A 72,089-nucleotide genomic window follows, 5' to 3' on the forward strand; every position below is an offset into this window, starting at 1 on the left:
TGGTCATTCCTGATGTGGACGGATCCCCCTGCTTCTTCGCAGCAGTGTCGAGCCAGATACAGAGAAATCTGAAGGTAGTTTTTTTTTTTTTATCATTGTTTTGTTATACAGGGTCAGGGGAAAGGTGGGTTTGTGTGTTTGGACTGTGTGTGTGTGTGTGTGTGTGTAAATATGAAATTGTTTTTTATGTTGTTAAGCTCTTTGAAATGCATCTGTGTAAAAAGTAGCATATAAATAAAGTTTGACTTGATTTGATTTGGCCTTCTGCCTCTGTGTCACGTTTCATGTGTGGTTTTTGCTCAGTAGAACTTTCTGGATGTCAAACTCAAAGTGGGCCAACTTTTTTAAAAAAAAACAAAACAAAAAAAACACCCATATAACAACATTACTCAGTGAATAAATGAAAAATTGATTTAATATATTTTACTGCGAATTCATCTGCAGCTTTCCATTGTAATTTCTACTGAAACCTGGAACTAACACAGTTGGTTAGACCTTTTTCTTTTTTTTTCTATAAGCAACATTAAACACTAAAATCATCATGACCAGAATTTCAGAAACCTCATCATCCCATCACTTCCCAGTTTAACACTCAGATTCACATTTCGTATTGTTAAATTCACCATTTGTCCAGTTTTACTTCGTACTCCAGCGTCAAACAAAACCTGTGAGAGTTTAAAACCTCCACTTGTCTAATGAACCTAAAAGCAGCACTGTGTGGCTAGTTTTTATTACTTTGGTGGGTTAACCCTTTAGGCGCCAGAGCTTTCAAATTTTTTTAGGTACACTGTTAATGATAAAATATTCTGATAGCTTATTTACTATTAATATCTGATATTTATGATAGCTGTAGAATTACTCATCTGATATATTGTTGACATCACGGGTTGGCAGCCATATTAACCACAACTATAAATGTAAATGAATATTAACCACCTCTGTTTGCTGGCTTATTCTCTCTTTCTCGAAATGAAACATCTGGAAAGAAGAATTCTGACAAAGGAAGTTTCTTACAAGAAGATTAAAACACGTTAACTTGAAAAGATGCAGCACAAATCAGGAAGGAAAGTTTGTAAAAGTTGATAAGTGAATCATTTGGATGGAGCTGCTTGTGTTTCTCCCATGTTTGACTCACATCCAGCAGCTATGAGCAGCTGATCTCCACAGATAAGAAGCTTCAGGACAAAAACAGGTGATGTAACGCACTTTAATTCACTACTAACACATTCTGAAAACACGCAAAAGATGCAAAACAGAGTGATCTGGTTGAAGTAGACCTGTGTTTTTCTTGGTTTATTTTACAGGGAGAATGTATTTATTTGTATTTATGTATTTATTGGACATACAGTAATACACATGACTTCAAATGTACCAGTTCGCCAAATGGCTCATTTTAATCTACTGTTCCTATATAAAGTTTAGATTTGTTGCCATCCACTCCAATCTTAATCAAAACACGTGGCTGCTGCCTTCAGAGTGCCCCCTGCTGGTCTTTTCAATATACTGTTAAATAAGATGTAACTCAAAGAATTAATTGTTTTTCTGCTTTATGAATGGAATTAAATGAAATTTAAAAAAAAAAAAGCTTTATTAAACCCCAAAAGGAAATTCAATTTAATTAGTTTAAATTATTTTCATTTATATTAAATTATGCCTCTTTTAGATGATGTTGTGGACCAACATTACTGAGACAGATGATACTATTCCTAACGTCAGGTTTGTCACTGAGTCAGGAAAGCAAAAGAAAAAACATTTTTCAGTAAAACATCCAGCATTTTTCTTCAGTTGAGTGTTTGATTTAGTTTTGAGTTTCACCATGTGCACACACAGCAAAGCTGCAGTCTTAGCCGCATAATCCAAACAATCCTGTTTTGTGTGTTTTTTTCCCCCCATCATGAAATCACAATTTCAGCGCTTTGAGTGTTTTGCAAGATTTGCTTATGTGACTGTTGGATGTGACCAGATTTATCCTGCAGCCAGCTTCACATACACACATCCTCGTTCGTTACACACACACCTACACACAAGTGCAGCCGTTGGACCGAGTCATTGTGTGCTGCTGTTTTGTCTCCCTGCAATAGCCATGCGGAAGTTTCTGCTAGACTGCAGCTGAGTGGGTGTCAGCATGATTAGATAGTTTTTTTAAACATGTAGGTTCCAGTCTGTCCATATTTGATGCATTAATAAATTACAAGTTTAATTAATGACAAAGACCCTTCTTAAAAGTTTGCCTACCAGTAAAAAAAAAGTGCTTTTTGTCATTTGTCATCTAATTATGATTGTAGTTATTTTTTAGTTCAATTATTTTGAAAATATTGAAAATCTTACATACTCCACCTTTAAAATAAAAGTTAAAATAAAAACATGGTGCTGAATACTATTAAATAACCTGTTTTCCTTTTTTTTTTTTTTTTTTTTTTTTTAATGATTTGTTTGAAATTATTACAAAGTATTTAAAATTTCTCATTTAAATGGCAGCAACAATCTGTGAGGAGTTAGGGGCTGGAGCTGGTGGTTTTCCCATGCAGTAATGTTTACTTCAGGGTTTCCTGCTGTTGTATTTGTCCTCTCACTGATCTTTCTCCAGCTGACAGGTGTGGACCTGCACTTTGAAAAATATCAGAAAATGGTTGAGTTAAATCAGCTGTTTGAATAATTTTAGATAATTTCAGTCCTAATTCTTCACGTTGATCTTTTTAAAGAACATTTCTCGCTCCTGGAATAAATAAAGGTTTTAAAGGAAAGGATTTCCCACAGGGTGCAGATGGAAGTCTGTCAGAGCATTCCTGGTAAAATCTTTCATTTATTTATCAGTCTCACACACACCCCGATGGATGACTGTATGAGGAGGAACCGCACATGTGTGTGTGTGTTATAGAGGTGTAGAAGAAAAATGTGCTGCTTTGGGGAAGCAAGACGAGCCTCTCCCTCATATGAATAATGAATTCAGATTGTTGGGTCACTTCAGAGTGTGTGTATGTGCACACACACACACCTTTTTTAGGGCTTTAAGATGCATGTCCCTGAATATAAACACCAGTGTACAGGAGGTTTTTCCACCCTGGTGGACTCGTATTAACACTGAAGGGTTTTATATTGAAGATATAATATCTGCATTATAGGAGCCTTTCTTCATGTGTGTGATGGATTGGAAGCATTATTAGACTTTCAACTCCAATAATCACACTGATTATCTGATTATCTACACAATAAAGTGTTTATTGAACATAAATAGTTCCCAAAAAGAAATCATAGAAACCATGAAAACCTTGTGGACGTCTAGAATCCTGTGGGTCACGGCTTACCTTGACAATATTGTGTAATATACTGTGGACTTAAGGTCCAGATTGTTCCAGTGGACTAAATTCAGTCTGAGTCTGTGGTGAACTGGAGCAGTTTTATAACAGCTGCATGTGCACACAACCAAAACGCTTTGATTTTTCCGACTTTTTCAGTTTCTCGTTAAGTAAAGGAGTCTTTTTAGCTGATAGCATGTTTCTTTTCTGGTACCTTCAAGCCCATCTGGTGGCTTTTCAGAGCTGATTGTCCAGATGGATATCTGAGAATCAGCATTTGTAAGAAAATCTCAAGACATACCTAAAGATTTACACGGCACATTTCATGTACAAGACAATTCAAAGTGCTTTCATAAAACATTAAAAGCATTAAAATGCAAAGAAAGCTGGAACAAGTAGGAAGAACATACCGCTGTGTGTATTTGTAAATTTGCATGTAATTTGTGTTGTATGCCCTTGACAACTCACATGATAACATTCTTGCTTTATCATTAACAAAACAACGCCACACCACACACTGAGTTTTATCAAATTCATCTGGGTTCAGATAGATTAAAAAAGTTTTCCACTTCTTTCCCTTCAAAACGGATGCTTGTGTTGATGTTTGTTGTTGTTTATTTTATTTTTCTGTTATTGGGTTAATGTTCATCTAGACTTTAAAATGCAGCCCTCAGCTTTTTTAGTGTTTGAGTGTGAGCAGTGATCTGAGCCGTTTATCGTCTGATGAAAAACCCGGGATTCCAGTTAACCTGCACCAACATGTTGCAGATCGTCTGTCAGCCTGGTGTCAGAAATACTATTGGTTTTGCTGCGCGTATTGCTGCACGTCTGCACATGTTACTGCGGCAGTGTCTGCAAAAGAGGCTTGGCTGGTTGGTTCAGTTTGTCAGTGACTTGCTGTTATAACAAAAGTTGTGGGTTCAATCCCCGTACTGTTCAGGATGGTCACATTTGCAGACACCTGTCTTTAATATTTTAATGTCTGTAGACTTGAATGAGAGGCAACCTCTAGTATGACCAATGTCAAATAAATTCTGCAACAACTAAGACAGGACCCCCATCCTTGTTCCATTTCTTGCTTGTGCTGTTCTCACTCTCAGATGTAAGTTGCTTTGGAGCATCTGCCAAATGACTGTAGTACAGAATACAGTTAGAGAAATGGTACAAACTGAGTAAAAAGGCTGCAGCCTTGATAAAACCATAGTTTTTAGACACATCTTGCACCGTATTATTTTATTTATTTTGATGATGTATATGTTCTTCTTGTTATTCTTATATTTTTTAATTCAATTTTTCATTTATTTTAATTTTGTCCTTTTTCATTTCTATCCAGTCTCCACAGTAATAAGGTTGAGAGTTAGATGGCCCTTACTGGTTTTAAACATGTAAGCAGTGGTGTAGTCCAGGGTATACGCGGGGATACGGAGTATACACACTTCTTTTTCAGTCAGAATTGAGTATACCCACTTCTAAACCCCACTGAGATGCTGCTTGTACAGTTACAAACATCCTTACACATGTACTTACGTCACCAGCAGCTTAGATGAGGTTACCAGTATGCTACACTGGTCCAGTTAGCCGTCAGCTGTGTTAACTTCAGCCTGAACATAATACAGATATATATGTCTGTGAGTCTCTCTCCAGTCTGTGTGCCAGGACTGGTTTAGTTTAACTCTTCGTCCCTGATGCCAAAGAGCAGAAATGATGTGACGATGAGCAGAAATACTGATGGATTTATGTAGAGTAGTCCTACATGTCACTGTTTCTGAAACTGTGTTTTCTGGGCTACTTTTATTCTGTTGTTGTTGTTTTTTGTTTGTTTGTTTGCTTTTAATAAAGGGCAAAAAATCTAGAGTATACCCACTTCTTCAGGGTCTACTACACTGCATGTAAGGTACCAGGCGGAGCTTCGACAGGCTTTCCTGGTAAATTCAATGGGGAGGAAATACAGGCTTTAATGTTCTACAACTTTAAATACTAATTTTAATTCCAATTCTTTGATTTGTGAAATACTTTGTGCTTTACACTCAATTGCATGAAAAGGGCAATACAAATAAAGTTTTAAATGAATAAAATTTGTTTTAAATTAAGAATCTACAGCTAGTTAGAGTACTATTTGGAGTGAATGACAGGTTGTTGGGAAAGAAGTTGGAGTTAAATTGCTGTATTTCCAAATATAATGCATGTTTGGAATTATTGTGTAATCTTTTACTATCTCAACTTCGCAGCACTGGAAATAAATGAAAGATTTCCTTGAATAATCTCACATAAACAGAGTTGAAGGACTGCGCTGTCAGAACTGAGGAAGATAACTTTAAAGACCTGAAGGTTAAGATTGCGCGCGCGCAATGGCTTCGCATTCCTTATGACCGCCAGTAACCCCATGCAGTCACCTCGAGACCTCCTTCCACCCGGCCCCTCGCACGCGCCACCTCCGCCAGTCCAATCACAGAGCAGCCCCCCCCCCCCACATGCAACGGCGCGACGCGCGCGCGGCTTCCGCGCTCAGGTGGCGCAGCGGCATCAGCGGAGCGGCGCAGACTGGATGCGGCGGCGCAGTGAGCGGACTGACGGCGTTCAGCGGTGAGTTTCCTGCGCTGGTTCACGCGCCTCTGCCGCGCGCCACGCTGCTCTGCGCAGACGGTTTCAGATTTTAACCAACCGATGAGTTTCTCTGATGATGCTCAGTTTAAAAGTCAGTCAGGCTCCCAGCTGTTGGATGATGGTTCGCCGCGTGCGTGTTAGTGGACTTCCTAGGAATACAAGTTGTCTGTGAAGTCAGGGAGCGGAGGTTGCTGCTCCATGGACGTGTTTCTGACACTTGTGTTGCAGCTGGAACATCTGTTGCTTCCTAAATGATGATCTAAACGACTCAACATGGGGACTAAAGTTCTTAGTGTTTCTGCTCCGACTCCAGACTCCACGCACATTTTCTCCCCACGAGCTTTTCTCCACATAAACACACTGATATTCCTCACTTTCTCAGTTGTTATGAAATGTCTGTCCGATCTGCTGCGGTGAAGTGGCCTGTGTCAGAAGTTACCAAATGATGGAGGTCCAGTAGAGTGTACTGACACACAGAGACACTGTTGTCTTCCAACGATGGTCTGATGTGATTAGAAAGCAGCAAACACACACACACATACACACACACACACACACACACACTCCTCTCCCAGGAAACTGATTCTGAGAACTGCACGTCTACTTGTTCACAGCGCTGAAGTTGGCATGTTTAATGTTTTAATGGAGAAAATTCCCGTGCTATTGCAACCTTTCTGGCGGCTTTGTGTGTGTGTGTGTGTGTGTGTGCTTGCAGCAGAAATTGGTGACACAGTCTGCCAGCAGTGTGTGTCACCACGTGCACACACAGCAAAGCTGCAGTCTTAGCCGCATAATCCAAACAATCCTGTTTTGTGTGTTTTTTTCCCCCCATCATGAAATCACAATTTCAGCGCTTTGAGTGTTTTGCAAGATTTGCTTATGTGACTGTTGGATGTGACCAGATTTATCCTGCAGCCAGCTTCACATACACACATCCTCGTTCGTTACACACACACCTACACACAAGTGCAGCCGTTGGACCGAGTCATTGTGTGCTGCTGTTTTGTCTCCCTGCAATAGCCATGCGGAAGTTTCTGCTAGACTGCAGCTGAGTGGGTGTCAGCATGATGATATCTGCACACAAAAGACGCCATTCAGACGGTGTCTTTAGGAAGCAACGATTCCTTCACACGCCTGCTCACCCCACCATGTAGACGTACCACGTAGACCATGCCACAACATTACTCAGTCCTGGAGTGAAGGCTGACCACAGAGGCTGCAGATGCATAAAGACGAGTGTTGAGCAGCGAGGAGAGTTCAGAGATGCTCAGATGTTTCGCATGAATCCTCCAATAGACAGTTTGGCTGCAAGGGATTCTGTCCTGATTTCATGTGGTCATGGAATAACTGAGTCATAATTTGACATCATTTTTAGCTTCTTTTCAGTCTCTGAAGTGTGAATGTTTTCTGAATCCTGCCTCACTTCAACACAGCAAGTCATTTTCAGTCAGTTGTTTCATTCTGAAAGTGAAAGTCTGTGGGAAGTTTTAAAGCTGTGGTAAGGAAAGGTCAAACTAAAGTCATGACAACAGTGTGTTACGGAGATTTAGTTTATTAACTTCAGTGTCAAAACAATTTAACCATCTCTGTTACATCAGTCCCCTGTAACTTTTTATATAGAACTTTAACTTACAGTTTCCTTATTTATTGTAAGTTGATGCTCTATTGAAGGAATATTGTACCAGAACGTAATGATTAATTAAAAGTCTGTTTCCAGCTTATTGGTTCCATCAGCTGGAAACCAGTTTGGTTTCAGTTCCTGCAGCTGTTTAACAATTTAAAGCAGCACTATATAACTATCCCATTTATAAAACTCCACGCTTCTGACTCATTTTGATGGTACTGTGACATTTATTATGTAAATTCCTGGAGGCATCATTGCAATTTAGAGCGTCACTTTCCACCACGTTGCATGGCTTTACGCTAGCACGCTAGCAGGCGGATGTCAACACAATGGCTGTTTGGAAAGCGGACCTGATTCAGCAAAGAAATACAAGAGGGCATTATTACAGGAAGAGGAATAACAAAAGATAAGACAAGACTGAACATCGTTCTGACTTTTACTGGCTGAACGGTGCTCAGAGAAGAGACAGGATGAAAGATGGATTTCTGAATTAGTCATCATTAGGGGTTCTGTAGAGTGGAAATCTGCCAAAGTTCAGAGGCTTTAAAGGTGGAGTATGTAAAATTTTCAATATTTTCAAAATAAAATAACTAAAAAAATAACAACAATCGTAATTAGATAGTTTTTTAAACATGTAGGTTCCAGTCTGTCCATATTTGATGCGTTAATAAATTACAAGTTTAATTAATGACAAAGACCCTTCTTAAAAGTTTGCCTACCAGTAAAAAAAAAGTGCTTTTTGTCATTTGTCATCTAATTATGATTGTAGTTATTTTTTTAGTTCAATTATTTTGAAAATATTGAAAATCTTACATACTCCACCTTTAAAATAAAAGTTAAAATAAAAACATGGTGCTGAATACTATTAAATAACCTGTTTTCTTTTTTTTTTTTTTTTTTTTTTTTTTTTAATGATTTGTTTGAAATTATTACAAAGTATTTCAAATTTCTCATTTAAATGGCAGCAACAATCTGTGAGGAGTTAGGGGCTGGAGCTGGTGGTTTTCCCATGCAGTAATGTTTACTTCAGGGTTTCCTGCTGTTGTATTTGTCCTCTCACTGATCTTTCTCCAGCTGACAGGTGTGGACCTGCACTTTGAAAAATATCAGAAAATGGTTGAGTTAAATCAGCTGTTTGAATAATTTTAGATAATTTCAGTCCTAATTCTTCACATTGATATTTTTAAAGAACATTTCTCGCTCCTGGAATAAATAAAGGTTTTAAAGGAAAGGATTTCCCACAGGGTGCAGATGGAAGTCTGTCAGAGCATTCCTGGTAAAATCTTTCATTTATTTATCAGTCTCACACACACCCCGATGGATGACTGTATGAGGAGGAACCGCACATGTGTGTGTGTGTTATAGAGGTGTAGAAGAAAAATGTGCTGCTTTGGGGAAGCAAGACGAGCCTCTCCCTCATATGAATAATGAATTCAGATTGTTGGGTCACTTCAGAGTGTGTGTATGTGCACACACACACACCTTTTTTAGGGCTTTAAGATGCATGTCCCTGAATATAAACACCAGTGTACAGGAGGTTTTTCCACCCTGGTGGACTCGTATTAACACTGAAGGGTTTTATATTGAAGATATAATATCTGCATTATAGGAGCCTTTCTTCATGTGTGTGATGGATTGGAAGCATTATTAGACTTTCAACTCCAATAATCACACTGATTATCTGATTATCTACACAATAAAGTGTTTATTGAACATAAATAGTTCCCAAAAAGAAATCATAGAAACCATGAAAACCTTGTGGACGTCTAGAATCCTGTGGGTCACGGCTTACCTTGACAATATTGTGTAATATACTGTGGACTTAAGGTCCAGATTGTTCCAGTGGACTAAATTCAGTCTGAGTCTGTGGTGAACTGGAGCAGTTTTATAACAGCTGCATGTGCACACAACCAAAACGCTTTGATTTTTCCGACTTTTTCAGTTTCTCGTTAAGTAAAGGAGTCTTTTTAGCTGATAGCATGTTTCTTTTCTGGTACCTTCAAGCCCATCTGGTGGCTTTTCAGAGCTGATTGTCCAGATGGATATCTGAGAATCAGCATTTGTAAGAAAATCTCAAGACATACCTAAAGATTTACACGGCACATTTCATGTACAAGACAATTCAAAGTGCTTTCATAAAACATTAAAAGCATTAAAATGCAAAGAAAGCTGGAACAAGTAGGAAGAACATACCGCTGTGTGTATTTGTAAATTTGCATGTAATTTGTGTTGTATGCCCTTGACAACTCACATGATAACATTCTTGCTTTATCATTAACAAAACAACGCCACACCACACACTGTTGTAGATAACTGTGGCTTACAGAAGATGATTCCATAATTAAAGTATAGATACATCTGGTCTGGTTTCTGGTTAGTACACGTGGTCAGCCAGGTTGTGTTGGTTCTGCTGCTTCTCCTCTGGACGAATCATGCTGGTGTAACAGTACAGTCCTGGAGCCATGCACATTTACTGTTCTGACAGCTTGTCTGGTCGTTTATCCAATTTTCCGGCTTTCCAAGGACACAATTCCAGTCAGGCTGGCTCGGTCAGGGTGTTCTTCCACATGCCATTCTCTCCAGATCTGTGGTGCCTTTGAAGACGGTTGGGTGTGTTTGACAGATGAAGGATCCTTTGGGAGTTGTTGGTTAAAGGTGTTGTGGCTTCCGGATTCTTTTTGCAGGCTCTGCAGTACTTCATACAGAAAGACTAAGAGTGAAGAGGAAGACTGTTAAGAAACCTTAAACCTGAGACTGCTCCCTGAACACCTCCATCACCTGCTTCATGTTCACCTGTAAGGGACCTCCACAAGGCCACAAGGCTACTTTTTTTTGTTAAAAGCGACTAGCGACAAATCTAGCAACTTTTACTGGAGTTATTAGAGACTTTTCTGGTGTTTTGGCGACTGACTTGAAGGCACATATTCTTCTGCAGTTACTGTAAGGAAGGAGCAGCGGGAGCCTCTCCCGTCCTAAAGCACTCCCAGGCGGCCAGTCTCAGTCGGCTCCGGCTGCAGGTCAATGTAGAATAACTGCAGTAGGTTGTGGAAGTTCACCTAAACATAGTTTATACCATTGTCAGTGACAACTGACTGCATTATTTTCTTATACATAGTTCGTTCGGATCTGATAGTCAAGAATAGTTCGAGTTAAACACTGTAATATCCCTCCGTTACGGGGCGTTACCATAGCAACGCGTTAATCAGCTGGTTCAGATCAGCCGTCTTTTAACAGGTGAATGAGAGAAACGCGCTGTAGCCTGACAGCGGTTGTTTGGCATAAAACGTACATCGAGGCCAACGTAAAATAGTTCCTATATAAGCGGTAAAAGCGGATTAAACAACTCGGAACCGTCCATTAGACCAGTGGTTCCCAAACTTTTTGTGCTCAAGGCACACCAGGTGACAAGTACAAATCTCAAGGCACACCTTTTGTGCCAAAAAGCCCCTTAAGAACAAGTGTAATCACTTGTATCATGTAAAATATCTGTAATCATTATTTACTAATGCCAAATAAAATGTTGTCACCCGTCTCTGACTTGGCACGAATGGTTGATGGTTTGCTCCGTACAAGAAAGCGCTCCATTTTCCCTCTCGTTTTGCTTTCAGGATGAATGTGTCACAGTCATATAATTCCCACCAGTGCATATACATGATCAGCCAAATTGGTAGATCTCTTTAAGATTTATTTTTCTTTTGCATTGTTTTGTAGTTTGCCCCTGTATTATTAATTAAATGCTAGCTAGGCAGTGACATGGTTGATTAAAAAACATTATTTTTCTACTATTATAAAAATAATTGCAATGAATTGTTACAATATCACAGGGCACACCTGCACTTGACTTACGGCACACCATTAGGGAACCACTGCATTAGACGGTTATAATGGACGACACGGAGTCTAGAACACCACGACGCGCAGCGTTGTTTAAAAATACTGGATTATTGTGATGAATAATCGAGATCTCAATTTCAGTCAAAATAATTGTGATTATGATTTTTGTCATAATCGAGCAGCCCTAATGGGCATTATGGGCACAGGTCCAGGGGCCCATGCCCCATTGGGGCCCATGTGGTGCCCGCGTAGGGCAAACACCAGCAGCTTGGACATGAAACAAAATGCACATAAAAGCAAGACAGTTACACAACAGAGTCTAGTGTATTGCGATTGGTACCATTGGCTGAGAGATATTAGAAATGTTGTTTCACAGTGTATCATTCACAATTTACATAATGTTGCGGTGGGGAACGGGGCCCATGGAACACTCTGGGCCCAGGGACCTGTGCACTTTCGGACCTCCACTGTCACTTATTTAAATACTCACACACATAAGAGGCAGTAACTTTACACAATTATACAAATAGGTTTTACTTCCTATCTTCTCTGATGTGTTTTTCTCTTTCAAATTCTTGAATTTTGTTTAACATTCTAAGAATTTAGTTTTGTCTGTTTGACACAAATCTAATCCCCTCGTTACTGCTGAATAAGACTGAAATCAACAGACAGTACATTCTGTCAAATTCAGTGTCAGTCATTTGCTCATTTGTCTCCATCTTGTCTCCTTACTGCAGGTTTTATATGTTATAAGTGGATAATGTTGATGTACCATGTTCATTACAGACATGTTAATAACGTCTCCTCGGTGGTACTCTGATGCTGCGTCTCTAACAGGATGACGTGCATCATTTTTTAACTAGTTTAAAGATAAAAATCTGACTTACTTGAATGACATTTAATGACATTTATGTTCTAGGAGCACTGCTGACGAGGAGGTGGTTTATCGCTGGAGAAGAAGTTCTTTATCATCCCTGCATCTGACACCATCACCGGAATGAAGCTGAAGGAAGACCTGAACCCCATGTTGCTGCTCCTCTTCCATCTCATGGTCTGGATCTACACCACCATGACATTCCTGCCTGCATACCTTCTCAGCTGGGTAACGACACCTCGTGGGGGTTTCTACGGCTCTGAGGAGGAGCGAGCCAGGAGAGCAAAGGCTCGCTCGGTTCTGGGACTTCCAGAGGGACCCTACAGAGCAGTAAGCTCCACTAAACGGCTTGTGACGTCGCTGCATCCAGGAGTGGACACCCTGGATAAGATGCTTCAGTACACTGCCAGGAGGTTCCCTCACAGAGACTGTCTCGGGACGAGGGAGGTGATAAGTGAGGAAGATGAGCGGCAGAGCAACGGGAAGGTGTTCAAGAAGGTACAGAGTGGTGGAAAAGCAGCAACTGTGTTTTTTATAACGTGAAAGACAAAAATGGGAATTAAGTTGTAGGACACTTTGATCGTTGCCATGAATGTTAACACAGCAGAAGTGTTTAGATGGGGTCCCAGTGTTGAACACCACAGAGATAATACGAGTCTCTTCAAGTTCTGGAGACAAATGTGGAGTAAAGGTCGAAAAGTTTAAAAGATTTATGATGAAAAGCATGTTTAAAAGTTTGGATGGGCTGAGTGAGGACCATAGACTGTATAAAAAGAGATGGGCGGAGCCTCCGTGACATCACCCGTGGGTTTCTGAAGAGCTGAACTGAAGCTCGGTGGGCGGTTCCTACCATCGCCATCTTGGCAGAGGCATGAGCGTCGTCTTACCTGGAAAATAAAAATATGGGCAAAGAGGTAGAGCTGAGAGGGGGGTTGTGAGCGTCATGGGGGATGATTGATATCGAGCGAACTCTGAGCTTTCTGTAGCTAAGAGCTAACCAAGCTAGCCTAGAGCTAACCAGCTGTCGGAGGTAAGCGGGCTAAAGCTAAGTCACGTTGTTAACCGGCTAAAAACTGCGGTTGTTCTACGTTCTTCTGACTTGAAGCGGGAAATCAAGTACCTGTCAATCAAAAGGACACGCCCCTAAATTTCCTGAACTTCGAGATTAAATTACTTTTAAACAGGCGAGTTAAAAAAAAAATTCCCTCCCCCCACAGTTGTCATGAAGGTAAACCTGACCTATTAAACGTAAAATGGATTTTTGTACCAGGCTATAAACATGTTTATTTCTGCTGTGAAGTTGGTCTTTTTAACATGGGAGTCTATGGGGATTTGCTCTGTTTTGCAGCCCCTAGTGGATGAGGGGGGAACTGCAGTTTTATGCACTTCCTTCCGCATAGGCTTCACTTTTTTACTGCCGAAGGCTCCGTCCATCTTTCATATACGGTCTATGGTGAGGACGCACCGAGCTTCCCTTCTGATAGTCTGCATAGAGCTCCCTCAAAAAGTTGATTAAAATGTAATTTAAATTGGGATTATGGGTTTGTAAACGTCCACCAGCAGTGGGTCTGAAACCAACACTGATGGTACATTTTCATAGACACTTTATGAGTTCTGTGGCTGAAATAAACGTAGATTCTGAGTAAATTTGAGAATGAGTGTAGAAATATTCTGAACTGCAGGTAGTTGCGGAAATACCTCTGTGTTTTTCAGGATTCATTGTGATGAATGACGTATTGGATGATTAGCTGTATTATTAGCTAGATTGAAAACACACTGAAATGTTGCATTTTGCAGCTGTGTGTAGATCTCTACTTGGTTTAAACAAAATTTTTCTTATTGCAGAGTCACTTGAAAAGAAAAAAGAAATGATCAGAAAGTGGAGACAGAAACATGAAGGTTTATAGAAAGATTATCTCTGAAGTCCAGACCAGAAAGCAGCAGTCTTAGAAAAGCCTGACATGTCCAGGAGTGGAGCTGCTTCTGTGGATTTTACCTTATTTCTTTTCAGTTCTGTTCAACTCAGCTACAGTTTTACATCACCAATTCACAACAAAGTCATCTCAAGACACTTTTACAAACATGATTCGGTTCAATCCAGTTAATTCACACCTCCAGCAGAACCAGAACCAGGAAGAATAGAGTGATTGGGGATGGAGAGGACCAGAAAGAGGGTCAACAAGCAGCAGAACTCTAAGCCAGGGAAACCTACTGGGAGAGAAGGAGAGAAACATGAGATGACAACATCATATTTTTATACATTGGGAGAAAATCGAGCAAAGAGGAGCCCAGTGCTGGGTTTCTCTCCACACAGGAGTTTATGTTCATGGAAATTCAGCAGGTATAAATTGGGATTTGAACCTGCTAAGTTATTTACCCATGTATTCCGCCTCTAATCCCACCAGCCTGATTCTGCTTATCCTTTAAACCACTCTGTTGAAATACATGTCGCTGCGACACTAAATAGCTTAGCTGTTTCTGTTCTCAGTGGGGAACAGCTGTGATTAGTCATTACTGCGCCTCTGCATGTGCACTAACACATGTAAGCCATTAGGAGTCGCTATAACCTCACTGATGACTGCCATGCTGCAAAGGACGTCCATATGAAATGCATCCCAGTCAGTAAGAGCACTAATGTTAAACAGAAGTATTCCGATGAAGATGTGGAAGCTTTATAAATGTACAGCTTATAATCTGGGTCATATATACCTGACAAACTTAATATGGAATCAATGTAGGCAGGCTTGTTCCTGACTTAAAAACAGTGAAGTTTGTACATGAACATAACAAAGCAGACCTTAAAAAAAATGAAACTATCCATCTATATCCATTTTTCCACACATTTCCCTCCTTTTCATCTGAGCCCGGGTCTTAGACTGAGACATCCAGACCTCCATGTCTCCATCAAAGCTCTCCCGCTACTGGTAAATCCAGAGGTTTTTCCAGGCAACTGGAAGGCATTTTGATCCGAAGCTGGATCGACAGACTCTTTCTGAAGCAGAGAAGCAGTTTCTTTACTCTCAGCTTCCTCTGGATGCTAGAGCTCCTCTTCTTATCCCAGGCTGAGCCGCACCACCCTCCAAAGGAGACCCATTTTAGGTTTTTTTAGGAACTGGAAGGAAAATGGAGAAGTAAAGGAAAAGCTCCACCTTTCAGCTGAGCTCCATCTTGACATCTGTGTGGCATCTTCATTACTGCTGATGAAGCTCCAATCCATCTCGCCATCTTAGGAACAAGGTCCTCAGACACTCTCTCGGACTCTTTCCTGGTGGAAACACTCCAGTCTTTAATCCCATCTGTTTCCTACTTAGCACCACCAATCTACTGTGATCGGAAGGTTTTCGCTTGAAGAAGCCAACAGAACCACATCTTTTAGGGCACATTCACATCAGCCTTTTTGATTCGCATCCTCGTCTGTTTGCTTGGAGAGTCGGCTTCATTTGGGGAAATGTGAATTCTGATTCGAACCAAAGAAACTGACTCAGTTCCCCTACAAATGTAGGTCTTGGCCTGCTTTCAACAGACCAAATACCTAAAGGGGATTACAATAAATGTCACTTCATGCATTTAGCGTAGCACTGCATTGTGGGTAAATACATAGCGATGATATTAAGGGTCCTCTGCCTCGTCTGGTGTTCATACTGCGTCCATTGTTGCAGCGTATTTCTGTAGGATACTTGCATAAGACACAATAAAAAACCCAAAACGGTGATAGTTTCATCTCTATGTTTAACTTGCAAGTGGAGGAAACAGAGTTTTCTTCTTCATGTGGGTCTTGTTCTCTCTTTTGCTAAATACTAGTGCTGCACCACCTTTGGTGAGAATGGGGATGTATCATTCTAATAGTTTGACCAAAGTGCAGCGTGAACATGATCTCGGTCCACATGGATACACCCCCCTATAACTGAACCGAGTCCCAATCAGACTATCCTGATGTGAATGCTCCCTTACAAAGATTAACAGAGATAAAAACCCTCAAGTTCTCAAAGCAGAAACCTTGGAGGATTCCATCATCTGCTGTGAACAAGGTCCACTTTGTGCTGACGATGTAGACTCAGCTGTTACTTTGACCTAAAGGTCCACAAGAGTTGCTCGAGTACCCTGTACTCGTGCAACACCTCCACAAAACTCCTTGAGGAACATGGACATAAGTTTTTTTCGAGCGTTAAAACACATCTGCACTGAATGCTAAAACTCCTATGTGGTCCACTGTACCAGGACCTGGATGAAAACCAGTCTGGATAGATTCCTTTCCAACAGCCTGGATCCAACTTCCCCGTTGGCATGATCCATATAAAACTTTAAAAACACCTTAAATGTAGTTTTCAAGCCTCTAACAGTTTTGCTTTTCTTGATTCGTTTCACCCTGGAATCACAATGGTTTCTACTCCAAAGTACTATCCATCATTCCGACTATTCTAGAAGATTTCTCTCATCATCCAACATGATTATACTGACGCCACCATGCTTCGCTGTAGTGATCAGGTCATTGATAATAATACGATTGTGGCACACATGTTTTGTTCGGTTTTCTTCGCGTATAAGGGGTTTCCGATGCTGCATGGCTTTCTGGTGCCAAAGCAGCGTGTTTGACTGGGAAACTCACATATCCAGACACTTATACTCAAGCCTTGTGTGATTGTTAGTTTTTATTTATCTTGGTCTGGAAAAGGTCTTAGACAGATTGACCGGTGAATCACTGACAGAATTTAACCTCTTCCTCCTCGCCCTGTTCCCATCCCCCCTGCAGGTGATTCTTGGTGAGTACCGCTGGCTGTCTTATAAGGAAGCCCTGACGGCAGCCACTCAGCTGGGCAGTGGTTTGGCATCGTTGGGGCAGCGACCAAAATCCAATATCGCCATTTTCTGTGAGACGCGAGCAGAGTGGCTGATTTCTGCTCAGGCCTGCTTCATTTACAATTACCCAAGTAAGTACAGCAGGAGGTTCAATTAGCTCACATTTAGCAGAAAAAGAATCTGAATTTTAGTTCATTTAGAGAACTTTCTCTCTTTCTGCACTCTATGTTCTTCATGTGTTTAGCTAAATAACAATGTTTTGGTTTTTTAAAGCATTTCCATGTGAAAACGATGAGATCACATTAAAGCTAATGGAGTCCAAATGAAGAAAGACCAGAAACCAGGTCTAGGTTGTTGGTATTAAGAACATAAGACATCCCCCCCCCCCCACCCATAATCTCACTGCTCTGACCCCAATCCTCTGCTCGTGACCCAAACCAGTTGGTAAACACCAGCCAACCAGAGGCAGGTTAGGGTGAGTTTTCAGCAACAGTCTCATGAAGAAGACCATTCAGGGGGTTCAAAGAGGACTGAACCAACTTTTACAAGTTCCAAATGAACTTTTTGATTGTCCACTTTTAACCTGGTGGTTAACCAGTGATGGACTGGCAACCTGTCCAGGGTGTACCCACCTCTCGCCTGATGATTGCTGGGACAGGCGACAACTTCTCCACGACCCTTAATTTGACTAAGAAGAGTGGAAAATGAACGACTGAATACATGTTCAGCCTGAGCTCCAGACTCGAGGCTGGTTTTTGTTTCCTCACACATGTAGCAGCTGGTTGTCTGGTTTTTCTGTTTAGACTGAAGAGCCGATACTGTTGCTTTCTATCTGTTATTGCTTTGTTTCCCTTTTCTTCTTTTCACTCTCCATTTCTCCCCTACCTACTCTCTCGCTGCTTTTGTCTCAAATTTTCTTATCAGATCCAACGTTAATGTGTAAATTCAATGATAGACTAATTTAAAAATAGTTAAATATCAAGAAGAGTGATGTATTCATAAAGCGGCTCTTGGCTCTTGTTCTGCACAACACAGCAGCTGCTTCATCATTCTGCTTGCAATGAAGCTGGACAGGCATTTAAAAAATAAAAAAAACAATGGTTCATTATAAAGTCGTATAGATTTTCTGGTTGTAAATAATTTGCAGATAATTACAAATACTTTGCAGAAAAAGAAAATTTCTGGTACCTGATGTTACAAAGTCTCGGTGAAAGTTAATCACATTTACTTCGCTGCTGTTTTATTTGGTTTTCTAATTTAAAAATATATATTTAAGAGTTTCTGAGTTAGAAAAGTAAATAACAAAATGTCATATTTGTGCTTCATGTTGGACATGTTTTTGAATGTAATTTATTTATATGATCCATTTTAGGGCAAAAAGGATAGAGTGTGTTTGACTTATTTATTTTTTAAATAACCTTTTAAAAAGTAATTTAGTTCAAGTCATTGTGTTTGCCAATCACTGACATATCCCCAGACTGATAATCCCAGGAACAAGAAAAAATACTATTAATCAAATATAAAGTCATTTATTTTTCATGTACAAAGAAGTAGTACTATGTAGGTAAACCAATAAGGAAAGTTTTCAAGTACTGTATGATGAAATGATCAAAAACAAAAAAGCCGAATTATGGTTAGACAATTTCATGATTATTTCATTTTCCCATTGTAAAATAAATTATAGCCCAGCTTGAAGCTGAAAGCAGTCACACTATAACTTTGTCTTTACAATCTACTCTCATTTAAAAACCAGCAAAAGTACAGAGGACATCTCTCTTATTGGACAGTTCGATTTGTCACCATCCAGTCAGTTTTGGGTGTAAAGACAGGGGTCAGAACTGCAGCTTCTTTTGCATGCAGTTTTTTTTATTTATTTACACCTGCATACAGATGTTTACAAAAGCATTTACAACTCTACAAATCACTTACACTCACACAAATCCTTTCTTTACATACATTCACACACTCTTTCACAGGTTGGCAAAGTTTGATTTTCCAACTACATGCATGGGAATTATTTACAACTACTGGATGGATGGATGGATGGATGGATGGATGGATGGATGGACGGATGGATGGATGGATGGACGAACGGATGGATGGACGAACGGATGGATGGACGAACGGATGGATGGATGGGTAGGTGGATGGATGGGTGGGTGGGTGGACTGACGGACAGAGAGACAGATGGATGGTTGGACAGACCGACTGAAGGACGGATGGATGGATGAATGGATGGATGGATGAAATTCGCCCATATATGGCTTGATTTCACTTTTATTTATCACTGATCGTTAAAACGACTACTTTTGGATTTTCTCAGTCCTGCACGTCGTGTTGACATTTCGCCTGATCTGAAATCATCTCAGTTTCCCGTTTTCTTCCGGTTCCCACTGACCAGCTTCCAGTTCTGTCTGAATGCAGCTTATTGATGGTCATCTCTGCGTGTGTGTGTGTGTGTGTGTGCATGTTAATGGTTGTAAGAGCACAAGGGTTGTAAGGGCCCAGCTGAGAGACGGCTGGAAGGTCAGTCTGTCCCTGCTTTCATCTTACATAAGTGTCCCAGTTTTCCTTCTCCATGCTTTCTGTCCCCGATGTGCCTCCCTGCGGTGGAAACAAACCTCACATTTTATTTTGCGCATGCACAGCGGGACGATGTGCGATAAAACTGCTTCCTGTGGAACAGGAAATGCGTGGGATATTTTGCATTGTGTCAGGTGAAATAAACCATTTTAGATTAAATAAATCATTTCGTCCATTTTGAGCTGCACTAGCAGTTCCTTTCGGTTTATCCCAAACATCCACAGCAGCTCTGACGTCCTCCTTTCCGCCTTTGTGCTGGGTTTCAGTGTCCATTCAGCTGTCACATTTTTAAAAATACGACATCGGCAGGAGCCAAGAAAGCATCTTTCTGAAGCATCTCTTCCCCTGCGAACACAAACACAAGCCTGTGGAAACACCCGGGGCTGTGGACACTTAGTGAGGGGGGAGAAGTTAAAGTCTGGAAAGAGAAACAGAGGGGAAGAAGGGGACGAGGCGGGAGAGGGCTGATGGCGTCAGAAGAGGGGTGAGAGAGTATACGTGAGTATCTGATGTTGACAAAAGTATCAAGGAGTCAGCCAAAAGCCCCCAGTGAACTCAAACACCCTGTGTGTGTGTGTGTGTGTGTGTTTATGCATGTGTGTATCCTCTGTACATTGACTGTATGTGAAAATGGAGATTTGCTTTTGTATTTTGGAGAAGACTGCGTGATATCTGTGAGATGGAGGTTGTCCAGAGTGACCATGTTAACACATCATAGTCTGGGGTTCCTGCTCTGAAGTGTGTTGTGTGTTAATGTGGGGTCCAATCTGCTGTTTAGATCTCACGGCTGGAGGTGTCATGGCCCGCAGGCACACACACACACACACACACACAGAGTGCTCCATGACGCAGGACTGTGATGTCACAAAGCCCGGTCCCATAAACCCCTGCGGAGGAGGTGTTCACTTCTTCCTCTGTTCCTTATCTGCAGAAGTTACAGCAGATCTGAAGCCAGTTTCTAAATGTCTTTTAACAGCTGCAGAAACAAACTTTATCTTCAGACATATACAGTGTTATCAGCCTCTCACAAGCCCTTGATTTTCTGTCTAAAATAACAAACTTTAAATGAATTAATTATACACCAAACAAAAATATAAACTGTTCCCATTTATCTTCTTCCACTTCTTAAAGATCTAAAACTTCTTCTACAAACACAGAACATTTCCTGCAATTATTATTCATGAATCTGTCTAAATCTGTGTTAGTGAGCATTTCTCCTCTGCTGAGATAATCCATTCCACCTCACAGGCATCAAGATGCTGATTAGACAGCATGATTATTACACAGGTGCCTCTTAGGCTGGCAACAATAAAAGGTTGCTCTAAAACATGCAGTTTTATTTTATTTTAATAAAATAATAAAATACATAAATAAAATAATTATCATAATAATAAAAATATTCAGAAAAAATAAATAAATAAATAAAACATGCAGTTTTATCACACAAGTAGGGTGGCCAGATGTCACGCTTTGTGCGGGATTGTCCCGCAGTTCTATTACTTTTCACACATCACACAAAATGGGATGCTGTCCTGCATCGTTATGACCAGTTTTCACTTCTGTGAAGGAAAAAAACAAACAAAACAAAACTGGCTTTTACTAATTGTGTGTGACAAAATATTTCACGGATGTCACATCACACCGCCTGCTGATTTGAGTTACACTCATGTCAATCAAGCTAGGAGGCGGGACTTAATGCACATCTAGGATGCACCGGTGCACCCACTAAGAAAAATAAATAAATGAATACACGGATTGATCATGGAGGACAGGGATGCGACTGCAGTGAAGAAGAAAAGAAAGTGTTTTTATCACAAAGACTGAGAAAGCATTTGTTCCTGGGTTAAACCAGTTTGAGGAGACTGTGAGAGAGTTTGTCAAAGTCATTTTTCCGTGTCACACGGCAGAAAATATGACGTGGAACGGCACAAAAAACGCGTTACTCAGAGGGAGGCTTTATAATAATAGATTTGTTATGTTTGGTTAGTAATTTTATTACCAAAGAGCAGACTAGAAAGTTTACTTTTTTTAAAACTTTGTCATGGCAGAGTGGAATCTCACATTGTCCCACATTTTCAGTCTTTGTCCCACATTTGGTGAGAGAAGAGGGGGGTCTGAGGGGGCGTGCAGTTGGCAGGCCAGCTGCAGGAATGTCCACCAGAGCTGTTGCCCATGAACTGAATGTTCATTTTTCAACCATAAGCCATCTCTAAAGACGTTTCAGACAATTTTGTAATACATCCAAGCGACCACTTGTAACCACACCAGCCCAGGACCTCCACATCCAGCATGTTCACCTCCAACACAGACGGCTGCTAAGGCAATCCGTTTGAATAACCAAAGAGTTTCTGCACAAGCTGTTGTAAACCACCTCAGGAGAGCTCGTCTGCATCTTCACCATACTCATCAGGGTCTCTACCTGACTGCAGTTTGTCGTCCTATCTGGCTTAAGTGGGCAAATGTTCACATTTGATGGCAACTAGCACGTTGGAGAGATGTATCCCGGTTTACACTGTTCAAGGCAGATGGCAGACAGCGTGTGTTTGTTATGGACAAGGAACCCAGGTGCATTTTATTGATGGTATTTTGAAGGCACAGAGGTACTGTGACGAGATCCTGAGGCCCGGTGTTGTGCCGTTCATCCACAACAAACGCCTCATGTTGCAGCATGATAACGCCCCATGTTGCAAGGTTCTGTACTGGAAGCAGAAAACATCACAGTTCTTGCATGGCCAGCATACTCACAGGACACATGATCCACTGAGGATGTTTTGGATGCTCTGGATTGGTGTACATGACAGCGTGTTCCAGTTCCTGCCAATGTCCAGCAACTTTGTGCTGCCATTGAAGAGGACGGGACCAACAGTTCACAGTCGGCAACCTGATCAACTCCATGCGAAGGAGATGTATTGCACTGTGTGAGGCAAATGGTGGTCACATAGATACTGACTGGTTTTCTGATTCCCCCAGACCCTCACATAAAGCAAGACTGTGTTGTTTGCTTGAAGTAGCAGAAGCTTTAACGCAGACAGTGATACGCTCATGTTTTTGTCACATTCCTATAATCTATAACTGTATGAATTCCAAATATCACACTTAAGCAAAGCTAACTTAGATTAGATTTCCTGCAACTTTCATCTTGTTTTCAGTTTTTTTTAGGAGATGTCAGAAACCTGCCCTAAATCCTCCATCCGTCTTAGATCCTCATTTCACTGGAGGCACGTAGGGCCAGCAGTTTGCCCCAGCAGCTTTCGCCAAGATACCTGATAAACCCAGATCATCACAGAACCATCTCAGAGAGAGAACCAGTCACACAAAAGCTTATCTTTTGGACTGTGGGAGAAAGCCAGACTACCCAGAGAGTAATTCACACATGCAAACTCTGCGTAGCACGGCCTGAGCCGAGGTTCAAACCCGGGACCTCCTTGCAGGGATTGTGGTGCTGGCTAACCACCACTGTGCAACCACACCCTAAAAGTTGCCATTTTTAATGCAACAGTATAAATAAGGACTTTGTTTGTCTGCAGATAATATTCAGTAAAACGTTACACACACTCCTCACTGTCCACTAAAACAAATAAACTGACAATTAAAGCAAAGAAAACCTCACAAAGAGCCGTAGAAGGTTTTCCTGCTAGAGACTTGTCTTAGACGTCCTCTAGTAAGTTAGAGTAATCAGACTTGGTTTGACTTTTCTGATCATGAGAGTACATTCAATCCAAAAGAGGATTTCTTCCTCCCTGCTGTTCCTCTACAGGAACCACAAAGCCACAAAACTGTCCAGTGGTTTCTGTGTGGACTTTCCATGGTGTCCCTGTGTGGATTCGCTCTGAGGACTTGGGATTCCTTCCATACTCCACAAAAACATGCTTCCTGGGTGAACTGCTGTCTCTGAATTCTGCCTAGGAGCACGAGTGGTTGTTTGTCAGAAATTATATGATGTTTATAAAACTTAGTGACCAGTAGGGCTGTGGCGATATGCTTTTGTCCCAATTCGATTCCGATTTTTTGGGTGCCGATTCGAGTTAAATTGCGATTCTCACAATTCTTTTATATTGCTAATTTTTGTAGATTAAAAGCAAAAACTTGTTTTTTTGCTCGTCATGTTTCTTCATTTCAATTGGGAAAAACAACACAGTAGCCAGACCATCATTCTGCTGCGATAATGCCCAAGATGACAAGTTAAAAGATCAATAAAAACAATAAAAATGACCAAAATTTTGTGGATTATATTTGAAAAAAAAAAATTATTTAACAAAAAATTGATTTAAAAATGTGAAGCAAAAAAAAAAATCCCGATTTTCGATTTTTCGATTCGATTTTCCCACCCCTAGTGACCCGTCTGTTTTTAAAAAGTGAATGCAGGTTTTCTGTCCTACAATGTGAAAACAGGAGACAACGATGATATGTGGGTGAAAGCTTTTTCACATGAATCACACTCACATGAAAGAATCTAGAGTCTAGTTGTCATCCTTTCACCTTCACAATATCAACAAACCCCACCCTTATTGTTACGTTATAGAAATAGAACCCAATACTCAGCCAAAAAGGATTTCTGCTTAGTCCTCCAGACAAGGGAACTCTTTTCACAATATTCAATACTCAGGTTCCAAAGTCAGTCCAGGGTCATACACAGGTCTCAGAAGAGGGAAGGAATCCAAAGAGCAGAGACTAGAGGCAGGGTCAGGAACAGGCAAGGTTCGGCAACAGGAGGTCAATTCTCATACCAGAAGGAAGAAGCAGAGGCAGTAGTTGGGGACATGCAGGGTCAAACCAGGTAATCTTCTTAGAAACAGGTCACATTAACAAGGCTCGAAAGTTGCACAAAGACAGACAATCTCACACTGAGCAGGTCTGGAGCAGGTGTTTATATAATGAGCAGCACAGGTGAGCTCAATAATTAATCAGGCTGAGGGAGTGTGCAGCTCCCTCACTGCAGATCAGAAACCATGACACTTATGGTCCACACTGCCTCCATCCTTGTCCAAAGTCCTGGCGCCTCATGCATTGATTATTGCAACACCCTTCTCTTTGGGAATTACCTCCCCAAGCTCCACCTGGTTCATAACTCTGCTGTTTGTATCATAACCCGTCATCCCATCACATCACCAGTAGACATCATATATACCTAGACCCCTCATTGTATGCTGGAGAGTGAACCAGCATATTGGATGGGTCTCCACTTTCGAGTTTTGCTGCAGAGTCAATGTAGTTTCCACACATAACTGTTTTCTGTGGAACAACAAGTATATATTACACACAAACAAAACACTTTTCTACATAACTGGTTTATAAATCATTTTAACACCGTTAATAATCTACTAAATGCACATTATAAATTTAACTCCTATGAGGTGTTTATGGAAAAATATGATATGGATGAGTTTTACATGGTAGCATAATTACCTCCGCCAAGGTTATGTTTTTACCGGCTTTATCTGTTTGTTTGTTTGGGTTCAAGATAACTTAAAAAGTTATGGAATGATTTTCATTAAATTATCAGGACCCAGCCTCCTCCATCTGATCCTCCATCCACCTCACTGCATCCTCTGCCTGCCTCAGCAAAGTTTTTAACTTTCCAAACTCTGGAACTCTTTACCACCCGACATCAGCAATATCGCCTCTCGTCCCATCCTTAAATCTAGACTCAAGGCTCATCCGTTTAAAGCTGCTACTCCCTTCGAGCCCAGCTACACTGTACTCTGTTTCTTTTACATCTGCAGATTTTATATATTGTTTTTATTTTTTTAACCTGTCTGGTTGTAAAGCGTCCTTGAATTTCACGAAATGCTTTTAAATAAAATGTATTATTATTATTGTTGAAGCGATTGACCGCCTGGACCGCCGCTGTAGCTAACATTATGGAGGACATGGTTCTCTTTGATTTTCTTCTACTTTCCAGTAAATTTGATGTTTGAATTCTGGGTTTTTCTGTAATCCAAGAAAACCTGAATCCTGAAGAAGACATGCATATTTTAGATGAAGTGTGTGGAGCTGGAATTAAATCAGGAGCACAGACCGGCCTTGTTCTGCACTCCTGAATATCAAAACCTAGAGTGTGATTAAGCTCTGCTGGGACTTCGAGCTGCTCTGATGAACCTCCGCGCCACACACATCAACCATTTGTCACTGTATGTTTCTCATTCACTGCGTGATCCTGATGTTTCAGTGGTCACCCTGTACGCCACACTGGGAGGTCCAGCCATTGCTCATGGGCTGAATGAGACCCAGGTCACTCACATTATCACCAGCAAGGAGCTCCTGGAGTCCAGACTAAAGGTCAGCACCAACACAAACATTTTCATGGCTCGGTGGCAGAGCTGAGGAGAGGATGAGCGCCTCACCGCGATATGCTAATAACTGCTGGTCTGTGTGAATATGTACCTGTCAGGCTATCCTACCTGAAGTTCCAAGGCTGCAGCATATCATCGTGGTTGACAAGTCGCCATCCACGTGGCCCAATTCTCCACGCGGCATCAGTATCCACAACATGGCAGCTGTTCGGAGGCTGGGAGCCAGACCTGAGAACGGTAAGATGGTAAAACTTAAGGTTTTTATTTATGAAACCCATTTAAAAACTGAATTTTGGAGCTATGTTTCAGCTGTTCACACATGCATGTTGTCTTCTTAAGGATGGAGACTTGAATCTGTCTGCAGCTGATTTCCTCAGACTCCTCCTTCAACCTGTCTTCTCTGTCGTTTTCTTATGATTCTGATTGTCATGTTTTACTATTTAATGGATATAATTAGCTCACAATTAAACTGGCAGTAACACCTCTTAACAGTTTAATGGCGGCAACAAAAGGCTAGAAAAGTAAAAGGCACAAACCAAGAACAACTGGAGCAGCATTCGACAGCTAATTAGGCTACGTTCACACTACAGGCTGAAGCGACTTAAACCCGGTGTTTGAGCCCCGATGCGACATGTAACCGATCTTTTCTTAACAGTCTGAACGACACAGATCTGATATTTTCAAATGCGACCCAGTCTGCTTGGATATGTGGTCCTAAACCTGATATGTATCTGATCTTTTGCCATGCGGCTTCAGTCTGAACGGTCAGGTCGCATTAATCCGACAGACGCGTCATTGACACGCGACAAACGTCATTATTCTGTGTTTGTTGTTTATGAACTCTTCATCGTTAAATGCTCTCACATCACTCTCCCACCAATCCTGACGGCGACTCCGTACCCAAACATTTCTCTCTACAGTTGTTGCTGCTGCAGCTCCACAAAAAGTCTTGACCAAAACGTTTACTTTCCTCTTTCGTAAACGTCTCCTTAAAACGAACCCATTCACAATGTTGTGGCAACGATTGGACAAAACTTTTAAATTCTATTTAACTTTTACGGTTGGACCAAACATTTAAAATAGCAAATGCTCTGCTGCCGTCCATGTTTACCTCTGCAAACACATAGACGTCACACGCACGCTCACTGCACGTCGCCGTGTCTTCTACGGGACGCTTCTGGTGCGCATGAGGTTCATCCAGGAGATCACATACAAGTCACGTTTGATCGGAAATGTGAACGGACTTTCAAAAAATTCGGATTTCACAAAAACATCCGATATGAGCAGCGAGCCCTGCAGTCTGAACGGAGCCTTAGATTCATTTGCAGCAGATCAGTAACATGACTGGAGAGAGCATTTCAGAGAGGCAGAGCCTTTCATGAGTAAAGGTTCACTAATCTGAAACAAGTTGTGTCCAAAATCGTTTAACAATTTCAGAAAAATGTTCCACAACATAAAATTGTGAAGACTTTGAAGATCCAACCATCAACAGTGTTTGATATTAATAAAAGATTCAGTAGGAATTTGTGTGCATGGAGGTAGGTCAAAACTGCATGCTAGGGATCTTTTGCATTAAAATCAGGCATGATTCTACTGGAAATCACTGAGTGGACTCAGGAAGACTTGTAGAAATCACCTGTCTGTGAACACAGTTCACTCTGAGAGCCACAAACGCAGGTTAAAGCTCCATCGTGCAGAGAAAAAGACATGTGAACAGGATCCAGAAGCACCACCGTCTTCTCTGGACCAAAGCTTCTTAATGTCCTGACAGGAATGACAGATTAAATTCACAAATCATCATGTTATGTTTTAAACAGCGCCCAGCTCTCTATGAATTAAGGTTCTGCATGTTTTGTTGCCTCCGCCAAGGCACAGGGCATCATGTGGCTGTTTGTAATAAAACTCAAAACGTTGTGGATGGATTTTGATGAAACTTTAAGGGGAACCACAGAAATGAAATAAAGACAGTGCTGCATGGTGGCATAGTGGCTAGCACTCACAGTAAGAAGGTTGCTGGTTCGATCCTCGGCTGGGGTGCGGTTTGGATAGTGGTCTTTCTGTGTGGAGTTTGCATGTTCTTTCTGTGTATGCGTGGGTTATCTCCAGGTACTCTGGCTTCCTCCCACCATCCAAAGACATGCATGTGAGGTTGATTGGTTCCTATAAATTGGCCATAGGAGTCTGTGTGAGTGGTTGTTTGGGTCTGTGTGGCCCTGCGATGGACTGGCAAGCTGTCCAGGGTGTACCCTGCCTTTTGCCCAAAGACTGCTGGGATAGGCTCCAGCTTCCCCGCGACCCTTCATCGGACTAAGTGGTTAGGATGACAAATGAATGACTGATATAAAGACATGATTAGATTGTGGGAATGATCCAGATCAGCGCCTGGATCCAGGAATTTTTACTGTGAGGAAAGAGGGATCATTTTGCTGTTTTGTTGCATCTTTATCCTTCCCCCTTTAGGTGAAGTGTAGAGATACTTCTATTATCTTCCAACCCCCACCCATCCTTCCTCATGTCATCTTTTCCGCATTTTAAGGCAGCGCCGGTTAAAAAACTGGCTGCAGGGCCGAAGTATCAGTTCGTTCTGTAAACTTGTCAAATGTAAATGTCTGTATGTCTGACCTTGGACGAGCTGACTTGAACCTTTAATTTCCCCTCGGGGATAAATAAAGTATCTTTGATTTGGTTTGATTTGATTAGAGCTGTTAACTCCATAATTCCCACAGTCGTTGGGAAGACTGGTGGCTTGGCGGAGGTCTGTGCTCTCTAAGTGTTGACAATGAGTCCATCTGTCTTAAAGGCAGCTGTAGACACCCTCTCATCACAATTTGAAAAGAATCACTCCAAGTCTAATTCATAGCCTTTAAACTCCCTTACTTTGGTTTAATTTTAGAGGTTTTAAAGTAGCAGAAACTCCGACGGTCCATGAAGTGCTCATCAGGGGGGGAGGAGGGGGTGTTCCTATATGCATGGTGCTCACTGGACTGGAAGGAGGCCTACTAGGTCATGTGAATGAGGAAGTTCTAACATCTGTGACGAATTAAGTTGATACAACAAACGTGCTGTTAGTGGATGGATGAGGAAGACACCCCCCCCCCCCCCCCCCCACTCCTCCCAGTCCCTCCACGTTGAACCAACTGACCCAAAACATGAGGAGCTGATGGTTTTATTTGCAGATAAATGAAGAACGAGGCAGGATAAGGAAGGGAGGACGGAGCACTGGGATATGGGGTAGATTCATGTCTACATGCTTCACATGACGTCAGCTCCGGGAGCGCACGCTCCATCCTGCCTCGTCTAGTTGTGACTGGAAAGTAGCGTCTGCTGGTTTTATGTAGACGGGACTCGGGTAGGACTTTTCATGCGTCCTCCTTTTAGCAGCTAAAAGGTTTCTAAACGTTTCTGCTGATGCAAACGGACGTGGAACCCTGAGGCTGCTCAGCTTCACAGATCTTTTACAGCTTTAATTACCAGCTGCAGCATTACAGTCACGTGGTTGAACAACTTAAAAGATCCATAAACACATATGAACTTCAGATAACACACACACACATATCACACACACACACACACTGTCATGTGATCATAAGAGAAATTTCTGATGCACTCATGTGTTCTCACCACAGCAACACGTGAGCGTACTCAGCCGCTGCCCTCCGACATCGCTGTCATCATGTACACCAGCGGCTCCACAGGCATCCCAAAGGGCGTCATCATCTCCCATAGCAACATCATCGCCACCATCGCGGGGGTGGCAGAGAAGATCGGGGATATGTGGTAAAACTGCTGGATAAATGATGAATCTGGTCTGAATGTTTGCCAGGCAAAAGGAACAGTGGATTGTCTGTAAACTGTGAAGCGTGTTGGAATGTGAATTATTTGCTTACTTCTGAGAATAGTTTGTGAGTGGAGGAAATCCATTTCTTCATCCAGCTGTTTACATGCTGCTTCTCTCTGGAGACTGGAGAGAAAACCAGGGGGGAGTTGAGTCTGAGCAGAGTTGAGATCTGGGAGGATGGAGCTGGAGTCAGATGGATGGAAGCTGTTCTGATTTCTATCAGACTTCTCAGAAAATCTCTGGTTTTCATTAATCTCATCATGTCTGCCTCCTTCGTTGTAAACACACTGAAATGTCATTTTATGATCATTCCTGTCCTCCTCTATCAGATTCTTCCGGTTGAACTAAATAAACGTTTATTTTCATGTGCAGTTTTACACACACTCCTGTTAGAGTGATCAGAGGTGTGTGTTTGCAGTCAGGAGGACACCTACATCGGGTACCTACCTCTGGCCCATGTGCTGGAGCTGAGTGCAGAGCTTGTTTGCATTTCTCATGGCTGCAGGATCGGATATTCCTCACCTCACACTCTTTCTGACCAGGTAAATAAACACACACCTGAAATGTTCACACTCAAAGGTGCTTATCCTCTGAGCTTGTCACGGTGTCCCATGATGGAGGATGACTTTGCTCTGTGGATTTAGACATTTAGGGAATGTTAATTGGATGCTTCACCTGCAGGTTTTCAGTCTATTTCCTCCTGGTGTAAAGATGTCTGATTCAGCCAATCCAGACACACACACTGCAAAAATGAGCCATTAATAATGAGTAACAATGACTTAAATGGTAAAAGTTTTTACTATAATCAAGTGAAATGATCTGCCGGTGCAGTCTGATCATTAAAATTGGGAACAGTTCCTGGAATAAAAAACTATGAAGACATTAGACAAGTGAGAAACGCATGAAAAGAAGATATGAAACACTCGTTTCTAGTGTGTCATTAGGAGAAAACCCTCCAAACTAGCATGTTAAAGCTTCTTTTCAGTGTTTCTTTCTCACTTTGAGAGAAAAAATCTTAAAATAACAGCAGACAGACTTTTTGGCTGGAAATAAAACAAATGATTTTTTTTCTTCTTTGTAAAGTCAACCAAGATAAAGAAAGGCAGCCGAGGAGACGTCAGCGTCCTGCAGCCCACCCTGATGGCAGCTGTTCCCGTAAGTTTCACACACACACACACACACACACACACACACACACACACACACACACACACACACACACACACACACACACACACACACACACACACACTCAGCATCCAGCATTGAGAAGCTTTTCTCCTCTCAGTCTTTCAGTTTCTGATTTCAGCAGGTCTGGATCTGCTGAATCTGTCTAAACCATCAGCATCATGAGACCATGACATGCTCTCAGACCAGGGGTGGGCAGCTCCGGTCTGGAGGGCCGCAGCCCTGCATATGTTAAGTTTCCCTGTAGCAACACAGATAGAAACTTATCAGACTTAATCTACAGATTTATGCAGAGCTTGCAGTCAAACTACACAAGTTTTTAAATGACCCTCTGATTTGAGTCAAGTGTGTTGCAGCAGGGAGACTCTGCCCACCCCGTCTCAATCTATTTATTATTTTTTTATTTTATGGAAAGCCTCTTCAGATGTACCATCTCGTTTTCGAGGGGGTCCAAAAACATAAAACATGTAACAGTACAATATAATCAACAATTAAACAGATTATATGCAAAACAACAACATTTCAGATACAAACAAAACAAGACAAGACAGACTTTTACACCTCTCCACACTCCTGCCAATGTACAGTTTCATTTCATTTTTATTTATTTCATTCAGAACAACATAAAAATAAATACAAAATAAGACTGTCAATTAAATATGGCTTGAATGAAAAGGAGCAGAAAGAAGAGCAATCTTATGATGTCTGCCCCTTAATTTCATAATGTACAGATGAAAAACACAGAAATTACACAACTAGGGATGTCAGAATCAGTAATTATTGATCATGTCAGAATTATGTAAAAAAGGCAAAGATGTAAAGAGCTCTATGAGAATAAATTTAGTTTACTCATTATCATTGTTATTATCTTTCTTTTTTTTCTTCCTCCCTCTCCTTCCCTCCTTCATTTCTCTTAATTAATTAATTTATATATTTTTTCTGTTTACTTACATTGGTTTCACCACAACACAAGTTCAGGACATTCCTGGGATAGGAGTTGAACAGCATTACGAGTGACAATACCAACATAGTTAATGTTCATATTGACTGGACTAACATTATTACAATGCTATTCAAAAAATAAAGAGATTCTGCTACATCTCTTTTGTTGTAAACGTAGAGAAACCAACATAATCCTGCTTGACGTTATTTTTACATTATTTTAGTAGTTTTACTGATTAAAAAAGAAAAAACTGAAATATATGTTATTGCCTTTTTGGAAGATGTTCATACTTCTGTTTTATTTGAGATGAATAAATAATTATTCATTCATTCATTCATTCATTATCCCAACCGCTTAATCCGGTGAAGGGTCGCGGGGAAGCTGGAGCCGATCCCAGCAGTGTCTGGGCAAAAAAATAAATAAATAATTAAATAAATAAATAAATAAATAGATAAATGATTGACATTGTTTCAATAATCAGCCAATGTTTTGCATTTATTAAACATACCAAATAATTCTCTAATTGTGTTTACTTTATATATTTAGGTGCAGCAGAAGAAAAGATGGTGGAAACGCTGCATAAGTTACATAGATATGTAAATAAGTCTGCAGAATAACTTCCTGCAGAGTTTAATGAGATGCTGCAACTGCTGATTAGTCGATATAAAAATCCTTTAAGAAGGAAATTCAGCTCAGAGTGTGGAAAAGGACACATGTTGTTATCTAGATCTGTCCAATGGGAAGGCTGGAAAAAGGATGAACTTTGACATTTTGGACACTTTCTTCTGATTTCTTCAATCAGAAAGAGGTTTGGTGATGCTGAGCTCATTTTCAGGATGACGATGATGATGATGATGATGCATGTCTTCACAGAGCAGAGCTGCAGATTTGTCTTCAGTAAACACACATAACATGAACAGAAAACAGCCTGGATCTCAACCTGCGTTCAGATTTAGAGACTCCCTCCTGCAGAGCTGCTCTGTCAGCTGCTAATGGAACCTGATCAATGAGGAATATTTACTTTATTAGTTACGTCTTGAAAAACCTTCAAGGAGAAGCAACTTTCTGCAGGAATGACTTTCTGAACTGATGTTTGGTGTTAATGTTTCGCGTGCTCTGCGGTGCATTTCTCAGAGTTTACCAGCATCTGAGCTGCTACATTGTCTGCACAGTCACATGTCACCAAGAGACCCCCCCCCCCCCCCCCCCCCCCTCCTTTCCCAGTGGTGGTGGTGTAAAGGCCAGAGGGCCCCCTGTCTCTGGAAGCGTTCACAGCTGTAAACAGAACGTGAGAAAGCCCCATGTGGTTCTCCCCAACACACACACACACACACACACACACACACACACACACACACACTCTCTCTCTATTTGCTGTGATACGGCGGCCGGATGATGCTGCATCCACTTCCTGTCTCAGTGCTGTAGCTTCATACACACACGTACACACCGACCAGAACCAGCTGCTTTTTTTTTTTACTGGTTTCTGTTTGTGGCCTTTCACCCATTTAACTGAGTCCTCTGTCTCATCAGGGGGGTGTGTTCCTCTTCACGGCTTCACTCGTTCATTCTAGAGAAAGGAAATGAACTCCAACGTCAGCTGAAGTTCCACCTCCTTTCAGATCCCAGTTACAGTGTTACACCAGATTAAGACTAAGCCGCTGTATGTTAAGCAGGAACATTATGAGCAGTGGGTGGCGAAGAAAACCAATCTGATGCTCAGCTTTCACCTGAAAGTTCAGATTAAGTGCATAAAACTGCAGTTCCCCCTTCATCCACTAGGGGCTCCCAAACAGAGCAAATCCCCATAGACTCCCATGTTAAAAAGACCAACTTCACAGCAGAAATAAACATGTTTACAGCCTGGTACAAAAATCCATTTTAGGTTTAATAGGTCAGGTTTTCCTTCATGACAACTGTGGAGGGAATGAATTTTTTCTAACTCGCCTGTTTAAAAGTAATTTAATCTCGAAGTTCGGCATATTTAGGGGTGTGTCCTTTTGATTGACAGATACCCGACCTCCGGCTTCAAGGAAGAAGAACTTAGAACAACCGCGGTTTTTAGCCGGTTAACAACATGACTTAGCTTTAGCCCACTTACCTCCATTAGCTGGGTAGCTCCCGTTATTTCGGGGTTAGCTCTTAGCTACAGAAAGCTCGGAGTTCGCTCGATGTCAAACATCCGCCATGACGCTCACAGCTCTCCTCTCAGTTCCACCTCTTTGCCCATATTTATATTTTCTGAGCGAGACGACGAGCATGACGCTGCCAACATGGCGACAGTAGGAACCGCCCACCGAGCTTCAGTTCAGCTCTTCAGAAACCTACGGGTGACGTCACGGAGGCTCCGCCCATCTCTTTATATACAGTCTATAGTCTCTACTCAACTGACACTGATGCATTCCTAAGTCGTATGACCTTGTTTCTTACACCAGCCTTCACTCGTTTAATAAAGAATCGCTCGTTGTTGAGCTTTCACTTCGTTGGAATCATGTTTCTCTTTCTGTTGCAGCTTTCTTAAGATTTCCATTTAAATACTAAACCCTCAGCAGTGTGGTCCGATTGTTATCCAGCCAAACTAAGCAACATAAAGACTCTTACTCACCTCTTCATCAGGTCCAGCTTGCCAGTACCAGGTTGGACCATTTTTTCCATCAGAACTGCCTTCATTCTTGCTATCATAGATTGAGCAAAGTGTTGGAAACTTTACTCAGAGGTTTTGCTCCATTTCTTTTTCAATTCAGCTTTATTTGTATAGCGCCACTTCACAACAATGTTGTCACAGGGAACTTTACATACACAAATCAACATACACATCATTTCAAGGCAATTCATACATATCCTATAATAGAAACCAACCGATTGCGTCGAGTCATGACTTGGATCCAATCCCCCATCCTGAGCTGCACGCGGCGACAGTGGGAAGGAAAAAACTCCCCTTTAACAGGAAGAAAACCTCCAGCAGAACCCGGCTCAGGGAGGGCAGCCATCTGCCTCAACTGGTTGGGGTGGAGACGACAGGAAAGACAGATCAACATGTACAACTGCACTTATTCAGGAAGACCTGTGGAAAAAAGGAGAAATCAGTTAGAGACGGCAATATCGTCATATATTTATACATTAATATATTAGAGAAATAGAGCGAGGTACTTCTCAGTGCATCAGGTAACATCCCCATTGCTACATAAGTAATGGTTTGCGAGACTACCCATAACTATAAGAGCAAAGAGCAGAACCTGGACAGTTGGGTCCCGTACATGCAGACTCCAACTCAGGAGATGCTCATATCCTAACTATAAGAATCATGGAAAAGGAAGGTTTTCAACTCCATCTTAAAGGTGTGGAGGGAGTCTGCCTCCCGAACCCACAGTGGGAGCTGGTTCCATAAGAGAGGAGCCTGATAGCTAAAGACCCTTCCTCCCATAGTACTAATAGTTGACAATAAGCATCACACAGTTGCTGCACATCATTATGAGAATCTCCCAAAGCTGCTCTGAGATCAGACTGAGATCTGGTGACTGTGGAGGCCGTTGGAGGACAGTGAACTCATCGTCATGGTGGAGATGATGTGAGCTTTGTGACATGGTGCATCATCCTGCTGGAAGTTTCCATCAGAAGATGCTACACTGTGCTCAGAAAGGGATGGACATGGTCAGGTAGGCTGTGGAGGTTAAACCAGGTCATGGTGGGACTAAGGAGGCCAAAGTGGACCAAGAAAATCTCCACCACACTGTTACACCACCAGCAGCCTGAACTTAATCCAAGGCAGGATGAATCCATGTTTTTCTGATATTTCCACATAATTCTTTTTTTTTTTTTCTTTTTTTTTTTTTCTTATTTTATTTTTCAATTTGTTTTGGATAATAGCTTGTATTACAGAGTTTATGCTGCTGGACCCGACCGGAAAGGACAGGAAAGGGGCAGAAAGAGAACAGAAAAGAGAACATAAAAAAACAAAAAAAAAACAAAAGAAAGAGATCAATGCATACATGTATATGCACATACATACCCACCTACATATATATGTATATACACTCGCACATACATTATATATATACATATATACATACATACATACATATACACATACATACACATGCATACACACACATGTACACATACATGCATACATAAAGATAGATATACATACATACAAATACACATACATACACACACACATATATATATATATATACATATATACACATATACATACTCACATACATACACATACATATACACATACACATACACACACATACACATACATATACATACATACACACACATACACTCACACATATGCATACATATATACATACACATACACATAAGTACACACACATACCCACCCACACACATAAATATATACACCCACACAAGCCAACTCTAGATTCGTGGAGAACAAAACCGTTGACAATCATGAGGACCAGAAACTAGCAAGTTAAGTAAAAAAGACAGAAAGAGAGCTACCTGCTGTTAGTGAATAAACTTGCTGGATGACTCAGTGACTGTGACACATGCAGAACATTCATGCAGAACATTCAGAGTGGAACGTGTTCAGAGAAGAGAGATCATGCCAATGTGACCCCGCCCGCCTAGGGCTAGAGGCTGGCCAGGAGAACCCAGAGACCCGGGTAACCGACAGTCACCCCCAGGTACAGATCCCAACCCCCCCACTCCAGAGCCAGCCATGCATCTGCCCAGGAGGTGGCGAAGGAGGTGCCCAACCAGAGTCCCCCGCAGTCAGGGGGAACAGGCCCCAGCAGGCCCAGGCCGGCAAGGGCCGATCCCGCCGGGCACCGGCCACCTAGGGCAGACAGAGCGCAGGCCCCAGGGCCCCAAGAGCCCGTGAGCAGCCCCCCGCCCCCGCAGGCAGAGGGCACAGCCCACACCGACGGAGGACCAGGATCCCCAGACCGCCACCCAGCGGCAGCCAGGTCGCACCCCAGCGCACCAGCCGCGCCCCCGGGTACAGGACACCACCCCCCCACCACCAAACCACACACACATATACATGCATAACCCCCCCCAACACGCACTCCCCTCACACATATACATGCATACCCCCCCCAAACACGCACTCCCCTCTCAACCCCCATCCACACAACCCTCTGCAATCCATGCACATCATCCATCACATATACAACCCCACCCCACCTCTACTCACTCACCCATACCAAGTCACACGAACCCCAATCGCCCCCGCCCCCACACACGCTCACCCCCCCCCCACACACACGCTCACACCCCGCCACCCCATCCCTCTACTTCTACCCAACCGCACATGCCCCACCAAACACCTCTCCACCACCCATAGCCCCCCTCCAAACTTCACCCTCACTCACACATCCCATTCCGCATATACACCCCCCCCTACACACACACACACACACACACACACACACACACACACACACACATACCCTCACTCCTCCAACACAGGCACACCCCAATACAACCCACGCGCCAACATACCCCTCCACACACACATCTACTCATCCTCACACATCCCTATCCCCTACCCACCTATATCCCCAACCCTAATCCCCCCCCAGCCATCCCACCATCCATCTGTAACCCCATACACCCACTCCCACACATCCTCACCTCACCCCTCCATCATGTCCCATGTGAGATACCTCAGAGGGGGCAGAGGACAGGATGGCCCCGATCAGGGCCCCCATAATTACCGCCCACCACTCCCAGCGTCCCCCCCTCCACCCCACAGATGCAGCCGACCCAGCACCCCCCCAGGGCCGGCGACAACCCTCCTACAGCCAGGCCAGCCCAGACTTAGGCCTAATGGACGGCACTCTTCCCCCACCCGTACCCCCCCCCCCCAGTAAAGCCCCGAGAGCAGGGGCATGAGAAGACCCTATCGTCCCTGCCTCCCCCCCCGCTTATGACTGATTGTGAAGTATTATTAGTTGCAATTAAAATTGAGGGAAGTGCCACGCGGTGTTGGGAGAGGGACCACCTAAGCAGCCCCGCCCACCATACACCGCATGCTCTTCCCCCTAATCATGTGAGTCGTCAGTGTTTTGGTGTTTGGTGTCTAAGTGTAATTAAAACTGGGAGGTGAGCCGAGGCTGGGTGCAGCGATCAAGACCACCTTGATGGCCTTTCTCAACACCCAGCGCCACGTGCACACCTCCCAATACCCTGCCTGTGTGTGATGGGGAGCGGGGAGGAAGAGGGGTCGAGGGATTTAAGTCTGGAGGAAAGTGAGCTTTCCTCCAGAAGGTGAGCCGCCCGCGGCACTGGGCATGCCCCCTACTCCCAGGGCCCCCCAAGGACCAGGACAAGCCGGGGACAGCCATCCCTGTAACCAGAGCCTTCGGCGACTCTAACCAGAGAGTCATCACCGACCCAAGAGGGGACCAACTCACCACATGCAGAAGGGGGGCACGAGGACAAAGAGGAGGCGGGGCGGCAGAAGGGGAATCCCAGACCGACTGTCCACCGCCCCCTCACTCACAGAGGACACCCCCACCTGGGGACATGAAGTCCCCCCTTGTCCACACATCGGCACTTCACACTGTCTCAGCACACACCTACAGCCACACACACACACACTTCCGGACACATTCAGGTCCACCCAGCCACCCGTTCAGCCCACCCTTAAAACCATCCTCCTGACCCCCACGTCACATCCAAATTTCCCCCACTCCCATCCATCATATCTACACTTATCCACCAACCTACCACACACATGCACCACCCACTCCCCCATACATACACCCCTGCCCCCCCCCCCCCACACACACACACACACAGACAGCACGCCCCCCTCCCCCCTCCTCCCCCCCCACACACACACCCGTATACATGCACCACCGCCACTCCCCACATACACGCATCACCCCACTCCCCTACACACACGGCACTACCCCCCCCCCACAGACACCACGACACCCCCCCCCACACACGCATCATCACACTTCCCCACCCACACACATCCACATACCTATGTACCGCCACCAGTCCTCAACGCACACCCCCTACACACATCCCTCCATACACACTCACATCCCATCCACACTATCAAACACCCCCCACTCAACAAGTCCCAGGGTCGCAACCAGGCACCAGAGCACGTACCTGCCCGCCGCCGCAGCGGCAGGTCCAGGTCAGCCCAGCCCCCCCCCCGGCACAAGCCGACCCCCCACCCCCAAGAGACAGGGGACAACCCCGGGCACCGGAGCCCGGGACCCCGCCCAGCCCACCCCACGGCGGCACAGGCGCCCGTTACGGAGTCACGCCCGCCAACCCATCCCCCGCCAGCGACCTCGCCCCGCCGCTGCGCGGCAACTCCAGCCGCTGGCCCATCCAGGTCCACAGTAGGGCTAGAAACCTAGCCACTCCAGCAATGGAGCAGTCAAAATCCCCCCCCAGGAGCCCACCACAGACCCACAGCCCCCAGAGAACCCCAACCGGCCACCAACCCCGAGCACAATAAGGTCACATTCTCCCCCCATACTAAGTGATGGAGCTGATCACAGGGGACCAGAGGGAATAAAGTTCAGCTGACTGATCTCTTGAGGAGGCAGACATCATCTCGACACTGATGTGATCTAATAAGAGATTTCTGAACTGCTGGATACACAGACTTTGTTTGCTTTTCCAGTTTAGAAGGATAGTTTTCTTTGCGATACATAAACTGGTGAGGATTAAGTTTGCAGAATTAAATTCTATGTTAATTTCACCCAAGTAACCCAGTAGGCCCAGTTTGGGGTTTGTAGGGATGTTACATTTGAAGCAATTTGACAGATCTTTACATACCTGAAACCAGAATTCCTGGACAGGTGGGCAAGACCACAAAGCATGGTAGTAGCTGTCAGTCGTGTTGCCAGTGCAGTGTGGACAGATGTTTGATTGTGACAGACCCATCCTGAACATCCTGTGTCCTGTATAATGAGTTCTATGCAGAATTTTAAATTGTATTAGTTGCATGTTTGAATTCTTAGTCATTGTAAATGTATTTGAACAGATTTGTGACCATTCATTTTGGTCAAAGTTACTGGATAAGTCTGCTTCCCATTTAGAAGTTGGGAGACATATGGAATCGTCTAGCTTTGATAGTAATCTATATATTTTGGATAACAGTTTCGGGGCATTGAGATTTAAGAATTCTGCAGCCCTGATAGGTAGCTGCAAATTTAATTGATCAGGGGTGTATTTCTTACCTATAATAGATTTAAGTTGGTGGTATTCTAAGAATTTTGTGCTGCTGATTTCATATCGTGAAGTAATTGTATCAAAAGGGAGAAAGTTCCCATTTTCTATTAAATGTTCTAACTGTTTTATTCCTTTATTCTTCCACTGAGGGAAGTTTATCATTTTCCGGTTTTGCTGGATGTCGGGATTGTTCCAAATAGGTGTAAGTTTGCATGGAATAAGCAAGGATTTGGTTAGTTTAAGAAATTCCCACCAGGCCATTAGTGAGGAGCTGATATTAATGCTTTTAAAGCATTTTTGGTGTTTGACAGCTGTGCTGATAAATGGCAGGTCTGAAATTGCCATATCCTCACACATAGCTTCTTCTATATTAAGCCATGGTTCATCTAGATAGCTAGGTTTAAGCCATTTAGAGATGTATTGTAGTCTATTGCTTATAAAGTAATTTTGGAAATTAGGCAAGTCTAAGCCACCGCTATCTTTAGTCTTCTGGAGTGTTTTTAGACTAATCCGTGGTGGTTTGTCTTTCCAGAGAAATCTAGTAACATTAGAGTCCAGCGATTTAAACCAGGTGGAGGGAGGTTTAATGGGGATCATTGAAAACAGATAATTGATTTTAGGTAGAATCATCATTTTTATAGTTGCAACTCTTCCCATTAGTGATATGGGTAAAGATTTCCACCGTGTGAGATCGTCCTCAATTGTTTTTAGTAGAGGGACATAATTTAGCTTTATAAGGTCTGACAGTCTGGGTGAGATGTTTATTCCCAAGTATCTAATATCTCCTGACTGTAAAGCAGTGTCAGGAGTATTATGGAAGGAACAGTTGATGGGTAGAACGGTGGTTTTAGACCAATTAATGGAATATTCAGAAATTGATGAGAATTTATTGATGAGTGCGATTGTCTGACAGATGGATGATTGTGAATTTTGAAGGAAAAGTAATACATCATCAGCATAAAGACTGGTCTTATGCTCCATATTTCTACAGTTAATGCCTTTAATGTCTTTGTTTTGTCTAATTCTAGCTGCTAAGGGTTCAATAAAGATTGCAAAAAGTGAGGGGGAGAGTGGACAGCCTTGTCTGGTGCCTCTCTGCAAGGTGAAGCTGTGAGAAGTTTGATCATTTGTCCTGACGCAAGCATTTGGATTGCTATACAGTATCTTTATCCAGTCGATAAACGATGAGCCAAACCCGAATTTTCTTAATGTTGCAAATAAGAATTTCCAGTTCACCCTGTCAAATGCTTTTTCAGCATCTAGAGAGATTATTGTAGTTTCCAGGTTATGTATGGTGGCATAATCAATTAGATTTATTAGTCTGCGCGTATTAGTGGTGGAATGTCGTCCCTTGATAAATCCTGTTTGATCAGGATGTATGATAAGTGGAGTTATTTTTTCTAGTCTTGTAGCAAGCACTTTACTGATTATTTCAAGATCTACGTTCATTAGTGATATTGGACGATAACTAGATGGGAGTTTGGGGTCTTTTCCTGGTTTTAGTATTACTGTAATACTAGCCAAATTCATGTTTTGAGATATTCGACCTTTTTCCTTAATTTCTGAAGCCATTTTATAAAAAGTGGGTGCTAGTATAGACCAAAATTCTTTATAATATTCAACTGGAAAACCGTCTGGTCCTGGAGCTTTATTGCTGGGCATGTGTTTTAAAGCTTCATGTAGTTCCCCTACTGAAATGGGTGCGTCCAAAACCATTTCCTGATCCTGTTGTAACTTTGGAAGATTGAGGTAGCTGAGAAATTCCTCAATGCTGTTGTCTGATGGATCTGTTTCTGAGGAATATAATGTTTTATAGAAATCCCTAAATGTGTCATTTATTCCATCAAGATCATGGAGGATATTTCCTCTTGAATCTTTAACAGAGGAGATGGTTGTTTTCTCCTTGTTTGCTTTTAATTGATTTGCGAGAAATCTTCCAGATTTGTTGCTATGTTCAAAATTCTCTAAGCGAAGTCTTTGTAGCAAAAACTGGGTTTTTTGGTTAATTATTTCATTCAGCTCTAGTTTAGCCTTTCTTATGTGATTCAGCACTTGCTCTTCTGGAGAAGCCTTGTAGGCATCTTCTAGTGATTTTATTTTAAGCTCTAGTTCAGATATTTTTGAACTCTCCTTCTTTTTCTTATGTGATGAAAATGAAATTATTTTCCCTCTCATTACTGCTTTTCCTGCCTCCCAAAGAACACATGCTGATGTTCCTGGTATGTCATTGTTTTCTATATACAAAGACCACTCCCGTTTGAAGTAACTGATAAAATCAGGATCTTTAAGTAATGATGTATTAAGTCTCCATTTGCTATAAGATGGTTTAGTTTTCTTATTCATTAGGGTAAATGATACTGGTGCGTGATCACTGATAGTGATGGAATGGATTTTAGTTTCTGAGATACTGTTCATCATAGAGCTGTTAGTGAGGAAGTAGTCTATTCTGGAGTATGAGTGGTGGACAGATGAAAAGTAAGTGTACTCTCTAGCAGTGAGGTGTTGTGAGCGCCAGACATCACAAAGACCAAAATCCTCCATATATTGTTTAACAACTCTTGCTGACTGCCAGACCCTATGTTTCCCTGCTCCGCCCCCTTGTCCATCCCAGAGTTTAAGGTCATGTTGAGGTCGCCCCCAATGATAAGTGTATTATCAAGGTGATCATATAGTAAGGAGAAGAAGGAATGAAAAAAGGAGGGGTCATCAGTGTTTGGGCCATAAATATTTGCAATGCATAACTTCATGTTTAGGATAGATAATGTCATTATTATGAATCTTCCACCTGGGTCTAAAATTATATTATTAGCAGTAAAATGAATTTTCCTGTTTATCAGAATGGCTACTCCTCTTTGTCTTGAGTTGAAGCAGGCCGAGTACACGTGAGGGAACTGTGCTGTAGAGAGTACGTTAGCTGTTGTTTTTAATAAATGAGTCTCCTGTAGCAGGACAATGTCTGCCTGTAGATCATTCAATCTGCTAAACACCTTCAACCTCTTCTCCCTGGAACCAGCTCCCCGTATATTCCACTTAACAAACCTCAGGGTGGTCATGCTCAAGCTACTGAAGTGTTTCCATAAAAGTATGTGTGTGTTTGTGTGTGTGCAAGCCCACATTAATGCATGCATGCTGCGTGTAGATTGTGTGCGTATATAAATTCATCTGTGTGTACAATGTTCCTATATGTCTGTCCACATGCTTAGAGTGTGTGTGAGAGTTGGGGGTGAGTGTTGATGTGATTAAATGTGCTCTGTGTTGTAGGTGTGTTATGTGCATGATATTTAGTGTCTGTGTCATGTGGATGTACGTGCATACCCTACCTATTATTGTTGGTATGGCATAATAGAATGAAAGAGCAGCTAGAAAGGAAAGGAGTGAGAAAAGCAAACAACTACAACTACACATAAAAAGAAATAGCACAAACAAAAGAGCAAAAACAAAAGCCCTAAAGGGGGGGGGGGGGGAGAAAAAAAAAAGGCCAAAAAACAAAAACAGAACAAAACGAAAGCAACAACAACAGCAAATTTACAAAGACTGGCAGTAAATGTACAGTTCTGAATTACCATAATTAATGTGCTTATAGCAGATTAACATGTAAATTTAACAATAATTAGCTGTATGAGTGATAGATATTACCTGAGGTTAGTAGAGCCAGGGGGTGGTATTTTTGTCACGGTAAAGCTGTCCATTGACGAACAATTTGTCCACCGCGATGACTGCACGGGATCCTTCGTCTCTGAGCTTCTTTCGGATGGGAAACAGGACCCTGCGTCTCTCCAGAATCTCTTTGGGAAACTGATTATTTACACTAAAATCGGTCCCGCGGAGCTCCGGACCTCGATCCCTCACCTGCTCTTTCTGCTTGTAGCTCACGAACTTGGCTACAATCGGTCTCGGTCTGCGGCTGTCCGGTCTTTTCCCACCTAAGCGATGAACTCGGTGAAATGAGATGTTCCTCACCGCGTCTTCGGGTAGCTTCAGCTTGGTTTGGATAAATGATCTTATTGTTTGCTCTGGATCCTCTTCTTGTTGCTCCGGGATTCCTGCGAAGACCAGGTTGTCCCTCATGCTGCGCGCCTGGAGATCGATCACAGTTTCCTTTATTTTTTTATTTTCCTCTGTGAGTCGAGTCATTCCCGCGTTGAGAGAAGTCACGCCAATCGCCCCCGCATAATTCTGATCTCATCATTTGAATGTGGATCTGAACTGGAGACTCATCAGACCAGCAACGTTTCTCCATCTTCTATTGTCCAGTTCTGGTGAGTCTGTGTGAATTGTAGCCTCAGTTTCCTGTTCTTACTGACAGGAGGGAACCCGCTGTGGTCTTTCACATTGCATCAGTAACTGCAGTAACTCTGTCAAACTTGTGACTTCTCCCAAAGCTCCAGTGTGTAACATTTTGGGAAATGGTTTGCAGTATGCGGATCACAGTTTCACTGCAGTCTGCAGATTCGTCACTAGATGTCAGTAAAACCTCAACTTTGCTCCTTCAGATAGAAACCTGCAGATTGCATCATGGCTCTGCTGTGATTCTAGTTTCTGCTCATTTTAGTCATGTTTCTCTTTGATTCTGTCTCCTGACTCCTGCAGGAGATCATGGACCGCATCTACAAGAATGTGATGGCTAAAGTAGAGGAGATGAACCGGATCCAGAGAACCCTCTTCATCCTGGCATACAACTACAAACTAGAACAGCTTGCTAAAGGCTGCAGCACGCCGCTGTGCGACAGGTGGGCAGATGACCAGTGCTGACGGTCTCAAGGAGGTTTTAAAGTGATATGAAGTCATGACGCTCCTTGCCTTCTGTCCTCCCTCCTCTGTTAAACCAGACTGGTGTTCAGGAAGGTTCGTTCTCTGCTGGGGGGTCGGACACGTGTCCTGTTATCAGGCGGAGCGCCGCTTTCTGCAACCACGCAGCGATTCATGAATGTTTGTTTCTGCTGCCCAGTCGGTCAAGGATACGGGCTGACGGAGACCTGCGGGGCTGGGACTATCTGTGAACGTAAGCAAAATGACACAGCATGCAATAATCCAACAAACTCATTAGAAGATGGATAAAAAGTGAATGAGTTAAACGTCATCTGTGCTGCACGTGTCGTAAAATCTGAGATATTTTTACTGCTTCTGCTTGAATATACTCCCAGTTTCCATAGACGTGGGACATTGTATAAAAACTAGGGGTGGGACTCCATTTAAACAATTAATGTGATTAATTACAGGCTTTGGAATAATTTAATCTCAATTTATCGGATTTTAATCGCATAATGAAATTTGCCTCAAATGGGACTTTTTTTTTTCATTTCAATTGATTTTAAGCAATTATTAAATCAATTAATAGTAAAACACATTAATATAATAAACTCAAACTCTAGTATTTATTCACTTAGTCCAATTAAGGGTCACGTGGGAGCTGGAGCCTATCCCAGCAGTCTTTGGGCGAGAAGCGGTGTACACCCTGGACTGGTCGCCAGTCCATCGCAGTGGTTCAGGGAACAGGAGACATCATTTTTAGCACATGGACTGGCTACCACAGAGTCCAGACCTGAACCTCATTGACAGTCTTTGGGATGTCCTGGAGAAGTCTTTGAGCAGGGGTCGGGCTCTCCCATCATTACTACAAGATCATGGTGAAAAATAAATTCAGTAATCGATGAAAATAAATCTTGTGACATTACAGAAGTTTATCGTTGAATATACTGCTGGAATCAAAGCTAAAGGCTGTTCAATGAAATCTTAGAGTGTGACCTTTTTTTGGGCCAGGCAGTATGTTAACATCTGACAGTGTCCCGACTTGTTTTGGAGTCTGGTTTGTATTTAAAGCATTTTGTTCCTGCTGTTGTTTTACTATGAAGACAGATAAAACAGTTAAACAGCAGCTGATCCGCAGATCTCTCCTCCACACGGAAAGATGTTTAAAAGTGTGTTTTAATTCTCATATTTCTTAGATTTCATGCATGAATTACAAGCCATCTGCATCACCATCGTATGATCCATTGTCTTATATATCCAGTAAATCCAGATAAATACAGACCTGCCTTCAGTTTGTTTGATAAAGCAAGCTGAGCAGAAGTCACCTCCAGCTGGTCCTTTTTCCAGACTGAATTGTGACTTCATACAGGCTTCAGTTTGAGCTGTTTGGTTGCTGCTTCTCTTATTTTCACCGACAAATTCATGCAAACAGGCATAAAATCTTCCAGGATGAACATAAGCTGATGTGACAGAGCTGCTGGAAGCTTTTAGTCTTGTTAATGAGGAAGAACTTTTTTTTTTTTTTTTTAATTGTCTTGTTCAGCATTTAAACAAGCAGACTGATGTTCTGGATGCTGTGTTCTGCTGAGCAAATTTATTTTTGCCAAGGGGAGCTTTTATAGATATAATGATCCCCTTGTACTTCTGGATTCTTATTTTATTTTTCTATTTGTTTTTGGATAATTTTTCATATTACAGAGTTTTTCCTGCTGGACCAGACCGGAGAGGATAGAAAAGGGACAGAAAGAGAACAGAAAAGAAAACAGAGAAAACAAGAGAAAGAGATCAATGCATACATGGATATGCACATACATAACATCAGAAGTCAGCAGGACATGAACAAAAACAATTAATCTGGAACTTGAATAAAATCAAAATAAAAAACTTGTTTGTCTGGAAAAAGTTCACATGATGTAGCAACTGTGGAAAGTTTGTAACATGATCACATTTCCACCGCCTGATGGCTGCAATGATGAGATGATGCAGAGGAGGATGGGAAACGGGAGGATATCTCCTCAGCGTGTGCAGTAAACAGACGAAGCAGCAGGTTATCAGTTCTGGAAAAACCAACATTAGCAGAAAGTCGCGAGCAGCTGTAAAACATGTGAGCTCACGCTGTTTGGTAAGAACACACACGTCTCGCCTCTTGCTGTAAACACGGGTCTAATTTTCTCGGAATATCAGAAGCGATGTTCTGTAAAGTGACAGAAGATCCATCAGGCTTTCCCAGGCAGCCGGTCGCTCCAGCCACTCCAGCCAGTAAACACTCGGCTGTGAGAGTTCCTCAGGGATGAGGTTTCCATGGCAAGGGAGCATGTGAGGTCATGTTGCTATGGCGATAAATGTTGTGCCTAGATGCTTGTGGGCTTACTGATCATGTGTGTGTGTGTGTTCCAGTGTGGGATTACAGCACTGGGAGAGTGGGAGCACCGCTGGTTTGCTGTGAAATCAAACTGAAAGACTGGGTTGAGGGTGAGGAGCTGTACCACACACACATTTCATCACCACATCATCATCTTCATGTGTCTTCTCTCACACACACAGACACACATCATAGCGCATCTAGTATCATGTTCACCTCTCCAGGCTCCTCCAGGAGAGATCCACTCTTCTACCTTGTAAGGACAGCGTCCCGCTTTTCCCAGCCTCCATCTTTTCACGTCATACATCATAATTCATATTTATTTTGCGCTGTTAAACCTTGATGCTTATCACACTGAGTCGTAGCTTGTTTTTCTTCCAGAGAAGTACATGTTTTTATTTCTTTTATCGCAGTCAGAGGAATCTGATTTCCAGCAGTTTTGATATCAATCCAATAAATTTCCACCCTGTCTTCAGGCGGTTACCGAAGCACGGACAAGCCGCATCCCAGAGGAGAGATCGTCATTGGTGGACCCAACGTAACCATGGGATACTACAAGAGCGAAGCTAAAAACCAAGACGACTTCATGGTAGACGAGAACGGCCAGCGGTGGTTCTGCACGGGAGACATCGGAGAGTTTCACGAAGATGGCTGCCTCAAGATAATCGGTGAGGAGGTGGAAGCAGCTGGATGGAGATCAGAGTATGTTTGGTAGAGAAGATTTCCATTTGTTACCAGGGTCCTAATGCAGCTGTATCAGCAGCGCAGATTATCAACACTGTGGCTCACATTCCTGGAGTTTCTCCAGCAAACCTCTCTGCTCCTCTTCCATTCATCAGCCTGACAGGAAAGCTTTTAACAAATCAGATTTGACTCCACTTCCTAGAAATCCTCCTCAATGCTTCTATACTCTCTTATCTAGATGATGCTGGCTAAGCACACACACTCCTCCTATCCTCTTAGATTAGTACATGTTCACACACTGATGTATGTGTACGTCTGTGTTTCCAGATCGTAAGAAGGATTTGGTGAAGCTGCAGGCGGGAGAGTACGTCTCTCTGGGAAAGGTGGAGGCTGTGTTGAAGAACTGCCCACTGGTCGACAATATCTGTGTGTACGCCAACAGGTGTGTACCGCAGGAGGTATTAAGACATTATTCAGGTCCACAGCTCAGTTTTCTGATCTGTGCTGCCATCAAATTTAAGACTAATCACACTCAAACCCCCTGAGAGTTCATACTGCAACATAACAAACCAAACACACACACGTTTGTGTTCTTCTGATGGCCACAGAGACTTGGTGCTGCTCCATCTTTTAGGTAGATATGAGTCATGTTGAACAGATCCAGCACAGCTGGAGGCGAGAAAAACAAGACAAATCTGTTGCTTCTGTCACCGTTGTTCTGTTCCTCTGATGTTCAGACAGAGAAGTCTGTTTTGTAAAGGCAGCGTCGATGCGCTCATACGCTGCATTTATTAACAGATGGGAACTTAAAGTAACCAATTTCTGATTGGAAAAAATTCAGATTTCCTATTTGGGAAGGTTGATGTCAGATCTTGTTATTGTCCACCTACTGAAACATGAAACAGAATTTGGTGCACAGCATGATGTGAAGCAGTAGGTGGAGATGAAAATGGAGAGACTGGATTGTTTTGCGTGAATCACTGAGTGACAGACAGACCCAAACAAAGTGACAGGACAGAGGTTTTTTTCATTTGCCAGTGGCTCAGACACAGAAATATCTGCTCGAAAGCACCAGGAGAAGTTTTTTTTCCTTTCATAAATCCTCTTTACCCAGAAGGAACCAGACTCTTTAATTACTGGGATGAAACAAAGAAAGAATACATGTTTGATGTTATATCGACTGTGCTGCTCAAACAACACTGACCTTCGTGTAAAATGCAAATAAAGTCAGTATTTAATTATTTCCAAACTCCATGTTTTATTCAGTTAAAGGAAAACAAAACACATCAAAATCACACAATAAATATGAGCAGCATGTTTTATAAAGTTTAAATGGAGCAACAAAAGGCTGCTAAACAGACACATATGGGGGAACATGTTGCAGATAATTAGGTTCATTTTCAGCAGAAATATGACCGGGTATATAAGGAGCACTTCAGAGAGGTAGAGGTAGAGTCTCTCAGTGGTAAAGATGGATAATGGACCAGTTTTAGAAAATATTCCAGAATGTGAAACTGTGAAGGCCTTGAATCTTTTACTGTCAACAAATTCAATCTGCATACATCTCTAACATTCAGTATTGAATGTTCAGCTGGAAATCACTGTATCATCTCAGGAAGAATTCCAGAAATCACTGTCTTTGAACATAGGTCACCCTGAAATCCATAAATGCAGGTTAAATCTCCATCATGCAGAGAAGAGCCCACATGTTAACATGATCCAGAAACACCACTGTCTTTAATGGATCAAATGGTGATTTAAAATGGTCTGACACAAATTGGAAACCTGTTCTGTGAACAGATGGATCAAAATGTAAAATTCTTTGTAAAAGTTGATTGATTTCAGACAAAAGTGTTCAAAACACTGAATCGAAATGGAATCAATTAGAAAACAAAAGTGACAACAAGCAAAAAAAGAGCTAACAACAGGGGAAAATAACAATATGCAAGTCCAAACAGGAGTAGGAAGAAGCAAAAAACACTTAACTCCTTTACTCGAGTTCATGAAGATGGAGATGGACACTGCATCCTCCAGACTAAATAACAGAGGGACCATCCAACTTCTTTATTAGTTTCAGCTAAAATCCTGTCTGCTATCACGTCTGTGACGCTCAATTATTGATGAATGATATATACAAGTTTTAAAGAAACACCTGCTCCCATCCAGACAACGTCTCTTTCAGGAAAGACCTTGCAGTTTTCAGCAAGACCATGCCTAAACCGCATCCTGCATTCATCACAACAAAGTCTGGGTGCTCAGCTGCCTGAATGCAGTCCAGACTTTTCAACTATACAAACCATTTGGGGCATTATAAAAGTAAAAATCCAGCAAAGAAAGTCCAGAGCTGTGGAGCAGCTAGAATCCTGCATAGAACCAGAATGGGACAACATTCCTCTCTTAAAAGTCCAGCAACTGGTCTCCTCACTTCTCAGATGTTTACAGACAGATGTTAGAAGAAGAGGAGATGCTAACAATGCTAAACATCATCCTGGGACAACTTTTTATATATGTTAACAGATGCTAACAATGCTCAACATCATTCTGGAACTACTTTTTACACATGTTAGCAGATGCTAACAATGCTAAACATCTTGCTGGGACTACTTTTTACATATGCTAACAGATGCCGATAATGCTAAACATCCCAGAACTACTTTTTACATATGTTAACAGATGCTAACAATGCTAAACATCATTCTGGGACTACTTTTTACATATGCTAACAGATGCCAGCAATGCTGAACATCCCAGAACTACTTTTTACATATGTTAACAGATGCGAACAATGCTAAACATCATTCTGGGACTACTTTTTACATATGCTAACAGATGCCAGCAATGCTGAACATCCCAGAACTACTTTTTAAATATGTTAACAGATGCTAACAATGTTAAACATCATTCTGGGACTACTTTTTACATATGCTAACAGATGCCAGCAATGCTAAACATCCCAGAACTACTTTTTACATATGCTAACAGATGCTAACAATGCTAAACATCATGCTGGAACTACTTTTTACAGATGTGTTACTGCATCAGAATTAAATTAAGTTAAATGTGTTGATTTCAACTATTTATATATTTTCTATGGTGTTTTGTGAATAAAATGTAGTTTTCTATAGAGTCTGCACTGAGAACTTCTTATAAGATGATGGTTTACCTCATTTTCAAGCTTTCCTTTGTTTCTTTTTTCACTCACAGATTTATTATATTTCCACAGCCTGAGATGTTTATTCAGTTCTGTGGAGTGAACTTAAATTTGGAGGTTTCAGTCTGTTCCCTGTCACTTTAGACCTCTGATGTTTTTATTTCCTTATAAGGGGAGAAATTCCACCCAGCGAAGAACTGATTATTCCCTCACTGTGCTGCATGCATATCTTCGAGCTCCTTCACCTTATTCGGTTCAGTATTTCAGTTCCAAAGCTACTTTTGTTGATAACTCTGTTTTTCCTCCTTTCTGCCAACCTGCCTCCTCTCCTGTTGTGCAGCGATGAGACATATGTGATTGGCTTCGTGGTACCAAATCAGAAGCATCTGCTGGCTCTGACAGGTCAGTATGGTATCCGGGGGTCATGGGAGGAGCAGTGCAACAGCAAGGTGGTGGAGGAGCTGGTTCTAAAGGTGATCACTGAGGCTGCGCTAACAGGTGAGAAGGTCAAACAGATGCCAGAGCTGCCAAGATGGTAACTCTTGCTGAGTTACAAGCTAACGTTTCTTCCTCTTCTTCTGATGTAGCCCAACTAGAGCGCTTTGAGATCCCACGCAAGATCTGCCTGAGCCCAGACCCGTGGACCCCTGAGACCGGATTAGTGACCGATGCGTTCAAGCTCAAACGCAAGGAGCTGAAAACCCATTACATAGAGGATATAGAGAGAATGTATGGTGGAAAGTAACATCAGAACCAGAACTAGAACCACACCAGACTCCATATTACCTCCTCCCCCCAAACAGTGACCTAAATCTTAACACACCATCAGATCATAAAAACAGAAGGATTAACAGATTCCAGCTTACTTGAATATTTCGTGAAAGTTTCTGAAGAGTATAAGAAATGTGTTTTTTTTCCCCACTGCGGCCTTTTCTTCATCCAGGTGTGGGAATCTTGGTTGTTCCAGATGTGAGTTATGAGACAGAGCAGGCGTTGGCTGATGTTGAACTCTTGTCTTAGTGAAGCAGCAGAAACTCAGGTCAGTTTGTCGCCTCATTTCACCAGATTCAGGCTCGATACGTCCACAAATCAGCTCTTCCACTCAGTGTCTCTTTGCTTTCCTGCAGGCCAGGAGAGGTTTGACTTTTTTTTGTCTTAAACATGTTTTGAGTTCTGTTCTTGGTTTTATTTTATCTGCCCCCCGCCGTCAGACTGGTGGGACGCCTTCTCAGAACACCCTGAAACCAAAAGCACAAGGTCATGTGAGGGTGAAATACACTGCCTGGCCCCGCAATGAAGTCGCCACCAAAGAAAGAAAGTCATTCACCCCAATATCTAGAGGACACCCTTTAGCCTTCATTTACAGCATCGTTCAGTTGAAGCATTGTTTCCACAAGATTCTGCAATGTCACAAGATTTATTTCCATTCGCAGTTGCATCAATTTTTCACTAGATCTAGTATTTGTGATTGGATTTGTGAGTGCACAAAGGCTTCTCCAGCACATCCCAAAGACAATACATGTATGAAAGTGATGTCTCCTGTTCCATGAGCCCCTCTTTCACAGTTTGCTGCCTTTTTCCATCTTGGAATACGACCATACCATCAGGGAAGATGGAATAGCTGCTCATTTGGTGTTTTCAGGTATCAGCTGACCTTGTTCTTTGAGCACATAATGTTGCTGAACCTACACCTGAACCTGGACCTGAACCCAGACTTGACACCAGTTCATGCATCACCCCCGCAGGCTTAATTTCTGCCTCTCTTCTAACCCTGATGCTCCATCACTCTGGAACAGAATTAATCTGGACTTATCTGACCGCATGACCTTCTTCCAGCTCCAGAGTCCAGTCTCTATGCTCTCTAGCAAACTGAAACCTTCTTCTATGATTAGCCTCACTGTTTAGTGGTTTTCTTATGGCTACACAGCTTTTCAGTCCCAATCCCTTTAGTTCCTTCATATTGTTCCTGTGAAAATGTCCTGAGGTCTACTGCTGTTTTTCTTCCATCTGATCACCGATCACCACCATTCAAGATGTTTTTCTGACCACATGTCTTCCTGGAATCTGATGATTCCCCACAATCCTTCCAGTTTTTATTAATGCATGAGCTTCTGCATCACCGGAGACTTGACCCTTCTTAACCAGACTTTTCCACCACCATGGGATGAATCTTTCCATATGGTTGTTGAAACAATGAGAAGTTACTCATTGAGTCTGTTGGGGTTTTATAACTGGTCGACCAGCTGGGAGATAATTACTCACAGTTGTATGAGGCTTGTATGTATTTGCTTAGTTCAGTCCTGGTGAAGACTTTGGTTTTTTCGTACAGGCAGTGCATAAAGCCCTCATCCGTTTGGTGGTGTACTTCTTCCAGGCTGATTTCAGAGATGAAATTAAAAGGTCTGGGATTATTAAAGATAAAAAGAAAACCAAACTGCACTTGTGTTTAGTCTGTCGAGTGTCCTGCAGCAGCAGAGGATCCTTATGGAAGTTTACAAGAGAAATTCCTGTTGAATAGATGGAAAAACTGTGTAATCGTTGTGTTTGATAAATCCTAGTGCAATATGATCATTTATAATTTCTGCCCAAGCACGGCACCTGATTACAGAAAGGACGAAAATAAAACTTTATTTGGTTTAAAGCTTTGCTGTAAATGGAAGCCAAGTGTGATGCATAAACACAAGCCTTCTTTCTGATTCCTGAGTGATTCTTCACTGAAGTAATAAAGTATGTAAATGTAGAGCTTTGATCAGCAGAGGAAGATCATCCACATGGAAAAACCTGCCTCCTAAAATCCAAATATTTATTTGTAATTTGCCTTTTGGAAAATAATTGTAAAGACAAATGACATTAATAAAGATTGTGTTTTAAGTGTGAGAGCTTTTCTTTTCTACCATCATCGCTTCATTATTTGGCCCTGAGCGGCTCTGAGTCCGAGAGAGGATGATATTTACCATAGTTTTGTCTGCTGAGGAGTGAAATCAGTCTTCACTGATTCAATAACTGAAACAACTTAGTGGAAACTAATTTAATTAGCAGTAATGGTCAGTAATCTGAGGTGTAATCCTTCGTGTCTCAGCTCAGTTTCAGATAATTCAATCACATTGGTTCTATGAAGGTCACGTTTTAGCAAAGAAATGTCCCAAAAATCACAAAAACACCAAACACACGTCAAATCATTGTCTGTCAGTTTGACATGAGGTTTGGCTCTGCTGGAGCTTTTAAATCTTGCTTTATAGTGATTACATGATGAAGCATTTAACAGCAAGATCAGGCAGAAAAAACGGAATAAACTGTTAGATTTTATTTGATTTGTAGATGTTTCAGGACAAGGAAGCAGTCCTAAGCTGTTCAGCCCTGATCTGCCACCCTTCAGATGGTTCTGCACCAAGAACAGTCCATCATCATCATCAGCATCAGCAGCAGCTGAAGAACCACAAAGGTTTACTGTGGGAAACCTTTGTCAAGCTCTGCAACAGAGTCACACTGACAAACGTCTCTTCAAACTTCCCTGTGCAGAAAAAGGAGCTGCATGTAAACCTGGTCCAGAGTTCCAGAGGTCACATCAACTTCTCTGGACTGGGAGGCATGTGTGATGCATCATACAGTGGAAAGCATCGATCAGTATTCCAGATCATCAATGGAAGAAATGGAGCAAAGAGCGTCCAGGTTACTGTCAGTACAAAAGCCTGCTTGTATGATGGTCTGGGATGCATCAGGCGATGTGGTGGCAGCACGAACACAGAAAAATCATCACGTTTTCATGTATGACAATGTTGCTGCATGTGTATTTAACATTTGTATGTCTGTGTAATGATCATCATCTGTCAACAAAACAACATGTGTCAGTAACTTTTGTTTTATTACACTTAAAACTGTTCATCGCTAAAACACAGGTACACACTTTGCTTTCCACATTTCTATGAGTTTAAAATTATTTTACAGCAAAACACCTCAGATTTTCTGAAATAAAACATTTTTAGGTTTATTAGATGAAAATGGTTTTGCAATATAAATCCATTCAAACAGCCAGCAGCAACCAGGAGCTCACACAGTAAACAGACATTTATTTTATGTTTATTTATATGGACTGGTCTTGTTCACATCCCCACTTCACACACATTTAGTTACACAATTTTTGCTGTATGACACAAACGTTCACTGATGGATGGAGACGACATGAAATTCAGCCAATGTCTGCCTCTAAACGGCTCAGCCTTCATTCTCTGTGCAGCTTTATCGGCTGCTGTGTTCAAAGTGTCAGAAAAAAACTTCATTGTTTGTCCAGAATTATATGAACTTTGACTTTTGTGGGATTTTGACAATGGTGCCCCGAAAGGGGGAACAATAGCCCTCTGAAAATTTGCAGACCACACCACGGCCTCTGCTAAAATGATCCTCGTCTTGATAGTGACAGAATGATTATTAAGTCATATTCAGCTCATAGTCTTCAGTCAAGATATGAAGGCAAAACACTTTGAATAAACACATAAATTATAAATAAATAAATAACACACTCCAAATATCTGCATTTGAAGGGGATCATCATCTTCATTTAGTCATGATAGTGTTTAAATTTGCTAAATTCTTGCATTACCTATGAGCATTACATCACACAAGACTCAAACACCATGAGCCATTAGCGCCTCTGCAACTACAAATTAAAAGCATAATTCTAAATCTAATCAGTTTAATGGATGTTTTCGCAGAAAGACGTGGAAACAGCTTAATTCAACTGTTCTAAAATACTAAAACCATACTGAGAAAATTGAAACAGAAGTTGGATATTTTGTCTTTTTTTCCTGACATGATTTTGCTTCTCAAACTACAAGTAAAAATGTTGGATGCATGTTGTTTTTTAATGAAAAAGAGTGAAGTGGCATGCTATAAGCCACAGGCTGAACTCTACCTTAAGGACGACCAGTTTGCTGCTGTAACATTTCCACTGGCCACATCCAGCCACACCAGTACAGGTTTACTAGGCTGCTACTGGTTTTTCATGCATCAGGTAACACTAAGACATTTCAGCTTGCTCTGCAAACACTGGCAGCAACATAAAAGTTGAAATCTGGCAATTTAAAATCACAAATATACAAACAGTGCAACAAAACATGTCACACCTCCATCAGCTTGCTGATTCTAATTGACTGGTTGTGTGTTTAATAGATCTGGAAGGAACCTGAAGCTCCTGTGATCAGATGTGTTCACTGTTTATGCTCAGGAACAGCAGAAGAGACGGGGAACGGGTCCTGTGATACATGTCTGACAGGATTAATCCACATTTCATCATCTGTTTCTGAACAGTTCCAATTTCTTTTATTAGTATTTTTTCATCACACACCCCTGCGGTAACACATTCTATTGAGCTCTGGAGTCAGCCTCTTATGAAGTTGGTAAGATATGTTCATACAGACTCAGGAGACTCCCTCAGCGATGGGAATTATGTCAAAAATGTACCCAAGTGCATATTTAAAAAGGGGAAAAACATTTTTTTTTTTATTTAAAAAAAAAAAATCTGCACAACCCTTAAGAGTTCTCATGTAAGAGCTCATTTTACCGTCACAGTCCGTCACGTGACCAATGATGACACTCTGGGGTCTCTATAAATAAGTTGACCGTGAAAAAGTTCTGCCTAACTCCACAAGAGCTGCAAGAAGACAGGAGACGTGGACTTTCATGAGACCAATATCTTCTGTTTGGTAAGTTCGCAAATGTTGTTAATTTAGTTAGTTTGTAATAACTTTTCTTAACTAATAGCAAAAGTTTTCTTTTAAAAACTAAAAAGTTAATGTCATTTATGTTGATTCTTATGTTATGTTTATGTTGATGTTGCACATTTTAAAAATCCCTGCATTGTCTTTACTTTAATATGCAGCTGGCATTTTGATAAAATGTTTATGAATAAACATTTATGTTTAAGCAACTCAACGGCAGCATTTATGGAAACCAAACTTTGCGCAAAAACGTGCGTAAAAGTACCAAAAGATTTGTAAAAAAAAACAAACAAACAAAAAAAAACCAAACAACTTTTGTATGTTTTTCAGCGCACCTTCTTGGTCCCACGCAGTCTCCAGAAAAAGATGGACCATCTGGAAAACTCCACGGCGTCAGCCAAGCGCCTGCACACCCAGAGCCCCGTGGAAACCCTGGCGCACAGAGGCGACGGGAGCGCGTACCTCTACATTTTAGTCGTCATGTGTTTCTACGCAGTCTTCCTCTGCGGAATCATGCTGGGTTATTTCCGCTCCAAGAGGAAGGAGAAAAGGAGGATCAACATTTTCACGCGCCTGCTGCACGAGGAGGAGCAGCGGGAGTGGGGCGCGTTGCCCAAAAAGCAAAGTCTCACCTTTCCTGGCGCGGGGCTGCGCGGGGTTCAGGCATCCCTGCCTTTCTGCGGTTACCACGGCAACCAGTTCGGACGCCCCCATCACGAAGGCTTCCTGTCATCTCCGCTGGCGTGCGCGCTGTGCACGGAGCAGAGCAGCATCAGCTCCCTGTGCTCCTCCGCGGACACGCGCTTGACCATAGAGGAGGAGTCGGACGGCGGCGCGGCGGAGGGGTCGGAGGAGAACGGCAAGGGCGGCTCGGAGAGGAGCGGAGATGATTCGGGCTGAACTGAGAGCAGAAACAGGAGGAAAAGGGAGGAGACCCACCTGGAGAGTAGGTCGGAGTCTTATCCAAAAAGGACAGAGGATGGGTCAAAACTTATCAGCACTCACAGGAACATTTGCCCATTTTGTAGAAACACACACACACACACACACACACACACACACACACACACATACACACGTCAGGTTAGGTTATATGACATAATGATGGTTTGTAATTTCACTCATAAACATCCACCTTCAGAGGAACACAGAAAACATGATGCTCATGCTGTTAGTTATAACACCAAACTACAGCATGTAGAAGTGAAACAGAACAACTGTTACTGTATCATATAATTCCTCTGGTCATGCATTATTCTGCCTCTTTTTGGTGGCCCCTCCCTGCTGGAGCCCCCTCCCGGTCCTTGCTGATGACTCATCCTGCAGGAGAGACTGGCTTGTTGAGCTTTTGCTCTGAAAACGCAGAACTTGACTTGCTCTGACCCACATGGTCTGAGTACCGAAACGTACCTGGAACCCACTTGAAAGGTTGGGAAGCAAACTGTTTCTCATGATGGACACTTAACTGTTGTTACACAAACGATGAGATAGGTTTACTTGATGAAAGCGATGCACTGTAGGCTACATGTGTGTGAGTTTGTCACGTTGTCATGATTATTTAAGATGGAGTCTTTTGAATGATGAAAACAATTAAATATTTTGGAAAAAAAAACTCTGTTTGACCTGCGGTGTCTCACCAGTAGAGGGCAGTGTTGCGGCGCTCTCTTCTCAATCAACCCAGAAGAAAGGAGGAGTTTGATTTGCTATTTTTAGGAGCCACATAATCATTAATGCAGAATATAACAATTCATAATTGAATCAGCTCTGAAGCTCATCTTTACTCTTGTATTTACTGAAACTTTCTTATCTTTAATGAAATGCCATTTAATCTCAGATATTTTCAGATTCACCATCTCCTAAATAGTTAAAAGACTGACTCCATTGTATAATCAATGCTTTTTTTTTTTCTTTGCATGAAGATTTGAGTTTGCTCAAGGGATCACAAATCATACTCAGAGGTGCATCAGTGTAATTTCTCACATGTTGCTCTCATGCAGAAGACTCACCCAGCTTTTCTCTGATATCTGGTGTGAGAGGGGAAAACAAGCCAGAGGGAAGATGCAGATTTTATGTTAGCTTTCTTTCCAGCTGCTACATTCATTCCTGCCCCTCTCACACACATATATCTACACCAACAGGGTATAATAGCAGTGCTGCAGGCTCAGTCCCACAACTCACAGGAATGACAGCTCACCACAGAAACATTAACAACAATAACGGCCAGAGGGAATACACACACCGACCTCATGACGTACATGTATTGACAGCATCAGACCTGATGGTCCCAGAGGTGTTTGCAAGGGTCTGGCTTGTTTGTGTGTGCTTGTGTGGGTGGAACTGCTTTCTGTTGTCATTATAGGCACATTTGATGGTGTAAATCTTTGTGAATTGTATCTGTTAATGGGTTTTTATGGGTGTCATCGATGTGAAGTGGTCTGCTCTGCTGTGGTTCTTCGTATGCTGCTCTGTGTAAAGCAGCTGAAGGTCTGTAAGGCCGTATGTAAACAGTGGAAGAAATACCTTCAGAACACAGCAGATCGGCTGTGATGGATCCATTTAGTTCTGAAACACGCGTGGAGGTTAAGTAGGTGATGTCGACACAGGTCAGAAGATTCATGCTGATGTAAACCTGGATCACATAAATCACAAGGGCTGTTTTGTTTTCTTTTTGATTATGAACCTCAAACTGGTGTCATCCATCCATCCATCATCCATCCATCCATCCATCCATCATCCATCCATCCAGTCATCCATCCATTTATCCATCATCCATCCATCCATCCATCCATCCATCCATCCATCCATCCATCCATCCAGTCATCCATCCATTTATCCATCATCCATCATCCACCATCCATCCATCCATCCATCCAGTCATCCATCCATTTATCCATCATCCATCCATCCATCCATCCATCCATCCATCCATTTATCCATCATCCATCCATCCATCCATCCATCCATCATCCATCCATCCATTTATCCATCATCCATCCATCCATCCATTTATCCATCCATCTATCCATTTATCCATCCATCCATCCATTTATCCATCATCCATCCATTTATCCATCCATCCATCCATCCATCCATCATCCATCCATCATCCATCCATCATCCATCCATCCATCCATCCATCCATCCATCCATCCATCCAGTCATCCATCCATTCATCCAGTCATCCATCCATTTATCCATCATCCATCCATCCATCCATCCATCCATCCAGTCATCCATCCATTTATCCATCCATCCATCCATCCATCCATTTATCCAGTCATCCATCCATTTATCCATCATCCATCATCCATCCATCCATCCATCCAGTCATCCATCCATTTATCCATCATCCATCCATCCATCCATCCATCCAGTCATCCATCCATTTATCCATCATCCATCCATCCATTTATCCATCATCCATCCATCCATCCATCCATCCATCCATCCATCATCCATCCATCATCCATCCATCTATCCATCCATCCATCCATCCATTTATCCATCATCCATCTATCCATGATAGTTGTGAATATGTTACAGCTAGCATGCAGAGGAAAGCTATACCTTTAAACCCTGACTTGTTTAAAGGTCATTTTGCTGCTGATCTTGCATGATTCAGACTATCTGCATCTTATAGATGATGGTTTATCCTTTTTTTAACTTTTGAAAGCTGTGATGAAAATATTGTCTTCATGGTGAATGATATTGTATTTGTGACAAATCTATTGCAGTTATATTTGTTGAGATTAGACTTGTAAAGTTCCTATAATCAATGTTAAGATAAAAAAAGAAAAAAAACCCATTTATTCTCTTGCTGACAGCAAAGATTCCTAAAAAAAACCCCAAAAAACCCTCCAGGCTGCAGTATGAAGAGTGAGGGTCGTCTTTCTACACTGCTGAAACCACAAACAAGTTGCATTGGTGTACAGTAGTCTTTCTGTGACTGTCTTCTTATCTTCCGGACAGCTTGACACAGATACAGACTTGTTGACGCACTCTGAATCTCATTTCCTACACAACATACACACCACAGTGAATAATTCATGTGACACAAACACAAAACTGCACAGCAAACCATTCATTCATTATCAACAAGGAAGTTGATGGGATCCACCGCTGTGTCTTCAGGACTGCAAGAGAAAAATACTGAAGCTGCATCATCCTCTTTCATGGTTCAACAGCAGCTGTGTGAGAGTGTGATGGTGGGATTGAAGGAAGAGGAGGATGCAGAATGAGAATACACACAACCCCTGTGAAGCAGGATGTTTTGTTTCATTAGTGTCCCCCTGTGGGAGTCTATGGTGGGCTCTGCGTCCTGCCCCAGGCCTCACACACAGAAACACACACACACACACACACACACACACACACACACACACACACACACACACACACACACACACACACACACCAATGAGTCAGTTCAAAAAGCAGCATCCCTGTTACCCCCTCCCTCCCTCCTTCCTCCCTGCTTTGTTCACAAATGCCTTGTTGGAGATTTCATCAGAGGTTTTGGTAACGTTGGGAGGAAGAATGCTCAAAGTTACACTTATTCACTCCATTAAAATGTCGTCTAGTCGTGAAGCAGATGTATTTGTTTTACTTTCCTGATTAATACCTGAAACCTTCTACAAACATATGACACTGAGGTAAAAAAAGGAGAAATAAAAAAGATGTAAGACCAAACCAACCTTGCATTCCTGCACATGTTTGGAATGATGTTTGTCTAAATGCTCATAATGAAGTTGTGTAAGTTGCAGAAAGAGGCAACATGTAACCCAATTTGTTTATTTCCTGCTCCTGCCTTCCCTTTAGTGTTGCTCCCCAGTGCTGCTGGCTCATTCAGCTCACCTGTTACTCCTCTTTTCTCCTCCTTTAAAGCCTGCTGTTCTCCAGTTCATCTGCTTTCATGTGGCATTGGATGATCAAAACCTTTGAGTCTTGGCTTCAGAAAGAAGAATATATTATTTATTAGTGTTTTTTGGTGTTACTTTTCCTGCCTGTTTCTAGGGACCTTTTGCACAAAAACAAGATAAGAGAATAAGTTGGGATATCTTCGTCATCCTGGCACAACGCCTTCATGATCCGGTTGCACAAAAGCAGGATAGTGGATAGTGATATGTTATGACATAAGTTAGCATGGAGATTAAATCTGTGGAGGTAGCCCACTCCAGACCATGCTAAGTTTTAGAAATTAAATCTCATTCCTTATGAGCAGTAACCACAAGTAGAAACCACTATTTATTCCATTGCCGCTGCATTCAGTCAGACTCACTGTCATTTAAACACTTGTGATCATTAATTGCAGTCATCTTATATTTAGATTTTTCCATCCCATGTACTTCATGCCAAATAGTCCATATAAATACACAGTAACATGATTTTCCTTTATTAAATAATGATAAATCTAACCAGTTATACCATTGGCTCCATTCAAGTGAAGTCACACAATGCTGTACAACAATGGCTTCAAACCTTTTGAGTCGCAACACCCGAGACAACATACATGGCATTTGGATCAAGCCCCCCCAACAAAAAGACTCTGCTAGTTTATCAGACTGGTCATGTTGTGCTCATTCTCTAAATATAAGGCTGTAAAGCTGTTTAGTTTTAGTAAATTTGGTCCACTGCTGTAAGAAGGCACCTACATAACCAGAATAAGCTTCTGTCACCATGAACAAAACAGATTATTCTCTTTGCATGATGTGTTAATCCCAAATTTATTTGACAAATGTCTATCTTTTATTTTACACTATAATATGGGGACCTACTGAAATGACATTGGGACCCCCAGTTTTAAAGGTGGAGTATGTAAGATTTTCAATATTTTCAGAATAAATTAACTAAAAAAATAACTACAATCATAATTAGATAGTTTTTTAAACATGTAGGTTCCAGTCTGTCCATATTTGATGGGTTATTAAATTACAAGTTTAATTAATGACAAAGACCCTTCTTGAATGTTTTCTGACCAGTAAAAAAAAAAAAAAGTACTTTTTTTTGCACCAGTAGGGGGAGTATTAGTCCATTTATTGCAGAGCGGCTCTGAGCTACAGCTAAACAAGCGATTCCTGCCCTCATTGGAGCTGGCAAGGAGGAGGGGTGAATTTTGCTCATTACTGCCAACCTGTGGTCGTTTGTGGAGGTAGCAGTTTTGTGGTTTTGCTCACGACCTGGTGTTTGCCACCTGGTGGTGGAAAGAATCGCCTTGAAATCTTACATACTCTGCCTTTAAAGAGGATACTCTACAAGACAGAAAACATTAAAACATACTTTCCAGCACAAGAACATTCACAAAGGTGTGTATGTAACACCTTCCTCAGATCTGCACACTGAAATAAACGCAGTACAGATCCATGAACAACAAATGAACAGACAAAGGAATGGATACAGTCAGCCATCTTAATCCGTCTTCACTGTTTTTCTTTATTAAATGCATCTCAAGACCATAAATTTCACACATTAGTTTTATGTTTGATTATTCCAAATCAATAAGAAAGAGAACGGGTGAACACTATGAATGTAATAGATCAAATCAGATTAGGAATGTCTTTTATTTTCTGAAGAGAATATTTATTTTAAAGGTGGAAAAAATTAAAAATCAACCCAGACAAGGATGACAGATAGCTGATGTACATTATTTCAGCAGATAAGTATTGTATATTGCAGTGGATTTAAATTCTTCCACCACTTCACAACAAATAGAAGCTATAGTCACTCATTTGTATCTTATTTTATGGGCCTTGCAGGTAGCAAAGTCATTTATGACACTGTTCAGGTCTAAGATGCCAGTTCATTTATGGAGCTAGTAGGATAGCCACTGCTAGGTGATGGAATGCTAACTTTAGCCTGGGCTGCTTGGCTTTAAGTTATTAAATTGACTCATTTGGTTATTTTAGCTCTGCAATCTTCCTGCTCCTTTCTTTATTTCTAATTTGCATGCCTTTTTTGTTTTCCTCCTTCACCTGTAACCCAAAGTCACCTTTCCAAGTCATTCCGAGCTATGGGTGATTTTCAAAATGTTTGCATACGTCACATGCACATTAACAGCGATGGAGGGAGAAGCGAGGTTCAGAGAGAGAAGCAAGTTGAAGTCGTGAAGTTGGTTCATTAAGTTTGTGAGTTGTTGTGATATAAAAGGCAGTAATGGAACAAAGTAGAAGGTGTCTGACATGCGCTGCTGATGAGTGTTTACCAGCTTGGTGGAAACCCTTAATGATTCCAATTACCTGTCCATTGCCATGGAGATAAGTGTAGAATTGTACAACTGTTAGGTGCGTTAAAAAAAATACTAGAGATGGATCTTTAAAATCCCCCTGTAGATGGTCAATACTTCATTGGTCCCCTGCTTCAAACAATCTTGATTTCATCCTTTAGAAAGATTGACTAGTTTCTCTGCCATAATTGCAACTAGATGTGCTTTAGAAGGCTACTGAGGAAGAAGAGTGATCATCCAGCAGAGGATCAATGTTTTTCATTTAGTGTTTCTTCATCGCTGTAATCTTGGTGAAGATGAAAAACAGTTAACAGAGGCTAAATTATGTTTTAGAGTTGTTGAAAGTAGTAGTAGTATGATGATTAAAAGGCTGCATCACCATCATAAACCTCCACATACTGTGATTTTTCACTCTCATCTGTAGTCATAAATGCTTGTGGAAATTTACATAAAGTTATTTACATATACAAATATAATTTGTACAAGTAAAGTGGCATGATACTAAAAGATTAACTGAATAGAGTTCAGAAGTAACAAAAAGAAAAAACACTTCTCAGTTTTAAGCAGATGAACCACAACTGGATGAGCTTGAGGCTGCTTAGTTCACACTATGTGAGAAACAGTCGTACTGATGTGAAAGTGTTGTGTTTGCTGTTCCTCAGCCTGAAGCAGAGGATAAAACATTTTGTTCCAGAAAATCAGAACAATGCTCTCTTTATTTATTTTTTTAAATAAATCTGCATGGCTGCAGATGTTCATAGCACTATCATTAACTGCTGCATTATAGTCTATACAAGCATATCAGCAAATGTGAAATTTGATATAAAAAAAATATCTGAAGAAAATGAAGAAACAAAGAATATTATTCTCACAATTTGTCCATACTGACAGGATTTTTCTCAATATCATTCATGCATCTAGCACCAGGTATTAATACAAAACTAGAAAGCTCAAACTAGTTTTTTTTTTTTTTTTTTCCAATCCTGTTTTTGGTTTGTAAATAAATGTGCAGCTGTTTTCATGCTGTGGTTTTGATAAATTATTTGTTGTATGGGAAATCAAGAGGACCCAGGAGCATGCGAACCTTGCAGTGACAAAAAACAGTTTATTCAACATGAGGTACTGGAACAGCAGAGGACAACTTCTGAACAGAGAAGAGCAAAAAAAAAAGTAAGACCCCTACAAATTACATGAGCAGGACAAATAAACTACTGCCGAGACCAGATGTTACCAACAATGTGCAAGCAAAGATCCAGCTCCAACATTGAGCTGGATCTTTGTGAAAATTGTGATCAGACCACAGTAGATATGCTCCAGCAAATAATGAGATGATTGTCATCAGCTGTGCAGAAATCATGCCAGAAACAGAAACTCCACTTCAGGAAAGGACCCATGATCTTTTCTGGTTCAGTGCAGCTGGTTTGGAATTCCCATGCTCCTACAGAAACTGGTGGTTTTATTGTGGAATATGTGGCACAATGTGGGTGGAGGCATGGACCCAGATGCAGGACAGTGAGGCAGGATGCAGAACCAAGACATCTTTAATCTACAAAAACTAAACTAAAGGCAAAACAGGGATGACCAGAAGACAAACACATGAAGCTAACACAATGAACCAGCAAACTAGAACTGAAACCAAGGGCTATAAACACAGACAGAAACAGAACAAGACACAGGTGGAATGAATCAGCTAATTGAGTCCAGGTGAACCCAAGGAACAGGAAAGCAAAACAGGAAAAAAGACACTGGAGAACTGAAGGAAAGCTACAAAATAAGACAGGAAACCAGAACTAAAAAGACACAAAGTCCAAACCATGACAGGGCCGGCCACCGGACAGCCCAAATAAAAGAGTCCAGAGAAGGGTGGAAGGAGGTGGCCCAGAGGGCCAGGGCAAAAAAAAAGAGACCTGGGAGAAATTCCAGAGGGTCCAGCTCAGGGGACAGCCCAGAGGCCGAGAGGAAAGGTGCTCTGGTGGACGGCCAGTGTCTTGTCCCTTGTGTCTTGTCTCATGTTTTGCTTTCCCATTCATTAGGTTCACCTGGACTCAATTACTATTGTCATTCCACCGGTGTCTTGTTTTGTGTATATATATATACCACTTGGTTTCTGTTCTTCAGTGCTGGTTCATTCCTTGTGTTTGCTCTCCTGTCTGCTACTGATTCCCTACGACTTGCCAGATCCACTGGTCAAACCTCAGTCCTGATACTGCTGGACTTGTCTGCTACTTTTGACACAGTCAACCATCAAATTCTCCTCTCCACACTCTCTGAGCTTGACATCTCTGGATCTGTCTTCTGGTGGTTCACGTCCAACCTCACAGGAAGGTCCTTCAGAGTACCCTGGTGAGGAGAAGTGTCCAGATCACATGAAGTAAAAATAGGGGTGCCTCAGGGATTGGTGCTCGGCCCTCCCTCTTCTCTTTTCACTATACATCTCCTCACTTAGCACAGTCATTAGCTCTCACAGCTTCTCACTGTCACGCTAATGACACTCAACTTTTCCTTTCCCTCCCTCTAGATGATGCAATTGTGTCAATGAGAATATCAGCTTGCCTTGCTGATATCTCTGCATGGATTAGGGATCGCCACCTTCAGCTCAATCTGTCCAAGACAAAGCTCATTGTCTGTACAGCCAATCCTTTTTTACCTCAGTAAATAAGAGTGAAGCACAACTGTATTTATCTTGTGCCTATGTCTGCTGCCCTTTAAGGTCCATGTTGCCTCAGATGCCTGTATTTGCCGATTTGCTCTTTACAACATCAAGAGAATCAGACCGTACCAGACAAAACATAAAATACAGCTTTTGGTTCAGGCTCTGGTCATTTCACCCATCTATTACTGTCATTCCCTACTGGCATGTCTGCCTGCATGGTCTGTTAAACCTCTGCAGATGATCCAGAACACGGCAGTATGTCTGGTCTTCAACCAACCCAAACAGGCTCATGTCATGTAACACTACATGGCTTTGTTTTTCCTGCACCCAACTGGACTCAGACAGTCCATTAGCACCTTCCCATGATGTCCTCTACTGTTTGATTTAGTGCTTGTGTTTTCACTCTCATATGTAGTCTATTCGGATAAAAGCATCTGCTAAATGATTGTAGAATGGAATAGAATAGAAGGTGTTGGTTTGTCTTTGGTTGAGTTTTGGATTAAAACGTCTTGGTTCAGCATCCTGCCTCCCGTCCTTTCATTTTGGTCCATGCCTCCACCCCATGACAGATTTGTCTTTTTTTTTCTTTTGTAAACCTGTCCTATCCAGCATCTCAGCATACAGAACAGCAATCTGCGTGCCATATTTTTGCCATGCAGATTATATATAATCTGCTATATACATGAGACATCTCATGCATATAGCTGCCCTTGATAATCTGAATATTTTTATTATTATGATAATTTTTTTTTTTTTTTCCTTTTTTCATTTTGCAATCATCGTCAGTCTTGATATGGCCAAGCTGGACCTGGCAGGGAAAGAGGAAAAAAAAGAGGAAATGAAAGGAGGAAAAAGAGAGTGAGAAAAGAAAGGTGCGTCTAAACTGCTAAAGTTACAGTATTTGCAAAAACAATATAAAGTACTGAAAAAATACAACAAGACAAAAGTAGGATAGTGACAATATTCAAAAACAGACAAAAAAATGAAAAATAAAAGTAAAAAAAAAGTAAATGAATTAATAAAATAGCAATTACAAAACAAGCGCTTTGTGGGCGTGCACGTGTGAGTGTTCAATCTGTGATCATGCAATCAAAGATCAGCTGAGTGCTTGTAGGGGAGCACGACCACGACCCGAGGTGTAGGGGAGGAAGCCAAGGCCCCCAGGGCCCGTCACGCCCACCGCGCACAGAGCCCGGGCAGGCAAAGCAGAGAGAGCCTCCGTCCCCTGAGCCCAGAGCAGTAGAAGCCTCCAGGCAGAGCCCCGGCCAAGACCCAGCGGGCCCCGCCCGCCCAGAGCAAAACCATCGCGGGCCGGCGCCACCACGACACCAGGGGCGGGAACCCCAAGGACAAGGACACGTCCGTAGACCCTCCCCCCAACAACCCCTCCCCACAACCCTCCTGCTGCTTCCTATCTCCCCTCCCTCCCTCACCAGCACCCTCTCCATCTCTCTCCCTCCCAAGCCCTATCGTCCCCACACTCCTCCCCCCCCCCCCTTACTACCAACCCCCCACCCCTCCCTCCCATTCCACACACCCCCCTCCCTCCCTCCCACCCACCCGCTCCCATTCAACCCTCCCTCTCCCTCCCAATCCCCCCCTAGCAACAGCCGGCGCCGGAGGACTGCAGGCCCCAGACCTGAACTCTCCACATTCACACACCCACACACACACACACACACTTATGCAGCCAACCAGAGACCCTGCCGGCCCCCTCATACGGCCCAGGCATCGCCCAGGACAGAGGGTCCCCCGCAGCGCCCTGTCCCAAACCCCCAGGCCAGCACCAGGCCCGCCCTCCGCACCCCGAGTGCTCCCCACAAAGAGGGGGCATAGGAAGACCCCTGCCCCCCCACCCATGCACACTCTGTAGTGTGTGCATGGGTGGGTCGTGGCTGTAGTGCAAGTAAAACAAGGGGTGGCCGTGGGGTGGTGGGACCAGCTGCTGCCAGACCCCCCCTCCCCAGCATTCCCTTGTTTATGTGAGTGTCTGTGTGTGTGTTAAGTGTGTGTGCTGCTTGTGTAAATGTAACAGTGAGTAAAATGAGGGGAGAAAGATCCCAATGATAGAGGATGGGCAAGGGCCACAGCTGTAGCTCAGTGGTGGCCCTTGCCAAAGACAGATGTGTCTTTGGAAAACATGACAAACATCCAGTTTTCTGCTGCAGTATGTCAGTGTGTCACCTTGATTCGTGTGTTTATGAACAGAAAGAAATGCAGGCTGAGCTGCGATTACCTACTAATGAGTTTTTGTAAAAACTACAAATTATTCAGATGTTATAAAACTGATTTTGACCTTGCAAGCTTTATTACAGATAACGTTAGAGTCTGATCTCCAAAAGCTTTTTGTCATATTCTATTTGTCCTTGAAGATCACAGTAATTATCTCTCTGAATTAAGTTTGGCCTTTTCTGGAAGTTTTCCTCATTCCACTGTCATGATCAGTTAGCGCTGGCTTTGACCTGTTTAAACTGCCCTGTGAACGAAGGGTGTAACGAAGGACTCCTCCAGAGATAAAAGTTTTAACAAGTTTATTCACCAAACAGCTAAATGATGAAGATCTCATCAAGCTGTTGGTGAGGCAGCTCAAAGGATAATCCGTGAGACAGGCAAGAGTTCAAAACCGGGATGTTGAGCCGAGGAGTCCAGGAGACGAGGAGGGATCAATACCAGGGAGTTCAGCCACAGGGAATCCAGAGTCAACCAGGGATCAGAACCAGGAAATCGAGCCAAAAACAATCTTTGGGGTTGGTGTGTGAGTCGGGGCCCGGGAAAGGACAGAGGGAAAAGACTACGAGCAGTTATGAGGTCTGACAATGAATGACTGGAGAGCTGGTGCTTAAATAGCTGGAGGATTGCATGGATAACAGGTGCGAATGTTAATTAAACAGGAGACTCTCTGCGAAAGAAACTGGCCGGAGTAGTTGTGTCTGTGGCAGAGCGTAGTGCGGGTGTAACAAAGGGCACCTCTCTCAAATCCTTGTTTTCCTCTGCATAAACAGTCAGGGGTCAACCTTTTACCTAATGACTGTTGCTATGGAAACACAAGCTACCAGCTAATTTGATTCCATTCAGATTGTGTGGAAGGATTGACACGACAGACACCGTAAACAACTCTTAAACCAAAGAATAACTGGAGAAGACAACACTTTACCAATAAATCAGAATTTAATTTAGTCTGTAAATCTCAAAAACCCATATTTTATTCATAAAGTGAGGATAAACAACATATCAGATGTTAAAACAGAAACCTTTTACCATTTTGTATAAAATAAAAGCTCATTTTGAATCTGAAAGCAGCAACACATCTGTAAAAGGTTGCTCCAGGGTGATGTTTAGCATCATGAAGCATCTCATCTTTTTTAAAATTGCCAGTTCAGAAGCCAGACTCTTCTCCTGTTAAGCCATGCTGTTGTGATTGATACGTGAGATTAAGTATTGTCTTGCTGAAATCTGCAAGGTCTTCCTTGAAAGAGACATTGTCTGGATGGGAGCAGATGTTACTCTAACCTCCAAGTACTTTTAAGTATTAATGCGGATGTGGAAGCTGCCCATGCTAGGCACTAATGCAACTCTATACCAACAGAAATGCAGCCTTTTCTACTGTCCACTGATAAAAAAGCTGGATGCTCCTACTATTCTTTAATCTGTGCCATATTCTAAACTAGCATCTTCACAATTTATATTATACATTTAAAACTCTGTCTATCTTTGCACGTGAGAGCTCTCTGAAATGTTCCCTTTTATACCAAGTCATGGTATTGACCCTGCTGTTTCCAGTTAGCATGACTACTTGTCAAACTAACAGATACGACAATTTTTCAGCCTTTTGTTGCCGTAATCCACCTTTTTACTGATGTGATGCTACCATCAAATTCAAAACGAGATCGTTCATTCTTTCATTATCCTAACCGCTTGATCCAATTATGGGTCGTGTGGAAGCTGGAGCCTATCCCAGAAGTCTTTGGGCAAAAGGCAGGGTACACCCTGGACAGGTCGAGCTCAAAACAAGATTATATCTTCATGAAATGCAAAAATGTCTTAGTTGCAACATCTGATATGTTAATGTTCTATAAGGGAAAAAAATGAGTTAGTTGGTGAGGCCTGGAAATCTCAGCATTCCAACTTTTTTGGAATTTGGGATTGTATGACCCACCCAGATTGTTCATCTATATTAAGGTGAGTTTCTTTTATGAAATTTCTATTTACATTGTCTCGTCTCGTCTCGTCTTCGTGCCACTTATCCGGGGTCGGGTCGCGGGGGCAGCAGCCTAAGCAGGGAAGCCCAGACTTCCCTCTCCCCAGCCACATTTGCCAACTCTGCGGGGGGGATCCCGAGGCCAGCCGAGACATATAATCCCTCCAGCGTGTCCTGGGTCTTCCCCGGGGTCTCCTCCCAGAGGGACGTGCCTGGAACACCTCACCAGGGAGGCGTCCAGGAGGCATCCTAACCAGATGGCCGAGCCACCTCAACTGGTTCCTCTCGATGCGGAGGAGCAGCGGCTCTACTCTGAGCTTCTCCTGGATGACAGAGCTCCTCACCATATTTCTAAGGGAGAGCCCGGCCACCCTGCGGAGGAAACTCATTTCAGCCGCCTGTATACGAGATCTTGTTCTTTCGGTCACGACCCACAGCTCATGACCATAGGTGAGGGTAGGAACGTAGATCGACCGGTAAATCGAGAGCTTCGCCTTCTGGCTCAGCTCCTTCTTCACCACGACAGACCGGCGCAGAGTCTGCATTACTGCAGACGCCGCACCGATGCGTCTGTCGATCTCGTGCTCCATCCTTCCCTCACTCGTGAACAAGACCCCGAGATATTTAAACTCCTCCACTTGAGGACCCTCCTCTCCAGGACCCCTGAATAGACCTTACCAGGGAGGCTGAGGAGTGTGATTCCCCTGTAATTGGAACACAACCTCCGGTCCCCCTTCTTAAAAAGTGGGACCACCACCCCAGTCTGCCAATCCAGCGGCACTGCCCCCGATGTCTACGCGATGCTGCAGAGACGTGTCAGCCAGGACAGCCCCACAGCATCCAGAGCCTTAAGGAACTCTGGGCGGATCCCATCCACCCCAGGGGCCTTGCCGCCAAGGAGCTTTTTAACCACCTCAGCAATGTCAGCCACAGAGATAGGAGGATCCACCCCTGAGTCCACCAGCTCTGCTTCCTCATCGGAAGACATGTTGGTAGGATTGAGGAGGTCTTCGAAGTACTCCCTCCACCGACCCACAACGTCCCGAGTTGAGGTCAGCAGCTCCCCATCTCCACTGTGCACAGTGTCGATGGAGCACTGCTTCCCCCCCCTGAGCCACCGGATGGTGGACCAGAATCTCCTCGAAGCCATCCGGAAGTCTTTCTCCATGGCCTCGCTGAACTCCTCCCATGCCCGAGTTTTTGCCTCGGCAACAGCCGAAGCCGCATGCCGCTTAGCCCGCCGGTACCCATCAGCTGCCTCCAGAGTCCCACAGGCCAAGAAGGCCCGATAGGACTCCTTCTTC

At 42.5% G+C, this 72,089-nt stretch overlaps 2 protein-coding genes across 2 annotated transcripts; both read left to right on the top strand.

The window, feature by feature from the left end:
- Positions 1-12,355: 12,355 nt before the first annotated feature.
- Positions 12,356-51,746, top strand: acsl3a (acyl-CoA synthetase long chain family member 3a; the record flags this gene model as incomplete). The annotated part of the gene is made up of 14 exons (XM_079245906.1): positions 12,356-12,730; positions 16,983-17,160; positions 25,782-25,891; positions 26,004-26,142; positions 29,532-29,682; positions 30,162-30,285; positions 30,827-30,898; positions 44,646-44,785; positions 44,885-45,057; positions 47,202-47,276; positions 47,643-47,834; positions 48,178-48,292; positions 51,342-51,499; positions 51,589-51,746. 14 exons carry the CDS (start codon positions 12,356-12,358, stop codon positions 51,744-51,746), a joined length of 2,160 nt encoding a protein of 719 aa, XP_079102032.1.
- A 5,303-nt stretch (positions 51,747-57,049) lies between these two features.
- Positions 57,050-58,126, top strand: kcne4 (potassium voltage-gated channel, Isk-related family, member 4). Its single transcript, XM_079246231.1, has one exon. The coding sequence runs from the start codon at positions 57,082-57,084 to the stop codon at positions 57,613-57,615; it is 534 nt and encodes a 177-aa protein (XP_079102357.1). The 5' UTR covers positions 57,050-57,081; the 3' UTR covers positions 57,616-58,126.
- The last annotated feature ends 13,963 nt before the right edge of the window (positions 58,127-72,089 follow it).

The sequence above is a fragment of the Telmatherina bonti genome (genome assembly GCF_933228915.1).
Source record: "Telmatherina bonti genome assembly, chromosome: 9".
NCBI lineage: Eukaryota > Metazoa > Chordata > Actinopteri > Atheriniformes > Telmatherinidae > Telmatherina > Telmatherina bonti.

Coding starts and splice junctions, on each gene's coding strand:
- kcne4 (XM_079246231.1), top strand. CDS start 57,082: ATGGACCATCTGGAAAACTCCACGGCGTCAGCCAAGCGCCTGCACACC.